The 64005-nt window shown below is 39.2% G+C and overlaps 1 protein-coding gene across 1 annotated transcript; it reads right to left on the bottom strand.

The window, feature by feature from the left end:
• Window positions 1–7413: 7413 nt before the first annotated feature.
• Window positions 7414–35378, bottom strand: PLEKHF2 (pleckstrin homology and FYVE domain containing 2). The gene is made up of 2 exons (XM_004474691.5): window positions 35089–35378; window positions 7414–10002 (listed from the first exon to the last, which is right to left on the bottom strand). The coding sequence occupies exon 2, from the start codon at window positions 9986–9988 to the stop codon at window positions 9239–9241; it is 750 nt and encodes a 249-aa protein (XP_004474748.1). The 5' UTR covers window positions 9989–10002; window positions 35089–35378; the 3' UTR covers window positions 7414–9238.
• Between the last annotated feature and the right edge of the window lie 28627 nt (window positions 35379–64005).

Genomic DNA, 64005 nt, shown 5'->3' with positions numbered 1-64005 from the left:
ACAGACTTAGTTTAGTCTACTTGGAGTGTCTTTTACTATCTAATATCTTTGTGTGCAGACACAAAATTCTAATTTCTGACTCTATAATTTTCTTATTCTATTTATTTCCTATCAGTAAGATCATACAATAACTGCCTTTTTGTGTCTGGCTTATTTCTCTCAATACACTGTCTACAAGGTTCATCCAAGTTGTCACATGTATCAAAACTTCATTACTTTTTACAACAGAATAATATTCCATTGTGTGTATATATACCATATTTTATCTGTTGATGAACACTTGGGTTGCTTCCACCTTTTGGCAATTGTTAATAATGCTGGTATGTACACTGGTATGCAAATAACTGTTCGAGTCCCTGCTTTCAATTCTTTTGCGTATATACCTAGCAGTGGATTTGCTATGTCGTATGGAAATGCTATCCTTAACTTTCTGACGAACTGCCAAACAGTAGCTGCACCGATTTACATTCCCACCAACAATGTACAAGTGTTCCTATTTTTCCACATCCTCTTCAACACTTGTTATTTTCCATATATTAATATTTTTAAATAATAGCCATTCTAGATAATGTGAATTGATATCTCATTGTGGGGTTGACGTACATTTCCCTAGTGGATAATAAAGTTAGGCATCTTTTCATAGGCTTATTGGTCATTTGTATATCTTTTTTGCAGGAATGTATATTCAAGTCATTTGCCAATTTTTAAATTGGGTTGACTTTTTGTAGTTGAGTTTTATGATTTCTTTATATATTCTGGATAATTAAACCTTATAGGATATGTGTTTCCCAAATATTTGCTTCCATTCTGTGAGTTGTCTTTTTACTTTCACAAATGAAGTCCTTTGATGCACAAAACTTTTAAGTTTAATGAAGTCCCCTTCACCTATTTTTTTTGGTTGTTGCTCATGCTTTTGGTGTAAAGTCTAAGAAACATTGTCTAACACAAGCTTCTGATGCTGCTTCCCCTATGTTTTCTTCTGAGTTTTATAATTTTGGTTCTTATATCCAAGGCTTTGATCCATTTTGAGTTAATTTTTTAATGTGAGGGAGGGGTCCACATTCATTCTTATGTATATGGATATCCAGTTTTCCCAGCACTATTTGTTGAAGAGATCATTCTTTACATATTGAGTGGACTTGGGCACCCTTGTCCAAAATCAAATGTTCATATATTTGAGGATTTATTTCTGAACTCTGAATGTGATTCCATGGATTTATATGTCCATCCTTCTGTCAATACCTTGTTGTTTTGATTACTGTGGCTTTGTAATAAGTTTTAAAATTGGAAGCATGAGTCCTCCAACTTCATTCTTCTTTTTCATGGCAGTTCTATCTATTTGGGGCTCCTTCTCTTCCATACAAATTTGATGACTGGCTTTTCCATTTCTGCAAAGTAGACTGCTGGAATTTTTACTGGGATTCCATTGAATCTGTAAATCACTTTGGATAGACTAACATCTTAACAATATTTAGTCTTCTCATCCATGACCATGGAACGTCCTTCCTTTTTTTTTGTTTTTATTTTTGTTTTTGAGGTACCAGGAATTGAACCCAGGACTTGTACTTAGGAAACAGGTGCTCAACCACTTGAGCTACACCTGCTCCTCTCCTTTCATTTATTTAAGTCTTCTTTGATTTCTTTTAGCAATGTTTTGTAGTTTTCCATGTGCAAGTCCTCTGTATCCTTGGTTAAATTTATTCCTAGATATTTGATTCTTTTAGTTGCTATTGTAAATGGGATTTTTTTTCTTGATTTCCTCTTCAGATTGTTCGTTACTAGTATATAGAAATACAACTGATTTTTGCGTGTTGATCTTGTACACGACCACTTTGCTGAATTCTTTTATTAGCTGTAGTAGCTTTGTTGTAGTTTTTTTGAACTTTATATATATAGGATGATCATGTCATGTGAAAATAAGGGAAATTTTACTTCTCCTCTCCAATTTGGATGCCTTTTCTTTTTCTTGACTAATTGCTCTGGCTAGATCTCCCAGTACAATGTTGAATAACAGTGGTGACAATAGGCATCTTAGTCTTGTTCCTGATCTTAGAGGGAAGGCTTTCAGTTTTTCACCATTGAGTTTGATATTAGCTATGGTGTTTCATATATGCCCTATATCATGTTGAGGAAGTTCCCTTCTATTCCTAGTTTTTGCAGTGTTGTTATCAAGAAGAGGTGCTGGATTTTGTCAAATGCCTTTTGTTAATTGAGATGATCATGTGGTTTCCCCTTTCATTCTGTTAATGTGATGTATTACATTAATCGGTTTTCTTATGTTGAACCACCCTTGCATTCCTGGGATAAACCTCACTTGATCACAGTGGATAATTCTTTTAAGGTTATATTGGATTCAGTTCCCAAGTAGTTTGTTGAGGATTTTGCATCTATAATCATAAGTAATAATGGTCTGTAATTTTATTTTCTTGTGGCATCTTTATCTGGCTTTGGTATGAAGGTGATGTCAGTCTCACAGAGTGAGTTAAGGAGTGTTCCTTCCTCTTCAATTTTGTGGAAGATTTTGAGGAAGACTGGTATTAATTCTTCTTGGTATATTTGGTAAAATTCACCTGTTAAACCATCTCTGGTCCTGGTCTCTTTTTTGTTGGGAGGTTATTGAAACATCCAATTTCTTTACTAGTTATTGGCTTGTTAAGATATTATACTTCTTCTTGAGTCACCGTAAGTAGTATGTTTCTAGGAATGTGTCCATTTCATCTAGGTTTTCCAATTTGTTGGTGTACAGTTTTTCATAGTACCCTCTTAAAATTCATTTTATTTCTGTGGGATCAGTAATAATGTTCTCCTTTCATTTTTTATTTATTTGTGCCCTCTTTTTCTTTGTCAGTTTAGTTAAAGGTTTCTTAATTTTATTGATCTTTTCAAAGAACCAACTCACTTTTAGTTTTGTTGATTCTGTTTTTTTGTTGTTGTTGTTGCTGTTTGCTTGTTTTTCTATTTCATTTATGTCCACTCTAATCTGTTTTTTCCATCCTTCTGGTCATTTTTTATTTAATTTCCTCTTCTTTTTCTAGTTCCTCTAAGTGTGAGGTTAGGTTACTGATTTAAGATCTTTTTTAAATGCCAGCATGTAGAGCTATAAACCACCCTCTCAGTATGCCTTCGCTGCATCCCATTTATTTTTTCACGTTTTCATTTCCTTTCATTTTCATTCACCTCAAGACATTTCCTAATTTTCCTTTCTTTTTGACACATTAGTTAAGAGTGTGTTGTTTACCACCTTTGTAATAATAAACATAGAAGATATCTGGATGTCTTGTTTTGCCTAAAAGCAAAGGAGTTTTAGCAATTTCTAGAGCCATGTCAAAAGGACACAGTAAACCACTTGAAGAAGTTTCTATTAGTCAAAGAGGAGATCATTTAGGGTATAAGAAGAGTGACTGCAATGGATTAAAACACATAGAAATTAAAATATTTAAAAAACATAAAAATCTATGCATTCACAATTATTCTCCAAAGGCGTGAGGTTTTTATTCATTGATCACCTTTGGAAGTGACTAGGGCCTAAACTCATTACTCTGAAAAAATAATAAAGGAAAAGAATCAATCATTTTTTCTATCTTTTCAGTACTGACTGCATTTCATGGGCACTAAATAGTTGATAAATTCTTTGGGAAGAGTCGCAGCTCATAAATGTTGGAGGAAGGATAGAATTTGAGAATCGTTTTTTGATATGCTAAATGTAAAAATGGGTCTAAATCAGGGGCCAGCTTCAGAAGAGTAATCTCCACAGGGGAAAGCACTTTAAGTATTATTTGACATTTTTTTTAAAGTATTAAGATATTTATACTTCTGTCAGAGAGTTTAGGGAAGAATTTGAGATAAGAACAAAAAACTATGCAAAGGAACAAACAAGGTAATTATTAACCACATAGAAAACAAAGTTCTATGAGAAAGTATTATACCACGTCTCTGCCATAATTAATTTTTGCATGGTCCTTATAATGTAAAACCAAAACAATGCTATCGCTCCAATTATAATATAATTTGGGGAGGAGGGAGAATGGGGGAAGAGGAAGTTGCAAAAATCTAACTTCTCAAGAGAATACAAGAGAGTATATTTAAACCTAATAAGCAAGGCATAAGTATTTAAGCTTGTTAGAGATATGGAGGTGAAGTAGCAAAAGAAAAAGCTAACATTTCAAAGTCTGTCTCTGAGAGTGAGAATCAGTTACTGAGAGAAGTAAGGCAAAGTACTGCTGTTTTTCTTCAGATTTCTGGAACTACTGGATTTTTAAATATATTCGTATTTTTTTAAGATATATGAAATATATTAATCAGAATAAAATCAAGTCAGCATAAAATAATGCAATCCCTATTGAAAAAATATATGCATATGTAAATTTATGGAAAGTGGAATAGAATGATTAACTTCAAACCACAGGCAGTGGTTATTTCTAAGGAGGCTTTGGATGAGGTTGAAATGTGGTAGGGAAAGAAAAATTGTTTTTGTTCTGTATACTTGTGTAGTGTTTGAATCTTTTACAACATGAATGTATTGAAGTATTCCTTCTGTAGTGGAAAAAGTAAACAAAAAATGATTTCATAAAAGAATATGTTTTAAAAAACATATTATCTCTCAAAAACAAAAAATTGTGGTTTAATTTCCACATAATTCCCAATTTTCTATGTCTGCCCTGTTATTCATTTCTAGCCTCATTCCACTATGGTCAGAGAAGATACATTGTGTGATTTTAATATTTTTAAATTTATTGAGACTTGTTTTATGACCTAACATGTGGTCGAGAATGACCCATCTGCATTAGAGAAGAACGTGTAACTGCTACTCTTTGGTTAAGTGTTCTATGTTAGGTCTTGGTGGTTTACATCATTTAGGTCTTCTGCCATTAGGTGACTACTTTGTTATGTCTTCTTGTTGAATATATAGTGATCTTCTTTCTCCCTTGTAACATTTTTTGACCTAAAATCTATTTTACCTTTTTTTTTTCACCCCAGCTCTCTTCTGGTTACTAGTTAGTGTATTTTTTTCCCATGCTTTTGCTTTCAATCTGTTTGTCTTTGAATTTAAGGTGAATCTCTTATAAATAGAAAATCCTTAGGCCATGCTTTTCTATCCATTCTGTCAATCTCTGCCTTTTGAATGGAGAGTTTATTTATATTAAAGCAACTACTGATAATGTAGGACTTTATTCTGCCATTTTCAATTCTTCTAATGCCTAATTTTTTTTTTTTTTTTTTTTGGTAGTGTACCATTTTGAGTCCCTTTTCATTTTGTTTTTATTTTTTCAGATATTTTCTTTGTGGTTACTGTGGCCTTATATTTAACATCACACTCTATAACTATCATGTTTGATGTAATATAACCTCAACAGCATACACAAACACTGTTCCCATACACCTGACCCCCCACATTTTTGTTGCACTTGTTACAAACTATGTTGTATGTCTAAAACCACAGAATTTTTATGCATTTGCATTTAAGAACACATAATAAAATGTGGAATTACAGACCAAAAAGTACAATAGTACTGGCACTTTTAATTACCCCTATGGTTGTCTTTAATGAGGTCTTAATTTCTTTATGCCACTTCAATCCATTATCTACTGTCTTTTCCTTTCAGCCTGAAGAATTCTGGTAGCATTGCTTGTTGGGTAGGTCTTGCGGTGATGATCTCTCAGCTTTTATCTGGGAGTGCCTTAATCTCTACATCATTTTGAAAGACAGCCTCACCCCATATAAAATGCTTGGTTAGCAATTGTTTTCTTTCAGCTCTTTAAATATTTTTCTTTCCACTGCTTTCTTTTACATGCATGGTTTCTGATGAGAAATCAGCATTTAAATCTATTGGGAGTTCCCTTGTACATAACACATTTCCTCTTGTAGCTTTCACAACACATTCCTGCCCAAGCATTCAATAGTTTGGTTACTGTGTTTCTAGGTTAGGTTCTCTGAGTTTATCCTGTTTGTTTTCTGAGCTTCTGGCACAGGAGATAAGAAAATACACATTCAAGTGTTATCAAGCCAAGCAATTCTCACTGTTGCCTATTCTTGTTTTCCAACTACTATATTCAGTGGGCACATACAGAGACAAAAACTGTTCACCTGGTTAAAAATATAGCTTTCTGGGGCTGTGATATACTAAGTCTATGCACATATAGTAATTTCAATTACTTCAGATGCTAAGAGTAATTTTAAATAAATTTACTGTTTTAATATTTAGGGTAATGACATTGATAAGTCTTATAAAAATGCACTTTTTTTCTTAGGAACTGGGGCCAGGCATTGAACCTGGGACCTCCTGTATGGGAAGCTGGCATTCAACCAGTGAGCCACATTGGCTCTCACAAATGTACTTTTAAATAGTGTGAGACACCAACACCAATGCTACGGAGCTCTGACATAATAAATGCTTTAAAACTGTTAGTCTATAAGGAGGGACTTTAAAAAGTAAACATAATTTCATGTACTTTCATTTGAAAGATGTCACTATAAATTTTTATCTTTTAAAACCTAGTACACGTGGAAACGTAGATAAATACTGTTTAAAGCTACATCATGTATTTGAGAACAAAATGAGCATATATGAAAAAAGGGATTTTAGATCACGTACTGGGACCTTTCAAGAATCATAAGGTATACAATTTATTATGATTTATAAGAATTTTGGCAATAAAAAGTACTATGAATATATAAACAGGCGAAGTGGATGTAGCTCAACCAATTGGGCTCCCAGTCTACCATATGGGAGTCCCTGGGTTCACATCCCAGGGCCTCCTTGTGAAGGCAAGCTGACCTGCATGCCCACAGAGAGCTGACGGTGCGTGCCAGCAGAGAAGTGACGTGGCAAGACATAACAAAGGGAGACAAGCAGACACAGAACAATGCTGCACACAGAGAGCAGATAGCAAACGGCGTCAGGGGGAGGGGGAATAAATTTTTAAATATACATATATATGTATAAGTAAACGGCTTTATATTAACTATGGCCATTTTTTGCACTTCACCCAAAGGCATGTATTAAGGTGTAGTCAATTCAATAGTTTTCCTTTTTATCTTCCTTTATACCAAGTGTTACCAATTTGGTTAATGCACTAGGTTCCAGTACAGCCGAAGTAAATTTCACTCAAGAGTAAAGGCATGAGAAATGAGCACCAAAATAATTATGGGCTTATGTATAACCATGATGGTATGAAACCTTTAAAAATTACAGAAGAAAATTCTGGAAGAAAACACAACTTGGACTCTATTTGCAAATAAATCCTATGAAAAGGAAGGAATTTTTGTTCTCTGCTCTATCTCTAGTGCAGAACAATTCCTGGCACATAATAGGCCCTGATATCTTTGAATAATGAGACAAAAGATGTACAACATCTTTATTACTTAACAAGGAAAAGAAGTCTTCAAAAGTCACAATATGAAGAAAACAGAAGGCAAATTGTAAAATACTTTTATTATAAAAAGTCATTAGAGGTTGACAATGCAAATGTTATCTCAGACTATTTCCCTTGATTGCTGAATTTGTTAGGTTCCTATGTATCCATTAACATTTTTCAGGTTTCACGGTCCTTTTCAGATATGCTGATGGATTTTACGTATATATTGCTTAGAAACAAATGTCCACCTATATTTTCAAATAACAGAAACAATTCAAAACTGCCCCTGGTGTGCCCCTCTTTCACATCTCCTGCAGGGAGATCTGTGCATCTGAAATAAAATTCTTCCAAAATTTAATATTAAAGTAAAACTAGTGCCTTAACCAAACAATATGATAACCAAAGAATCCTCCATCACAAGTTGAGTCAAACCTCTTATGACATTTGCAATATATCTAGAAATAAAGGTTTTTTAAAAAAGAATTTATAATTTAAAACAAACTTTGAACAGATTTATCATGTTTGAAAGAATATAGGTATTTGCAGCATGCAAATGGAGAGAGTAGTGCACAATGCATCAAGTTTTATATACCTTTCAACAGAGTGGCTGTCTCAAAAGCAGAGTGAAAACTTAAACTTCTCAAAAGCAATCTAAACTGACTCAACAAGGTTCACAATTTAGAAATACCAATTGTTAATATATTTCCAAAGATTACAAAAAGATTTCAGAAACAGATTAAACATACAATTGTTTTACAAAAATAGAAATATTGTTCAGGACTTTATAAAATATAACACTATATTTGTAAATTCAAGATAGTTTCACACTGAAATAGACAATACTTCCACAGATATGAAACTTGTGTCTAAAGACATTTTCTGCCTTTATCATTCTTATATATTATTTCTTCCAAATCTTCAAGCCTAAGTATATCCTGCATTTTATCGTGGGATTATTTTTTTAAGAGACTATTTTTAAGGGTTTTACAGGAAGATTTTTCATCCTAGAAATAATGTTAAAGCGATGAATTTATATCTAAAAATGTCTTACTAAAGTTAGAAGCTAATGCAATGACATTTCAAAATTATTTGATAAACTGTAGCCAAATTCCTAAGAATGGGAACCTAGTATTAATTTAAAATATATGTATTTGATAATTATAATTTGGTACCTATAAAATGTAAAAAATAAAAACTCAACTATTTTATGGGAAAATATTCATACAGAATGAAGATATCTCTAATTTTAGTTATTTATAGCTATCAGATGAAAAGTATTTAATTACTCATTCATAAACATTCATTTTACGCCACAAAGAGCACCAGCATATTTTTTTAAACAAACAAAAAAGTAGAAAGGTAGGGGCTTATTTCATGTAACAGTGCTATTATTATAAGGCACCATTTGGTATATGAAAAAGCCAAACAAAGCATTTCCAAATCATATATTTTTCTTACTGGTGTCCGAACCATTAGATGGGATGATTAGGAAAAGAGCTAATATTAATTAACTACATTATACTCTTTTTTTTTCACCATTCTTTTTAGTTTTTCCATATAACAGAAACAAAAACAATGCAGCACATGATCTGTTAAATAAACATCTCACCCCAATCTTCCAAGAAAACATTCTAGAAATAAACAAGAATAAGAAACCAAAAATTTATCTGATATATTTGCAATAGTCTACCCCTGTAGAAGAGTGGAGATGGAAGTAAGCAGGAGGACCCACTTTTTATAGAATATATTGAGGCACATAGGTTAAAAATTTCTCAGGCAAATTCATGGCTAGAGCAAAACTGAAAAGAGAATTCGAAAATTTTACATTTCCCCCAAAGTAGATTTCTCAGTTATACCCACTTAAATATTTCAAAATGCATCCTTAGTCACTGCTATCATCATCATCATCATCATCAGATACATCATTTAAAGGAGACTTCAATGAATGACTATAAGAGTCTGATCTGTTAGGCTGGCACGCAGCCATGTCCCCAGTAGAAAGCAGGTCATAGCAGAAATCACAAATCCTCACAGGCTTCGAAGACTGGCTGGGAAGAAGAAATCTCTTTTCAGAGCAGGGCCCACAGACAACAAAACCACATTTGCGGCAATGGTGACGACGATTAACAGGTGTAAATTTTGCTTTCTGACAGCGCATACACACAGTTGCTTCAGAGTCAGGAACCCAGACAGCAGCATGTTCATTACTGGGTGTCTTCCCACTTTTGGAAAGCAAATCAGTAACACATTTATTTATGTGATTCATCCACTCTGACTTCTCAGTGGCAGTGGCAGCATAAACTGCAAATGATTTCGTTGGTGTCTTGATAAGCCATCCATTTCTTAAGTCTCCTTCATCTTTGATAGAATCAATAGTGACATTTTCCAAGGGAATAATATGTTGTTTGTTATATTTTTTCTTCTGGATGACAATATTACCATAAACAAGAATATCATTAAATAAGAAAAATTGCCTTGCTTTGGGCTTTTTTCTGCACAACTTAGTCAATACTCCTTCTCCAATAAGAACCCGTCCAGGTATAGTTAAGGGTTGACCAGCTGCTCCAAAACAGTTTTCCACTATACTTATACGTCTAGTATTTGCTTCACTGTTTGCCAAACGATCCACCATCTTTTGCCAATAGCCTTAAAAAAAAAAAAAAAAAATTAGTACATAGAAATAATCCATAGAAGTTATTTACATAACCCAAATTTAATCTAACAAATCTCTGCTTTTATACAATAGTAAAATGCTCCAAAATTCTTTTTCTATTTGTTTTCTTGGCTGCTCAAGCAAATTCCATGATATGCTTGAATTTCATGGAAATTTATAAACTCACAGATTTGAGGTTACAAGAAAGCCCAAATCAAGGCATCATCTAGGCAATGCTTTCTTCCCAAAGACTAGCGTTCTGGGCTAGCTGCTGGTGATTCTTTGATACTGGCTCCTCTGTCACATGGCAATGCAATGCAAAGGAAGCCTTTTCTGGCCTTGCAGTTCACTTCTGGGTTCCAATGAATTTCCGCTTACTTCCTGTAGCTTTCTCCCTCACTCTGTATTACAAATTTCATTTTCTTAAAATAAGATTAAGACTCATCCTGTCTGATGTGGGCCACATCTTAACTAAAGTAATCTTACCAAAAAGGTCCTACTTAAAATGAGTTCACAACCAAGGAATGGATTGTTTTTATCCCCCCTCCCTCCACTGTCTGCTTTCTGTGTCCATGTGTTCATTTGCTGTGGGTTCTTCTGTGTCTGCTTGTATTCTCATCAGGAAGCTCAGGGAACCAATCCTGGGACCTTCCAGAGTGGGAGAGAGGCGATCATTCTCTTGCCCCACCTCAGCTCCCTTGTCTGTTGCATCTCTTATTATTCCTCCTCCATGTCTCTTTTCATTGCATCATCTTTGCTGCTCCAGCTCCCCACGTGGGGCAGCACTCCTGCGTGGGGCAGTACTCAATGCAGGCCATCATTCTGCATGGGCTAGCTCACCACACAGGCCAGCTTGTCTTCACCAGGAGGCCCTGGGCATCAATCTCTGGACCTCCTATATGGTAGACGGGAGCCCAATCGCTTGAGCCATATCCACTTCCCTGGATTAAGTTTTAAACATGTTTTTCTGGTATATAAACCACGCACTCACTAAGATAATCACAAAGCACACCACAAGGGCTGACATCTCCCACTTTAATAACCATCAAAAACACTTATTAGGGAAACGGACTTTTGCCCAGTGGTTAGGGCGTCCGTCTACCATATGGGAGGTCCGCAGTTCAAACCCCGGGCCTCCTTGACCCATGTGGAGCTGGCCATGCGCAGTGCTGATGCGCGCAAGGAGTGCCGTGCCACGCAAAGGGTGTCCCCCGCGTGGGGGAGCCCCACGCGCAAGGAGTGTGCCCGTGAGGAAAGCCGCCCAGCGTGAAAAGAAAGAGCAGCCTGCCCAGGAATGGCGCCGCCCACACTTCCCGTGTCGCTGATGACAACAGAAGCGGACAAAGAAACAAGACGCAGCAAATAGACACCAAGAACAGACAACCAGGGGAGGGGGGGAAATTAAATAAATAAATACATCTTTTAAAAAAAAAAAACACTTATTAAATCATTGCCATACAGAATCATTCTAAGTTAGTAGGTATTTATAAAAGTATAAACTTCTTACAGACACAAAGGAACATAAACAATTAGACAATGATAAGCAGTCATCTCTGAAAAACAGTAAACCCAGGCCCATGAAATTTAATCTCGGTGGGATTCTGAACAAACAGAGGGTCAAATATTTATTTATATAAACTTAGGGGAATGACAACCATTTTTCCAGCAAGCTATTGCCATTGAACTAAGGCAGGGGTTCTTAACTAGGGGTTGACAGATCCGGGTCTGTGGAAAGATTTCAGAGGGTCCATGAGCTTGAACTAAAAAAAAAAACAACTTATTATATCTTTATTTTCTCTGACCTCTAACTGAAATCTAACATTTCCTTCACTTATGAAGGAATAAATTACAGTACTTATGAAGGAATAAATTACTGCAATAAATTACAGGAGTATTCATTTCATATCACATTATAGTTGTTGCATATCATGAAAAATCGTTTATGTTCATCCATACTTTGAAGTTACAGTAGCTGTTAGACCCAACGCTAGTTAAGCGTCATAAAACTATCTGCTGCTACATTCTAAGAAGGGATCTGTGGTTTTCCTAAGCTAAGGCCTTGATCCTCTTACCTGGGTTACTAGAAATGTTTCCCTACGTATCTCCTTGCCTCCATTCTTGCCTCCTAAATCAATCTTCAGGCAGTAATTTCTAAAATGCAAATTTGATCATTCCATTTTTCTGAGCAGTAGGTCTCAACAGTGGGTTTGAAATATTCAGTAAACCATCCTGTAAACAGATGTGCTATCATCCAACCTTTATTGTTCCATTTAAAGAGCACAGAGTAGACTTAGCATAATTCTAAAGAGCCCTAGGATTTTCAGAATGGTAAATGAGCACTGACTTCAACTTGAAGTCACCAGCTGTGTTAGCCCCTAGTTAAGAGTCAGCATGTCCTTTGAAGCTACGAAGCCAGGCATTGACTTCTCTCTAGCTATGAAAGTCCTAGATGGCATCTTCTTCCAACAGAAGGTTGCTTCATCTGTAATGAAGATATGTTGTTTCGTGTAGCCACCTTCATCAATGACCTTAACCAGATATTCTGAATAACTTACTGCATCTTCTCCATCAGCACTTGCTGCTTCACCCTGAACTTTTATATTAGGGAGATGGCTTCTTTCCTTAAATCATATGAACCAACTTCTGCTGCTTCAAACTTTTCTTCTCCAGCTTCTTCACCACCTCTGAGCCCTCACAGAATTGAAGACAGTTAGGACCCTGCTCTAGAGAGGGTTGTGGCTGATTTGATCTTCTACCCAGGTCATTAAAACTTTCTCCATATCAGCAACAATTTTGCTTTCTTATCATTCATGTGCTCACTGTAAGAAGCACTTTTCATTTCCTTCAAGAACTTTTCCTTCACATTCACAACTTGGCTAACCATGTGATGAAAGAGATCTAACTTTCAGCCTTTCAACATAACTCCACCAAGCTTAACTCACTTAAAGCTTCTGATTTAAAGTGAGAGACATGGGAATCTTCCTTTCACTTGAACACTTATAGAGGACTGTAGGGTTATTAACTGACCTAATTTCAATATTGTTGTGTCTCATGGAATAGTGGGACCCAAGGAGAAGGAGAGACAGGAACAGCTGGACAGTGGAACAGTCAGAACACACACATTTTTCAATTAAGTTCACTGTCTTATATGGGTAGGGTGTACAGAACCACAAAACAATTCTAATAGTAACATCAAAGATGAATGATCACACACACACAAAAAAAAGATTAATTATCACAGATTGCCATAACAGCTATAATAATGAAAAAGTTTGAAATATTGTGAGAATTACCTAAATGTGACATAGAAACATGTAGTAGTGAGCACATGTTGGGAAAATGGCACTAATAGATTGGCTCAACATAGGATTGTCACAGACCTTCAGTTTCTTAAAAAAACAATATCTGCGAAGCACAATAAAGTGAAGCACAATAAAATGAAGTAGGCCTGTACAAGATTACTGGGCCTAGCTAAAGACTGGGTCCTTAGGAAATCATACTCATCGTTCGGCAGAAGGGGACAAGAACACATGGACTAATTGGATTACCATCTATGTTTCTTGAGAAGGAAAAGAGGGAATATAGGAAGAGGTAGGAAAAAAGTTTTCCTACCCCTAGCAGAGATGATTTCTTTAGGACAGACTCCAAGACGTAAAATTACTGGGCCGAAAGGCAGGAATATTTAAAACTCCTGCTACTGTTTATAAAATTTCCATTCTGAAAGGTAACAATTTACCAAGTAGTACAATGGACGGTGTTCAATCCATCTTGTCCCATATTTAATACAGTATCTCATTTTATTAATTTCACTGGCTTCTCTTTTTATTCATTTCACTTATTCAGCAAATTCTAGAGGCCAGATATTATTCTTTTCCTTTCAGAGCTTAGAGTCTAGAGAAGAAGAAAGACAATAAATAAGTAAACAAATAGGTAATGACAAAAAATGAAGTGGCATGAAGGAAATAAGTAGGGTGCCAAGATACAGGGGGAAACTTATTTGAATTGAGTAGTTCAAAAAGGCCTCAGTGAGATGGAATCATAAACTGGGTTTTAAAAGATGAGAATACTATAGGCAAAGGCCCTAAGGACAGGAAAGATCAGAACTTTCTATTTAATTTAATGTTCTATTTCATAAGAAGTGAGGCTGCTCACATCCTAATATGTTCACTTGCCACTTGTATTTCTAAGGCCATATATTTAGGAGTCATTAATATAAGTGCTTAAATTTAAGGCTATTAATCATTTCATTATTTTTCCTAGTTTATTCATCTATTATTTTGTTTATGGTGCTTGACATCAAGACAGCTTTATTTTGTAAGTAAACTTACAGATTTTTTCCTTTGTGATTTTCTTCCATTTGTTCTAAGCTTCCCTATCTAGATCAGATGTACCTACTATTATCTATGTTTCCTGATACAAACTTTAATTCTTTTATCCACCTGAAATGTATTCTGGCATAGGTAAAAATTGGTCTGCCCCCCCCCCCAAGTATCTGCATTCTAAAAGAGCTAACTGCCCCAGAATCACAAAGGGCTTTGTGACCTGAGATAAATTACTTAATCTCCTCAGTCCTAGATTTCCTCACTTGTAAATGGGAATACCAGTTACCTCAGTTAATCAAAAGGCTTATACTTTCCCTGAGCTCAGAAACTCTTACTAGCCTTCAAGAAGCAAACTATTGTGAGTTCTATAGCTTCAAAATATGAATTCTGCCAACAACCAAGTAAGCTTGGAAGAGGACCCCCAAGTCTCAAATGAGAATACAGCCCCAGGCACCATCTTAATTGCAGCTTTGTGAGGAGAGGCCTTGGCTAAGGTGTACTTGGACTCCTGACCCTTGGAAATTGTATGATAACAAATGGGTGTTGTTTAAAGGGAAAAAAAGAAAAAAAGGAATGTAGCACTAATACATGCTACAACTTGGATGGACCCTGAAAACATCATGCTAGGTGAAAGAAGCCAGTCAACAAAATACTATCGTTGCATGATTCCATTTATAGGAAATACCCAGAATAGGCAAATCTACAGAAAAGAGATTACTGGTTACTTACAGCTGGATGACAGGATGGGGTAACAGCTGAAGGTGATGAAAATGTTTTAAAATCGACAGTGGTGATGTCTTAAAAATGAATTAATGCTGACACAAGAGATACAAGAAAAAATATATATAATGAGAGACACAACAAAGCAAGGAGCAGGGGTTCCCGGTGCCTCCTAAAGCAGACAGCAAGCTGACACCACAAAGAGGGAGCTGGTGCAACAAAATGATGCAACATGGGACCTAGGGAGGAAAAACAGAATGAGAGACATACAAAGCAGGGAGAGGAGGTGGCTCGAGAAATAAGACAACTCTCCCACATCAGAGGTCCCAAGTTAGGCTCCCAGTGCATCCTAAGGAAACAAGGAAGACAACAGACTCAGCAAGTGAAAAACAGTAAGGGGCTAGAAAGAAATAAAATTAAAAAATAAATCTGTTTAAAAAAATGAATAATGCTTAATGTGGTGATAGTTGCACTTATCTTTGTATATAAAATTTATTTTTAAAAGGTAATAGGGAACATGGTTGGTGGGGGATTCTCCAGGGCATATATCCAGGGTACATAAAAATGTCTGGATATTTTCATAGTGGTTACAGTTTAAAACGACAACTGAGGGAATGCTGAGTTCCTAGCCAGGGGAGCTCTAGCACACTCCCTAATGGAGTAGCAACAATCCCCCAAGTGCAACAGCAAAGACCAAAAAAGAAGGATGGTCCAACAATGAGCCCTTGATACTAATGACTATGCTTGTGAGCCTGTGCACCTGAAATAAGAACAAGGCCTAGCGCTACAGGGTACCTAAGAGTTACCTCCTGAGAGCCTCCATGTTGCTCAAATGTGGCCAGTCTCGAACCAAACTCAGCATATAAATGCATTACCTTCCCCCCAGCATGGGACATGACTCCCGGGGATGAGCCTCCCTGGCACCGAGGGATTACTACCAAGTACCAGCTGATGATATAACTAGAAAATGACCTTGAATAAAAGGGTCAACTCAGACCAGCAGAATATCTCAGCCAACATATAATATCAGGAGTTAAAAATGCTTTTTGACCCGAATAAAAGGGGGAAATGGAAAGGACAAATGAGTTTCCATGGCTGAGTCTCCAAAAAAGAGCCAGGAGGTTATCAGAGGGGTCACCCTTATGCACACCTCAGCAGAGTCCCAGAGACAGATAAAGTACATACAACCCTAGGTATTGGTTCTTCTGAGCACTACAGAGACCCACACATTCTATGGTCATGGCAGATGGAGTTCAGTGCCATGTCAGTTGGCCCTACTTTGGAGTTTGTGTTTCTGTGTGATGGAGCTGGACTCAGATGTGATCTTTGTTCAAAAGCCTCTTCTGTTACTTTTACCAGACCTGTGGTTGGCGCTGGGGATTAGTGTATACCCAGGGGACCTGAATCTCTGGACTGACCATGTGATAGCCAGGCCCTGAGCCTCACCAGACTTGCAACTCCTACACTCTGGTTTATTGGACTTACCCCACTCAGCTAACAGGGAGGTGAAGAAGGTCAACCACCACACCAGGGAGCCAACAGTGCCTACAACTGAAAGCAGGAAGATTGCATCCAGCATCCATGTGAAATCTAAGCCCCCTCTTGATATAGATGTGGAGTGGACACAACCATTTTGAGGTCCACAGGATGGAGGAATAGAGTGTGGATTAGAGTGGATTTACTGATATTCTATTCATGAACTACTGTGATTAGTAATCAAAGAAAATGTGGCATTGGTGTGGAGAAAGTGGCCATGGTGGCTGCTGGGGGTAGGGGGTGGGAGGAAAAGATGTGAAGTGGGGGCATTCTTGGGACTTGGAGTTGTCCTGGGTGGTGCTGCAGGGACAGTTACCGGACATTGTATGTCCTTCCATGGCCCACTGGGTGGACTGGGGGAGAGTGTAAACTATAATGTGGACCATTGACCATGTGATGCAGCAGTGTTCAGAGATGTATTCACCAAGCACAATGAATGTCCCATGATGATGGAGGAGGTTGTTGTTATGGGAGGAGTGGGGTGAGGGAGGTGGGGGGTATATGAGGACCTCATATTTTTTTAATGTAACATTAAAAAAATAAAGAAAAAAAAAAAAGAAGATAATAGGGAAATGGCTGTGGCTCAAGTAATTGAGCTCCCGTTTACCACATGGAGGACTGGGCTTGATACCCTAGACCTCCTAGTTAAAAAAAAAATTAAAAAGGCGTTCCAGACCTGCGTGGTAGGTCCCCTTGCCACAAAGCAGCATACCTAAAAGACAATGACATAACCACATAGGAGGGGGAAAAAAGCTTTTTCATAATTGCTGAAAGATGGAAATAACCTACATGTCTGTCAACCATGAATGGATAAACAAGTATATTGATATAACAGAATATTATTCAGCTGTAAGAAAAAAAATCAACTGAAGCACTTGACAACATGGAGGAACCCTGAGGACATTATGTTGAGTGAAATAAGCCAGACACAAAAGGACGAATATTGTATGATCTCAATAATAGGACTTAAACACAGTGAGTACACTTAAGGAATTGGACTATGAAGTGTAGGTTGGTGGGAAACGGAATGTGGGATGAGGAGGAGGAGATGATGCTAGATGTGTGTAGAGTGTTTAATAAGGTCAGACGTAAATTTATGCAAATGGTTGGACTCAGTAACACATTACAATGAATGTAACAAACACTGTTGACTTATGGATGTGACTGTGGCAAAAATGAGTAGTCTAGGGAGATTAATGTTAGTTGGAGGACAGCTGGAAGATAATATAGGGAATGTATAACAATGATTTTGGCAGATGAGGATTGTGGTTAATAATATAAGTACAGGAATGTTCTACTACAAGGAGGTAAGAATGTTGTGATACATGGGGAAAATATAACTAATGTAATTTATAGACTATAATTGACAACATGATGCTTTTGTAGCAAAACCAAAGTTGGTACTATATTAATGTTAAAGGTAAAAAGAAGAATATGGGATTTGGTTTTGTGAGATGAGTATCATCAAGCATTTTTTTTTTCATTAATAAGCAGACCTTGACTATGTTATTCGACCTGTGTTCATCTGTGTATATACAAACAATTGAGTTAGCAGTTGGTATAGGTGAGATAAAAGTGCCTGGACAGAACTTTTCAGGAGTAATGCTTCCATAACTTATTGAAATGCCTTTTTCTGTTATTTTGTTTTTTATTTGAAATAAATTTAAAATAAATAAATAATAAAAAGATAATAGCAGTTATGTCATGGGGAGGATTAAATAACATAATATGTAATGTTAGCAAGCAGTCAACAAGCGGCAGCTCCTATTAATAATCTAATCTGATTTATGATACCCTATCATTTTAAGTTTACTGTAAGATCTGCTTCTAGACTACCTGGTCTAATAAAGTAAACTGTTTTATAATTCTAGTGTCAGTACCATGCATCTAGTGGCACTATTCTAGACTATCCCACATTATTTCTCAAAAACTCTTTTACCTAATCTCTTGTGTTTGTCCAGATGAACTAATTAAAATAGTGATTCTCAACCTTAGCTGCACATTGGATCTACAACAGAGCTTTAATTTTCAGGATACCAGAAAAAGTAGTCCTCCCAAATTACTATCAAGGCGCAGGGGACCTTTTCATTTTTTTGTATTTTAAGTCATTTTATGACTAATTTACAAAAATAAGAATAAAGGGATAGTAAAAATAACAAAATTTTATAAAAATTTAAACAGCAATTTATTCCCTATTTCTCTGGTATTAAAGGAGTATACATGCAAAATAAATATCTTTTGAATGCAACTAACTGCTCATCAACTGTCATTTATGAACCTCCAATATTTCCATTTTTGTCCTTTGTTCACTCAGTAATTCTTGAGTTTGAGAAGCCTCATCTAGGAAATCATCACTAAAGACTTACAGTCTGGAATTTCACTTACACCATCAAATTCACCATCATTAGTTTTAAGTACTGATGTTACTTTTAATTCATCTTCTGACTTGTCTAATAGTTCTGAAATGTCTTTCTCTGTCAATTTTCTTCTTTGCCATTAAAGATGGAAAATGAAAAATGGGAAAATCTGAGTCCTCAAATGTGTTAAATGAAAGCCTAAAACAAACAAAAAGACTGAAAAGGATATCTCCAAACTGCTTTTATATCTTCTTGAAAGATGATGTAATATGTTGGGCAATACAATAAGAAAATTGAAAGATGGCACAATAGTGATTTTTTTCACCACTGCATTATCCTTCTAGGTGATTCTTTCACCCATACATTTTCAATTCTTGAGTTGAGGAAAATATGTAAGGATCAAATAATTCCTAGGATAATGAAATAGCAAAATGTTTAAAAATATATCAAGATTTGGAAAAGCAAGATCACTAAGAGCCCAAAATCTATCTTATATTTTTAAATATCCACTAGCTCCATGTGGTAATTGCCAGGTAGAATGAATTTTGTTCTATTTTTTAAAAATAAGTAAATTTTCTTTTGTTATTTGGAAGACCCCTAGGAAAGAATAAAAGTTATGAAATATCAATTGCTAAAATAATCTAAATGGCTCAAAAAAAGAAACTCAAAAAACAAAAAGTTGGGACCAAGGCACTCAGATGATGGTGTCAAGGATTAAGAAACACTGATACCTAGATCCCTTTCCCAGATATTCTGATTTTATTGGTCTGAGGTATACACAGGGGATGGCCAGGATATTGGAATAGTTTTAAAGCTCCCCAGATAATTCTAATTTGTAGCAAAGGTTAGAAAATTTTTTCAACCGCAATAAACAAACAGAAAAATACAGACAGAAAAAAAACCCAATGAAATTCTGATTGGAACTGACATTATACCCATAAATTAATGTGGAGTGAATTAACATCTTTACAGTTTTCTGAACCAAGTTTCAAATCTTTTATTACCCAGTAATTTTTAGGTTTCCTCTCACAGGCCTGTTAAATTGTTTAAGTAGGTTCCCAGGTGTTGGGAATTGAATCATGCCCCCCCCCCCAAAAAAAAAGCATGTTCAGGTTCCAACCAAAGGTCCTGTGGATATGAACCCATTTTTTTTTTTTTAAGATTTTATTTATTTATCACCTCACACCCTCTCGTACCTGATCCCCCATAGCCCCCTTGTTATTTGTTGTCATTCTCTGCTCTCTGCTCATCTTCTCTTAGGAGGCACCAGGAACCAAACCGAGGACCTCCCATGTCGTAGAAGAGAGGTACTCAATCACCTGAGCCACCTCAGCTCCTGTTTTGTAGTGTCTCTCCTCTCATTGTCTTTCCTCTTTGGGTCTCTTTTGTTGCATCACCTCACCACGCCTGCCCACCGTGCCAGCTCACCTTCTCCAAGAGGCACCAGGGACTGAACCCAGGACCTCCCATGTCGTAGGCAGAAGCCCAATCGTTTCGAGCCTTATCTGCTTCCCTGAATCCATTTTTAAATAGGACTTTTGAAGATGTTATTAAATTGTGCCCAAACTGAATGAATGAGGGTGGATCTTAATCCAATATAGCTGAAGTCCTTATAAACAAAGGAAATTGAGAAACATAAAGAGAAGCCAGGAGGAACAGCCAGAAGCTGGAAATCAACAGAATCTGGAAGAGTAAGAGAGTTAAGGAGAAAATGCCACTATGTGCACTGCCATATGACAGAAAAGCCAAAGGCTGAGGATCACAGACAGCCAGCCCCCAAATAGCACAGTCTTCGGGGAAAAACTATTGCCTTGCAGGCACCTTGATTTTGGACTTCTCCCAGCCTCAAAACCATGAGCCGATAAATCTCACTGTTTAAGCCAACCCACTCTATGGTATTTATTTTAGCAGCAGGGAAACTGAAACAACAGATAGACTTTCCTTACCTTTTGTAGCCATTTTTAATCTAATGTCACTAGTACTGAGAGGAAAGCTATTGATATTTCTTTTATTTTCCCCCACATCCAGCCACTTCACAGAAATCTATTAATTCCAACAGTTTTCCAATAGATTCGCTTTGGCTTCCTTTGACTTCTTTTCCAGCAAATAGTGTCTGAGTAGCCCCAACTCATAGTTAAAATGTAAGAACTACAGCAGAAACATTTTTTAAAGTCTTTTATAAAGCCAGGTTTATACACCAATTTAAAAAATTAAACAACCAAAGGTTTCAAGTTATCTCCTTCATAACTGCAGGATAAAAAACTGCATTTGAATTGTCCAAGTTCCTAGTCTTATGGGAGCATCTTGTTTCTAAAGTAAAGTAATACGTTCTTTAGTGGTATGTCTACCACCTGTTGAAAATATAATACTAGAAGAGGCAAATATTCTTTTTAAAAAGATACAGAATGCTATTTACAACTGACAAGAGAGCTCAATTGTCACAGAATACTATGGGCCCAGTTCTTCCTACTGAAAATCAATACTTCTTCTCTCTTCCTTACAGGTGAGTTTAAAGCAAAAAATGAAGTAATTTATTTCTTACCCACACTTTATATCTACTATCAGTGAGCTTTAGCATTCAACTGTGCTTTTCAGTGGGGGAAAAAATGAACTATGAATCAAGATATGTGGGTTCTAATTTTGGTTAAGATACTAAATAAGAGACTTCACACAAATTACTTAGATGCTCTAAAAAGAAAAAGGAGGCCTTGAATAAATTCCCTACCATTTAAAAACTGAGTCTGATTGTATTAGTCAGCCAAAGGGGTGCTGATGCAAAGTACCAGAAATCTGTTGGCTTTTATAAAGGGTATTTATTTGGGGTAAAAGCTTACAGTCACAAGGCCCTAAAACTCAAGGTACCATAAGAGGTGCTTTCCAACCCAAAGTCTGTTACCATGTGTTGATGCAAGATGGCAGGTGACGGCTGTGAGGGTTCAGCCTTCCTTCTTTCACTTAAGGTTCCTGTCCCAACTTCTTCTGCTCTTAGCAGTAGGCTGACATAAGGCGCATCTCCCTCCTGAGTCTCATTTCTTTCCAGGCTCAGCTGCTGTGGTCTGTTCACAAGGTCAGCTGTAAACTATCAGACTCGTCTCTCTTCCCAGGGCCTCTGCCCTAATGAGCTCTCTTCCTCTGTGTTCTTCTCTGTTTATCTACTTCCATGTGAGAGGCTGTTTTATCACCCCACCAAAGGGGTGGGGACTAAACACTGCACTCCCTACCACGTGGTCCAATCAAAGCCCTAATGTTCATTTAATAAAGTAAAAGTAAAACCTCTACATTTAATATAATCAAAGGGGTATCACGCCCAGGGGAAGAGACCAGTTTACAAACATAATTAATCTCTCTTTTTGCAATTCATAAATAATATCAAACTGCTACACTCCACCCTCTGAATTCCAAAAAAGACAATATTCCAAAAAACTTTAAATCAGTAAGAATGCTAAGTACAAAATCATATCTCAATCAGCTTAAGAAATACAGTTTGTCTTGGGGCAAAGTCCCGTCTGGCTGTAGACCTCTAAAACTTATAAAACAATTTATCTGCTTCCAACATACAAAGGGACAAAGGATAAAGATTTTCATTACAATAAGGATAATTTGGGAGGAAAACATGAGACATGAGTCACTGTGCCCTAAATTCCATAAACCTGCAGGGCATACTTCATTAGACTTCAAAATCTGAAAGTCATTCACAAGATGTTGTCTCTTCTCCCTGGGGCCTCATGAGCACCGACCCTTTCCACAGGCTTGCCCAAAGACCATTTTCTTGGTTCTACCCTCATTAAACACTGGGTGGCCACTGGGCTCCAGACCTCACCCTCCAAGAATATTGGGGTGATGGCCACTTCTTCCCCAATCTCTGGAGTACAGTCTCATCCCACTTAGTACAGTGAGGTGACAGTAACGTTCTCCCTAATCTCTGGCCTACAGGCCCAACCCTCTCAGAGCAATGAGTTGGCAATCTAGCCTTCTCTAATCTGAGGAGCAGGACCACCCCTCTCATATCTATGGGGTGCTGACCTTACTCTCCTCATGCTTTGGGGAATGTGTTCTACCCTCTCTGTAGCCTGGGGTGGCAAAAACTCTCCCTGAACAGTGTGCTGGAACATCTACCTTCTTCAACTGCTGGGGCAAACTCACCCCTCTCTGTACACATGGGTGCGGTTCCTCTTTTAGCTCAAGGAGATGTCTTAATTCCACATCTCGGCTTCCATGGTTTTCTTCTTAAAGCCGTTTTCCCTTCCATATCTCCCCTCCATGTCCCTTTTAGTCCAGGCTGACAGTGGTTTTATTCATACAAGCTCTCACAAAAAAATTTGCTAGTTTAGCATGCAGGAAGCAGAGGTCCAAGTCATCAGACAATGAGACTTTCCACAAGTCGTTCCTAAATTCTATATTAGACAGCCAAAGGGGTGCTGATGCAAAGCACCAGAAATCTGCTGGCTTTTATAAAGGGTACTTATATCTGACAGTGATGGGCCATTTCACCGGCTGCTGAAAACAGATACAATGAGTTGACTTTTAACCATTGGAATTTATTAGTTTACAAGTTTACTGTTTCGAGGTTCTGAGAATGTCCAAATCAAGGCATCATCAAGACAATGCTTTCTTCCCAAAGGCCAGCAGTTGGTGGTTCCGGAACCTCTCTGTTGCACGGCGGCATTCCCTGGTTTCTCCCTTCTCTTCTGGGTTTTCTTGCTTTCAAATTCTTGCTTCTGTGGCTTTCTCTCTGTCAGAATTTCATTTCCTTATAAAAGACTCCAATACAAGGATTATGAGGTAAGTCACATTTTAAGATCCTACTCACCAAAAGATCCTACTTACAGTGGGTCCACACCCACAGGAATGGATAACTTTAAGAACATACTTTTCTGGGGTACATACAGCTTCAAACCACCACAGTCTTAATTCTAATTTATTGGAAGTCATACTTGCCTACAAATTAATTCTAATCAACTCATGACTATGTTACCGTCAACTGAGACTTTTAAATCTGTTACTGCTGAATTAGGGCTTTACAGAAAATGTAAAAGGAAAGTGAGGACACTAACAGAAAAGAGGCAGGGGGTGGGGAAGGAGTAAAAACAGACAAGGGCAACCAACTACCAGAGAGATACAAACCCCCACCCCCCACCCCCAGGGAAATGTTTAATATTAGAGGACATTTTGTCCTCTCCTAATGCATCTAACTCAAATGAACAAATATTTTAAGTGCCAACCATGCAAAGAACAAGACAGTTCTTAATTTCAAAATTCCATAGTCTATTAAGTATAATAATAAGCAAAGAATTCCAGGTAAGACTCAATAAAATATTAAGATAATAAAGCAAATCAGAAATACTTGAAAATTAGCAAATTAAATTAGGTACTTTAGTAAATTTTATTTACTCCATCAACAAGAAGGGGCAACATTTTTTCCTTTATTTTCCCAGTGCCACTGTCACAACTTACTAAAAAAGTCTCACTTCTTAAAAAAATCTTTTTTATATTTTAATTTTAAATTTATGCCACACTGGACTGAGAAGAATTGAAACTTCAAAATCTTAAATTGTATTTAGAGAAGCAACAGTAATTAAAAATTTCCTAATTTGTTAAAAGCAAACAAAGGCAAAATCTTATTAATTAATATCTTACTGTCTCTAATGCTAACCTTTCCATGGTGTCTTTATTGATCACCATCTCCTTTGTACCTTTCTCACTGTGTCCCTCCCTGACATAAATCTATATTCTAACCTTAGGCTTTCAAAACTCCAATGTGGTATTACATATTTGGAATTCAGTATTGCTTAAAAACTTCTCCTAGGCATTATGCCTATTACTGAAAAATAGAGTCAGGTGCATTATTCTACAGCCTCAGTTAAGAAAGGAAAAAAAACAAAAACAAAACTAATAACTCTACATCCATACATGTGCCAGGTACATCCATATTTTACTCTTTTGTTTAATAACCTCAGTTTGCCAAATGATAATTTTATCTACTTCACACAAAGGTAAACTGAATCATGGACTAGTTTTCACAAGGTCTCAAAGTTAGTCTATCTAGCTCTAATTTGAATTTTTAAAATATTCTTTTCAATATTTAATATTCCATTAAATATACCTTAAACATATATTCCAGACACATTTCACTCATGTGGAACTTATTATCTATTTGGGGAAACCTCTGAAAAAATAAAAGAAAAGATTTTTAAACATGGTAGTAAGTATAAAATATATTTAAAACAATTCTTGAAATACTAAAGGTAAAAAGTAAAGCTTTGACTAATTTAGGGTGTCAGAAAAAGCAGTTTTTCAAATAGGTTATGCTTGATAGAGAAACTTACCATGGTATGTAATAACAAGTCAGAGATGACGATTGTAGAAAATTAATTTGGAAGACCAGAAGAATGACAGTGGGTGTTACAAAAAGGTCTTTAGAGGGAGTACAGGGGGAAAATATGGACCTCAAAAGTTCTAAATAAGCCCTACAAGTCTTTGGATTTAAACCATACCACACAAGGCAAGACTAATATTCTTTAATTTTAGCTATGATAAGGTAACCCCTTATTCAAAGACCAAAGGTTCCCTAACAACAGAATTAAATCTAAAATCCTTAATTTGGTATACAAAGCCCTTGACAGTCAAGCTCCAGCCTGTCCTGGTTATCTTTCCATTCTTACCTCTTTCTATTGGTTCCCTCTGTTACAGTCAAGGCAGACTACTTGCTTTTCCCTGAACATGCTCTGGCCTTCCTTCCCTTCTCTGAACTCAACATGTCTTCCCTTTAAATCCTCATATATTTTATTTGTACTACTCGGTAGCACTTATGTTCTATTATGTTTTATAAAGATATATGTACCTACTTATTCCCAACAGATTTTGAGGTTCTGAAAACAAGAATATTATTTTCTACAACTTTGTATTACCAACAGCACTTAAAAAATCCTTGCATATATACATGTCATCAATGAGCACTGAGCTGAATATGATCAACAGTTAGCGGTGCAAATAGCTTCTCATACCCTAAAATTTTGATGAAAATTGAAAACTTCATTTTTTGACATCTCTATTAATTTTCCTAGAAAACAGGAACCACACCCTACACATCAACTAGTGATTGCTTCACTAAACCAACAGATTTTACATTTGCAAGCAAATGTTCTGGTCCATTTAACTATAGTATCTAATTATGAATTCTAAGTACTGAGCAAGGCAGATACTGTTTAAAAAAAAACTGAACTCATGATAATATGTAAAAATGATTTCTTCTTCTCTTGCCAAAAAGCACAGCTGTTTAGTTAGCAAATAAAAAAATGACGATGTGTGCATATTTTCATCATCAACAAAATTCAGATAAAAAACTGCATCACTTCAAAAAGTATTTGTGCAGGGGCAGCTGTAGTCCTGACAGCTGTAAATACAGCATTGTATAACATTTGGAAAATAAAGCTAGTAAAGCTCAACTAAATCCTACTGTGGAACTGGTTATCCCATCACATCCAGAGCAAATTTTCTTTAGTATCATTCAAAGCAGTTATAATCCACCCACTGCATTTGAGGCTTTATGCTCTGTGTTAAAAGGAAAAAAGAATGATCAAGACATTGAGAATCAAGCTGTGTACCACAGAATTTTAATACAAAGCACAATGAAATTAGTGCTGTAAATAAAAAAACTGACAAAGTGGTAAAGTAAGGAAGCAAAAAAGGAAGCAGTGAGGGCATGGCACTGAAAATGTAGCATTTGAACACTTGAAACAAGATGTAAATGGAACTTCGACAGACAAAAATGGGTAAACAGAGGCACAAAACTCTGCAAGAAAAGTCACACTGTACAGCTGCCTCAGAGGCTATACAGAGTTATTTAATGGGAGAAAAAGGGAGAAAGAAAAATAAAACAAGAAATCTAATTGATTCATAAGACATCCTTACAAAGTTTTTGGAAGGACTGGCCTGATTTGATGTGGATTTTTCTGAGATAACTACGGAAACAGAGTGAGAAGAGAAAAGGAAGAGACTGAAAGCAGAACACCAACAGAAAAGTTACTGCAGAGGGAAAAGTTGACTAGAGTCTGGAGATTGCAACAGGAATAGAAAGGACAGGTTGGATTCAGGATTGTCATGACTACCTCAATGCAGAAGAATAAAAGTGGAAATTATATCCCCAAGTTTTAGTCTAACTAAGGCAGAAGTTAGAATCATTAATAATTTTCAATGAATTTCAAGTACCCAATCATTTACTGACCATCTGCTCTGTGCAGAATAGTAGTAAAAGATAAAGGTTACTCTATCTGTGGAGGAGAAAGACAGCTAAACTCATTGTGCTTACATATACAAATATATATTAAGAGGAGGATAAGAGTAATTGACAAAGAAAAAACAAAGCAAGAAAGGGGTTTGGTGCCCAAGTAGTGTGCTATGAACTGAAGAATATGATTAACTCAAATTTGTGTGCTCTCAAGGTCTAAAATAACAGAGGAGAAACAAACCAAAAACATTAAAAAAAAAAAAGTGAACTTCCAGGGCCAAAGAGTTGAGATGGGGTATAATGCTGACCAAAGAGATTATCTAGGAACAACCCTTAAATTAGTAGAAATTCAAACTGGGCTTTAAAGAAAGAGTAGTAGGTCAAATCATTTAGGAGGTGGGAAACCAGAAGGGGGTGAGGGAGAAAAAAGGGATGATGATGGTACACAAATATATTCCGGAAAGAAGAAATAGTTGATTGAGCCCAAGCTGGAAGAGGCAGAACTAGATGAAGACATAGTGGTAGAAGACTGGTCTGGTAAGACAGGAAGAAGCTAAACTGCAAAGGCAAATAATCATCAGACTAAGAGTTTAGACTTTATCATATCATGTCAGGCAATGGGGAGCAGTACACAGGATGGATTGGAGGGAATATAAAGTAGCAAGACTGAAGGCAAAGAAACCAATCAGAAAAGTATTACAGTAATCTCTAACTGAAAGGTAATAAAAGCCCGAACCACAACAGTTGAGAGCAGAAACAGGAGGAGGAGGAAGAGGGAAGGGATAGATATTACTTAGGTACAGCAGATAGGATTTAGGAATTAACTGAAGATGAGGAAGCAAAGTATGTGTAAACCGACTTCAAATATTTAAGCATAAACCACTGGTAAAATGCCAGTTTTGTTTCAGGTGGAAGAAGAAATTAGTTTGAAACATATTTATCTTGAAATAATGTTAGGGTATTCAAAACACAAATGTCTGTCAGACACACAGAAATGCAGGAACTCCAGAACAAAGAGGTTGTGACTGAGGCTATGGAAGAGAGAAGAGAACTAACTCTGGGGAACATCTAGTTTGGACAGCAGGAGAAGAAAAGTGAGCAAGAGAAGAGGGAGAGGCATGAGAGTACAAGGCACCTTTTCAGTGTGCTTTCACATTTCGCAAATCTCAAAAACTAACCTGCCAAAAGGTAACAATTTGTGGAACACATGGAAAAATCTAGGACTAACGATTTATGTAAAATTTTTAAAATAGTCTAGAAGGCATTGACCTTTGACCCTGGAATTGTCACCCAAAGAAATTTTTTCTGGAGAAATAAATTGGGGGAGGGGAGATGTTGAACATAAAAAGCTATTCCCTGTGACATTCTTTTTTTTTCTTTTTTAGGAGGTACCAGGGATTGAACCCAGGACCTCATACATGGGAAGCAGGCACTCAACCACTGAGCTACATCTGCTCCCCAATGAGAGCTGGGTTTTTTTCCCCATTTCTTTGTTTGGTTTGAGGAGGTACCAGGGATTGAACCCAGGACTTTGTACATGGGAAGCTGATATGCAACCACTTCAGCAACATCTACTCCACTGACATTAACTCTTAACAGTAAAAAAACAAAACCTAAACTTCAATTCATAGAGGAATGGTTATATCTATCATGAAAATATCATAAAACATTTACTATATGAAATTTTTAAACTTCAACACTGTTGGAAAAAAACATTTTCAACATACACAAAAGATCAACTTTTTTTTTTTTTAAAGGTACTGGGGACTGAACCCAGGACCTCATACATGGGAAGCAGGTGCTCAACCACTGAACTACACCCGCTCCCCTCAATATTCTTATTATATAGAGGGCTCCTGCAACTCAATAATAGGTAAATCATCACAAAAGAAAAAAGGACAAGGCACAAATGGCAATTTTCAAAAGAATAAACAAAAATGACCAACAGGGAAGCAGGTATGGTTCAAGCGATTGGGTTTCTGCCTATATGGTAATATGGGAGGTTCCAGGTTCAGTTCCTAGTGCCTCCTGGAAAAGGCGAGCTGGTGCAGTGGGCTGGCCTAAGAGGAAAGACAATAAGAGACACAACAAACCAGGGAGCCGAGGTGGGGCAGGGTTGAGCACCTCTCTTCCACATGAGAGGCCATGGGTTGAGTTCCCGGTGCCTCCTAAGGAGAAGACAAGCAGACAGCAACTACAAACAATGGTGGGGGAGGGGGGAATAAATAAATAAAATAAATCTTAAAAAAAAAAAAAAAAAGTGACCAGTTTTACCAAAGAAATAAAAATTAAAATAGTAGATTATTCATTTCTCTGACTAAGATGTGGGGAAAATGGACACTCCTATACACTAGAACAAAATTTCTAAATGCCATTTTGGCAATGAGGGCTTTAGGAAGTTTACACAACAATTTTCTTTTCAAGAATATATACAAAAAAATAATAAGACCAATATACAAGGGTTTCACATAAAGAATTTCACTGTAATTCAGTATAATACTGAAAAGTTGTGAAGTAAATGCCCAACAACAGGAGATTAGTTAAATTATAATATATACATACAACAGATTTCTATACTGTTTTGGGAGAAGATTAATATTTAACATGGAAAATTGTTAAATAAGGCATTTTAGTAAATTAAAGTTTCCAAACAGCACATAGATTGTAAACCTACTTGTTTTTTCAAGTCTGGAAAGATACACACCAAAAATTAAGTACTGATTATTTCTTAGTACTAAGGATGATACTATTTTAATAGTGCCAATTATTTTATAGTAAAAATGTATTTCTCTGATGGACAAAGAAAAAAAAGCTTTTAAATTAGGGAATAAAATGGAAAGCAGAAGATGGAGAAAAACCTAAGTGTGAAAATCAAAATATGGGGAAGTGGCTGTGGCTCAAGCAATTGGGCTCCCACTTACCACATGGGAGGTCTGTGGTTCAGTTACCAGTGCCTCCTAAAGAAGACAGCAAGCTGATGTGACAGGCAGGTGCAGCAAGCTGACACAAGAGACACAAGAAGAAAAACATAAGAGAGACAACCAAGCAGGGAGCAGAGGTTCCTGGTGCCTCCTAAAGAGGACGAGCAGGATGGCAAGCTGGCACAAGATGACACAATGAAAGACACAAGAGGAAAAACTTAACGATAGACACAACAAAGCAGAGAGTGGCAGTGGCTTAAGTGATTAGGAGCCTCCCTCCCACATCGGAAGTCCCGGGTTCAGTTCCCAGTGCCTCCTAAAGAAAAAGAAGGCAAATAGACACAGCAAGTGCAAAACTACAAGGCGGTGGGAAGAGATAAATAAAATCTTTTTAAAAATCAAATATAAAGTTACATGTATAATCAATAAAAACATGGACAAAGAATAAACAAAACTTCCCTCCCCCAAATATGTTTAAACGAAGCAAGTATAAAGAACTAAGGATAGTTTCACTTCTGAAAACAGGAATGGAAAAAAGACAAAATTGATGCAAAAAAGAAAATAGAAAATGTGCATCATAAAACCTTAATTTTAGAATGAAGCAAGGTCATCTGCTAAGAGTTAAGTGTTGCAAGACTGGGGTTAGCAATCTGAATAGAGTGAAAAAACAATAGAGAAAATGAGTTAACTTTGGGATGAGGAAAGAATTAAAAAGAAACTAGTACAAACAGAAAATATATATGTAGCAGTTACCACAATTGTGACTTGGGGAAAGAGAGGGAAAGAAGGAGAAAAAGAAAGAGGTAGTGATATTTACAAGCTGAGAAAATTATAGACAGAAAACATCACGGACAGAAGGGACTAAATGGTGTTAGTGAGTTCATAATGAGAATATGAACTACAGGGTTCAGGGCTGGATAAAGAAGGAAAAGTACTATTGCCCTGGGAATGAATGGAAGCGAGTAAGGGCAAAAAGCTGGTTCATCAGGTATGATGGAAAAGATAAATAAAAAGACAGACCCTTGAATCACCACCTCTGGCCACAGGGTTGGCTTGAGTTAAAGTGTTCTGAATGATGACAAGGCTAAATAATAACACTGTCATAAATCTAGGTTACTGATGTAGAGGGGAGGTAAAGGTCACCAGAGTGGTAATCTACATCCAAATGTGGCCTTTCTAGTCCTAATGGATGTTACTTAACATCTCTGCATTTCACTTTCCTCAGCTACAAAGATACATACTTTTTTTTCATACCTTGACTGACAATTTGGCTGGCACTTAATGTCTGTACTTTATTCAACAACGAAATGAAGAGGAGGAGATGGGGATTAAATTATAAATTAATCCAATGTTTTTTCAAATAACTACACATTAGAAACATTGGTGATTTGTTGGTTGGTCAGCCCCAAACTCAGTAATTCGATTTATTTGTTCTGAGTGGGGATCTAGGCATCAATGTATTTTTTTAAAACCTCCTAAGGAGATTCTAATGGGCAGCCAAAGTTGAGAACTAGGTATTTCTAAAAGTCACTTGTCTTCAAAAAATTTTTTAATTTTATGATTCTTTGTAATCCATTGCTACTCTGTTCATTTATTGAAATAATACTTGCTGAATATCATGTACCAAGCACTTCCAAACACCTTACTTAATCCTCACAAAAACACTGTCAGACAAATATTTCTGTGTTCATTTTACAAATGAGTCCAGGGGAGCATATAAAGAAGCGAAGTGACTTGTTCAAGGGTCACAAGCTAATAAGGAACAGGAGGAAGAGTCAGGATTCAAGGTTAATTTTGTTGTTCCAGTCTACCCTGCATGCAACTTGCTTGCTTTCCAGTGCACTCACAGCAAACACATGAATACCTTCTATTCCCTTCCCAGGACTTCCCCAAATTAAACACATCAGTCTGAGTTTGTTGATTTAATGGGATAAAGTTATCTTGGGTGCGGGACAAGAAATTAACCCCAAATTCAACTGTAATTGCATTATAGAATTACAGAATACCTTTACCTCAAGACATTTTGCGATTTAAAATAGTACTACAAAAACATACCTATGAAGTACTCTTTACTCAGTCAAGCCAAAAGGTACATTACTATTAAATATGCAGCTGGTTCTCAAAGATAAAATTACTAGAAAAGCAGCAAATTTTATAAGCTTTCCATTAAGCAGAGCATTTAAAAATCAAATTCTAAGAGAATTGTGATAATAACTGATAGAACAATGAGATTTGCTCTATCAAAAGAGCCCACACATATAAACAGAACCTTCAGTTTTCAAGTACTAACTATATTTTCATCCAATGCAAATTAATTCAATTGCACTTTAAAATGATGATAGGGAACCAGATGTGGCTCAAGCAGTTGGGCACCTGACTACCACATTGGAGGACCTGGGTTCATTTCCCATGCCTCCTAGAGATGACAAGTGAGAAAGTGAGCTATCAAGATGGGCTGGTGCAGCGAGTTGGCAAAACAAGACACAATGAGATGATGCAACAAAGAGACACAAGGAAGAAACATAATAAGAGACTCAACAAGTGGGTGCCTCCCACCCACGTGGGAGGTCCCAGGTTCAGTTCCCAGTGCCTCCGAAAAAGATGAGCACACACAACAAATGGACACAGAAGGGAATGACAACAACAAATCTGATCCTTTTTGTTGATCTATAGTTTCTCTTACATCTCATCAATAATTATACTTCAGCCCATTAACTACTAGGATATTTCATAAACATTCAAGTTCTCTACCCCACCCAAGGCCAAAATTCACTGAGTTACCATATTAACCAAGGTAAATTCTAAAACAAAAAAAGAATGATCAACCTATGTGTGAATTTAATTTAGTTCATGGCATGCACTAGGACAAAAGACTACAGATAAGAATTATTATGCCCATGGAAATTATATTTTAAGGAATACATGCAGCATATTTACAAGGAACAAACACATGTACTCATCCATTTAAACCTCTCCTGAGCATCTGCTATGTTCTCAGCACATAGGGAGGTGGAGAATTATCAGGCCCAACGCACTGCCGGATGTCAAAGGGGTGCCATGATAGATATATGTAACATTTACTTAGGATACCAGAGAGAGGAGAAAGGATAAAGTATGGAGGGGGGTGGGGATAAGGGAGAAAAGAGCAGAAAAGGCTTCAAAGAGTACAAGTTTAAATAAGTATTTTTAAGAAGGAAAATTTTAATATAAGAACCCTTGTAAATTTATTCTCTAGGAAATAAGCATTTATACAGAAGAACTAAATTCAAATAAAAAAGAACAGTGAAGACAAAAAGAAAACAAAAAGTGAATAGAGCTTGCTCCACAGGAATGAGTTCGGTATAGACGAAGTTATACTACAGGAAAAATCAGAAGGCTTCAGAATCATAAGACTTTATAAATACCAGCTCTGCTGCTGGATTTGTCAAGTCGTTTAAGCTATCTCAGTTCTTTTATTTCATGCAGGTATTGTCAAGGCCAAATAAGATACATATCTAACAAACCTGGGGCAAAGAAGCTCATTTTCTCTCTCTGGAGAAATCCATCAAAATGACTTTGCATAATTTATTTGAAAATGAAGCAAAACAAAAAGTTTTTTTTTTTTTTAAGAACTAAGAAAGCCATCGAATCTGAGCAGAAGCTATACTTTTACCTATAAAGAATAACAGGAGAAATCCTCCAATACATGTCTAAGGTTTCTATTATTTGTGGTTAAAAACACTTTCAGTTCATTTAACAAAATTTGAAAGCTAAGATGCATTTAAAATAACAATTTATATTCATTTACCAGGTAATTCTAACTGAATCTTTTCTTTTGCTGCATTATTCAGAACAGCAGTTTTATTTTTTTCAGGCGATTACATGTGCTTTCCAAATAAGTAACTTAATACCATTGACCTCCAGCGCTGTCAAGACCCGAAGAGATTAAAAATAGAAGCCTTCGTTAATACTGAATTAACCTGAGGACCCCGTGAGCTACCAGCGTACTGAGAAAGACAAACGCTCAAAACATGGCAGACAGGCACCTTTAAGGAACCAAAGGAGGGGGAAAAAATCTTCGTACTGTCAAAATCACTTCACCTTATTCTTTAAAAAAAAACAACACGTCTTTAAGGCTCTGAATGTTTATGTCTAAATCTTTCTTTAATAAAGTCTCTTCAGCAACACAACAAAGAAGGCATTTACCGACTTAACATACTGTGAGTCTATCAATTACAGAGAAGGGCTTAGTTTTCTGTAACTTTAATACTACTCATTTGCACTGGGCGCTCATACAAGTTATATCTATCGTGTATTAAAGCATACAAAGGTATTCAAGTAACCTAACACAAGTTCTCGGCCTTTATGACATTTCAAAAAGGAGAAATTCGGCAAAAAAACATAAAACCTTAAATAAATGGGTAAGGGCCATTTCTTCTACCAGAGCAAATACTGCGGTGCCATTTATTTTTCCAACTCAGAGAAGTATGTCCTTCCAGGAACAACATCCCTGATGCCCAAACCCTGTAAACTTTTTGAAGAGAAAGATGCTGGAGCCCTAAGATCACTGGGACTCCAGTCCTCTAGCCCCACAACTTCTCGCCCGACTGCGGGGACCCCCTTTCCGCGTCCGCAGCCCCGCCGACCCGACACTCAACGGCCCGGGCCCCGGCGCCCCGAGCCCACCCGACTTGCAGCGCCCGGAGCCCCGCCAGCCCGGCACGCACCGGCCGGAACCCTCCCAGGCGTCCCCCAGAACTCGGCGGGGCGGCGGCGCCTCCCCGCCCGCACTCGCGCCCCGCCGCGGGCCAGCCCCGGAGCGCAGGGGAGCGGACCGGGAGCGCCCCGTTTCTCACAGACCCCAACATGGCGTCGGCGGCCGCCGCCGCCCGCGACAACGACACCTCCCGGCGCCGCAGACGGCCCAGGAACCGCGGGAGGAGGCGCCCGGAAAGTTTCGCTTCTCCCCTCCCGGCCCGCCAGGAGACGGCGGGCAAACAACCCAGGCTTCACCTACCCGGTGGGACGCGGGCGGCGGCGGCGGCAGCAGCAACAAGAGTACGACTCCCCGTCCCGGGCGCCGGGATCGGTCTCTGCCAAGCTCCCCTGCCCCGGCCTCCCAGGGTGTGAGCGGCCCGCGGCCCCGCGCAGTCGGCGCGATCCGGACGCAACCGGCGGCGAGCGCAGCCGCTCGCAGGTGACTCCCCCGCCTCTCCAGTCGAACCCGACAACGGCGGCCCACACTAGCCTCTCCCCTGCGCGTGCACGCACGAGCCCCCACCCACACTCCAGGCGCGAGCGCGCGGGCACGAGCACACCCACACCGCTCGCTCCCCGCCCTTTCTCGCCAATTCCCTGGCCCCGCCCTTCCCGTCCCTAGCGACGCGCTCGAGGGGCGGGGCCGGTCGAGGAGGCCACGCCCATCCCGGCAAGCTCGGGGTGGGGCGTGTTCTACGCTCTGCTTAGGAACTCGCGCCTCGGAGCTGCTTGGGTGTGCCGGGGGCTGCCTACCTGTCTTGGGCAAGCCCTTGGAAGGTACTATGCTGCTTTCTGCGAAGTTCTTAGGAAGACTGAAGAATGAAAGGAAGGCTGAGACTCCAAACAGGCGTACCCAGGGAACTGAAGAACTTTCCGCAACCGAGAGAGAAAGGCTTTGGATTTAGATGCTCGAGGCGTCTGGACAGACATTTCTCTGCTATTCCCTTTTAGCACAGGGATCCTGCCTGTCACATCTTCCGTTTGCTTTCTTTAAAACCTCTACCTCTTTTGAAACCGAGAGACTGCAATTACAGCATAGATACCCACATACTCCACACTGCCTTTCTTTTAAGTGCGCGACTTCAGAACTCTGATCTTGCCAAAACTTTCTCTGATGCCACAAGACCTCATCTATCCACTTTGCATATCTGGAAGTGTAGCTATAGAATAGTTTATAATGTAAACATGCCCTTAGTTATTTGCACCGCAGAGGCTGTTGGCTAAACGCTCTAGTAGGTACTTGATACCAGAGATGTCTAGGATAGGCAAGAAATACCTTGAACAAAAAGTCTAGGTAGAAATTAGGTTTTGGTAAAATTTCTATTTCCCATTGACCTTTCATTTCAGGGATATTTTACCTTCGTTTGATTATTGAGTGATAGCCACCACCAACCAAGCTGCATATAGATGAGCTGCTTCAAGCTGGTTCTGCCCCGAAGGAGAAGCAGCAGTCTTGGTACAGCCGGGTTTTCTTTCCACCTGCTCTTCCGGGAACTTTTCCTTGCCAGGCCTCTGCCTCCTATTCTCCGCTGTCTCCATGTATAGGGAAGAAACAAAGCTTTTTGTAAGTTAGTAGCTGGATCAAACTGGTGTGGGTGTGTTGTTATTCTTTTTTTAATTAGGACAGTTATTGAATCACACAGATGAAAAAAAATTTACAAGTATCCTCTATTGTTGTCCCCAAATGTCCCCAGCAGTCTTGTCTCAACCCTCACCCTATCCCACCTTCATTCACCTCATCCCTTTACATGCAGAACATCTACCAGTGAAAAAAGGGCTGGACTAGATCATCTCCAAAATTCCTTTAAATTTTGAAGTTAGGAATTGCTGTGTCTGACTGGTTGTTGAAGGTCACTCACACCACCAGTAAAAATGTTTTCTCCACCCCACACCCCAGTAGACTTTATTTAGCTTGTGGTAAAGTGCTTGGATTAGAAGCCAGACTGAATGTACTCAAATCCTGGTTTTACCAGCAACCGTGACCTTGGGCACATCCAAATACTGCCTTCATTTGTAAAGCGGGGATAATAAAATTACCTACCCCACAGTGTCATTATGAAAATTAAATGAGTTAATTTTGTAAAGCACATGGTCAGTGCTAAATAAGTGTTAAATAATTCATGTATATGTACATATATAGAGTATAATGTACCTTATACCTTATAAAATACAAAAAGAAAATCAGAAATAATGATTTAAAACATTATACATGTTAATGTTTTCTTACTGCGCTCTGCAAATCAGTGCACACCTATTTGAAGACCATTGCTTTCAAGCTGTGCCAAGAAATATGGTAGCACTGACCATGTGTTTAATTTAATTTAATTTAAAAATTCAGTTCCTCAGTCACACTGACCACATTTCAAGTGCTCAAAATTCACATGATAGTGCTGATACAGAATATTTCCATCATCAGAGAAAGTTCTATTAGAGAACACTAATGACAAAATAGACAAGAACAAGGGACTCAAAGTCACTAAAAGGTAGTAAGTTCAACTCCTGATGTGGACCTGTAACTAAGGACCTTGTTCAAATCAAATGAACAGGCTCTCCCTCTGAGCCTTACACTTCATCTGTAAAATGAAGACAAAAGTAGAAACTGCCTCATGGACTGCTGTGTGGAGAAAATGAGATAACGTGTGTAAAGTGTCTGGCAGAGTGCCTTATACATAAAGGAACTTGAAAATGTTAGTTAAATTTAAGTTTAAATTAACCTAATTCTAGCCTGAAAGGCAAAGATCTTGTAATTGTCCTTGATTCTAATGGGTACGTTTTTCAAAGACACCTGTTTTGAGAAAAAAAAAAGATGAGTTTGGTTAACTTTTCATTGAAAACAGAGCATTCAAGGGAAGATAGCAAATGCCTGGGCTTAAATTTGCTTCTTGATTTCCTTGCCCCCTCCATCCACAGACACTGGTCTCCTCCCACTCTTGCCAATTTTAGTAAAATGGCACTGCCGTCCACAAACCTGGTGAGTCATGATTGTCTTTTTCTTTTCCCATCCTTTTCATCCAGTCATTTTAGCTCCAAAACACTTCATCTGATCTCTTTTCTTTCCCTCTTATCCCCTCCACAGGGGGACCACACAGGAATTGTCTAAACCTTTTAATGGCTTGCCACCAAGGCCACCATATTCAATTTTACAGGTTGTGGTAGAACAACCCTATGGGAAAGTTACTTTCACATTGGAGGCATTGTAAATTTTATAATCATTGCCAACAAATTCTGGCAGATTTCAGTTAAATGCCTTGTTCTAACGAAAGTATATTATAATAATTTTCCAACAGATAGAAATGTCCTGAGGAGTGGATCTCTTCTTCTAATTTGCCCAAAGGTGCCATATGGGTTAGGAACATTCCTATTTCACTTATAAAATGCCAACTCATCACCATGTTCTACAAGTTCCAGCATGGTCCAGCCTTTGTCATTTTTCCACCTCAAAATTATGCCAAGCTCCACCAAATTCCAGCCACATTAGCCTTCTGTCATTTCATCAAACTCTTTTCTCCTGTAGAGCCACTGCCCTTACCACCAATCCTTTACATAATTGCAGCTATTTGTCATCTTTCCCAGGCCTCAGAAAGGCTTTCCCCAGTTACTATGCCAGGAGAGAGCCTCTGTTATTCTTGGTCACAGCCACCTTCTGCTTATTTCCTTCCTAGTACTTAGAGATCTCCCTGGAGACTATAAGCTCCATGAGGGCAGGGACCTCATATCTTTTTTTTCAAAGATTGATTTATCCTCCCCCCCTCCATTGTTTGTGCTCACTGTCTGCTCTCTATGTCCATTCATTATGTATTCTTCTGTGTCTGCTTGTCTTCTTGTTAGGGGGCTCCAGAAACTGATCCTGGGACCTTCTGGGATGGGAAAGAGGCACTCAATCTATTGCACCACCTCAGCTCCTGGTCTGGTCTCTTGTTGTCTCTCCTCTGTGTCTCTTTTTGTTGCATCATCTTGCTGTGCCAGCTCTCCACACAGGCCAGCTTGCCTTCCTCAGGAGGCCAGGAATCGAACCCTGGACCTTCCATATGGTAGATGGGAACCCAATTGCATGAGCCACATCTGCTTTTTTTTATTTCTCTCCCTTCCCTACCCCTGCCCCAATTGTCTGTTCTCTGTCTATTTCCTGCGTGTTCTTCTTTGTCCGCTTCTTTTGTTGTCAGCGGCACCGAAATCTGTGTTTCTTTTTGTTGCGTCATCTTGTTGTGTCAGCTCTCCGTTTGTACCGCACCATTCCTGGGCAGGCTGCACTTTCTTTCACACTGGGCGGCTCTCCTTATGGGGCATACTCCTTGCGCATGGGGCTCCGGTACGTGGGGACACCCCTGCGTGGCAAGGCACTCCTTGCGCGCATCAGCACTGCGCATGGGCCAGCTCCACACGGGTCAAGGAGGCCCGGGGTTTGAACCGCGGACCACCCATGTGGTAGACGGACGCCCTAACCACTGGGCCAAGTCCACTTCTCCCCAGCATGTCTTGTTCTTCTTTCTGTCCTCAGGCCTTGGAGTTGTGCCTGGCAAAGAACAGAAATGTGCTGGGTTGCCAGTGGTCAGCTCGATATTAGGGCCACCCCCATTTTACGTTCTCCTCCACACCGCAGGGAGAAAGCTGAGAACTGTATTTTCCAGAGGACTTTACCCTGAATGATTCCAGGTTAAATTCTACAAACAGAGACACGTATGTGAGATATGAAAGGCAGAAGAGAAGAAGAAACCATGATTTTCCAATATAGCTTCAAGCGGTCAATTCAGATCATAACGTGCTGCTTCCCTAGACTTCTGGGAAAATATCAGACAAACCCAAAAGGATGAATATTCTTTTTTAAAATGGGGTTGGGTAGGGAGGCAGTATTAAAAAAAAAAAAAAAAGAGGCAGAGGAAATGTTCCAGGTTAGAAGAAACTAAAGATACATAACAACTAAATGCAATTCCTGACCTTAGACTGGATCCTGCATTGGAGAGGAAATGCTATAAAGGAAATTATTGGGTCAATTAACAATTGGAATATGAGTGAAAAATTAGATAAAAATGATATATCAAAGTTAAATGTACTGTTCTGGGTAAAGGGGCCATGATATATATAATTTATCCTCAAATAATTCAGAAAAAATTATATAATTTAAATATTGTATCTAAAAGAGAGGAAGCACATGCATATGATAAAGCAAATGAAATGAAATGTTAATAGGTGGATCTGGGTAGAAGTTATAAATGGGTATTCTTTGTACCATTTCTATTCTTTCAATATGTCAGTAAATTTGAAATGATTTCCAAAAAAAGTTATTATGTATATGTGCATGTATTTGTATGTAACACTAAATAAGCTATAGAATAATGCAAAACAAACTAGGACACTTGTCTTAATTATCCAATAGGCCCAGACTGACAGCTACATGATTGAAAGGCTATACATTTTATGCTGTTTTTCTAGTTCCCCAATGAACAAAAGGTAAATTTACTCTTCTTACAGACAACAAGATGTCCCCTGGCTCAATGGTAAAATAAGCCATGCTACACAGGTCATCTTTCCAGATAATTAAATAAGAGGCATTTGTGGCTTTGTTGACCATTTTGCATCCTGCAAACCAGTTTGGTACAACCATATTTGCTGCAGAGCCTGGTCAGCTGAAGAGGAAACTGATATCATATCCCTCATGAAAATGTGTCTTATAAAGAGAATAATTTGAATGATAACCATGCCTACAAACTGCATCCAAACATATCTACATACCCTATATGCAGCATTGCTCACTTTTTGCTTTGAAGCAGGAAACCCTCAGGACTGATGGAAATGCAAGTTCTATGTCCAATCTTATCAGAGAGCCATATAGCCAGCTCTTAGAAGATCATTTGGAAAAGTTTTTTCAGTTAAATGACAAAGATGATTGCTGAGATCAGCTCAGCGATAGGTTGGCTCGAAGGGAATGCAACGCAGAACTTTCTGAAATAAAGGGCAGAAAGAGACACACAAGAGAGGAAGTAAAGAAGGGACCAGGGGCCTCACAGCTTCTGGAACTGAGAACCTCAACCCTAGTTTCCCCCTGGTATTTATTGGAAACTACCGAGAAGCTGTTTGCTATTAGAACTGCAACATGGGAAGTGGACTTGGCCCAGTGGTTAGGGCATCCGTCTACCACATGGGAGGTCCGCGGTTCAAACCCCGGGCCTCCCTTGACCCGTGTGGAGTTGGCCCACGCGCAGTGCTGATGCGCGCAAGGAGTGCCCTGCCACACAGGGGTGTCCCCCGTAAGGGAGCCCCACGCACAAGGAGTGTGCCCCATAAGGAGAGCCGCCCAGCGTGAAAAAAGTGCAGCCTGCCCAGGAATGGCACTGCACACACAGAGAGCTGATGCAGCAAGATGACACAACAGAAAGAAACACAGATTTCGGTGATGCTGACAACAACAGAGGGGGACAAAAAGAAAATGCAGCAAATAGACACATAGAACAGACAACTGGGGCGGGGGGGGGGGGGGCGGGTAGGGGAGAGAAATAAAGAAAATAAATCTTAAAAAAAAAAAAAAAACTGCAACATCATCTACAATAATAGGGAACAACTGCAACATCTACACTAGAACAGATGTAACATTTACAATAAGGAACAGGTAAGCCCACAACAGACGATATCCTTAGATATAATGCACATGTCTCTTGGAGTGGTTGGAATTCAAGTTTTGGGAGTTGAGGGGTGTTGGGCAGGCATTTAGATTCATTTCCTAAGAGATTTATTGTAAATTGTATTGCTCAAATACTGCTCTTTTAACCATCTGTCAAGCTATCTTACCTTAGAATCAAAAAATGATATTTAAATTTGAACAGAAGTTTATCCCTATTAAAAAAAATAAAACAAATTTTCTTGGCAAAATTTGATTCTCAGTTGTGGCAGTGTCAGGTTCTTTTGTGAATCCCGAAAAAGAAAAACATATTTTTGAGCTAATCCATTCCTGTGGGTGTAAGACCCTTTTGTTGAACGTCAGTGAGGCATGACTCAGGTTGAGTCTCTGCCCTCTTACTGGGTCTGACATAAACAGAGACACAGAGACACACCCAGGAAAAGGAAGCTCCATATTTGATTGGGCAATGTGAGAGAAAGGACCCCACTTTCGCCTACAGCTGAGCTGCAAGGGGAGACAGCCCCCCCGCCAAAGAGAGATGCAAAGAGCTGAGGCCCATGGAGAGATGAGCCGTATGCCTGATAGCTTACAGCTGAACTCCAGAAGAAAGCAGAGCTGCTGAGACTGAGAGAGGAGGCCCAGAAAGAGAAGAGCCCTGTTCCTGTTGCCCACAGCTGAGCTCCAGGAGATGGTAGCTTCTGGAGGGGAGGGCAGAGACCTCAGCAGAGATCACCCACCACCTTGCTTCACCACGTGGCAACACACCAGGAACAACAGGAGCTGATTGTGGTGAGAAAGCGTTACTGACAATGCCTTGATTTGGGCAGTTGACGGCCTCAGAACTGTTAAGTTTCACCCTAAATAAATTTCCCATTATAAAAGCCAACCCATGCCTGGTACTTTGCATTGGCAGCCCTTTGGCAAACTAAAACATTGATCTTCCAAGTTTTAACATATAAATCTAGAATGCATCAAGTTTCCTGTGAATTTTTCTAACCATGAATGTATATTGATCAAGGATTTACTTCACCCCAAACTAAATGTACATGTACCTAATAGTGACATCATTTATTTGTCATACTGAAAACTAATAGATTTATGCTCATCCCTGTCTTACCAGAAATACAAGGCTTAATATGCTATGCTAAAATAAATTCCAGGTAGATTATGAATTACATATAAAACATGTAAGCATGAGTATAAAAATAATACATAAACCACTACAGTAAATTTTTACTTTGGCTAATAGGACTCTGCATGACTCCTTTTTTCTTCTCCATGTATTACCAATCTTCTATAATAAGTATGTATGGTTTTATTTATTTTTTTAATGCTTGGGAGCAGATGTAGCTCAATGGTTGAGTGCCTGCCTCCCGTGTCCAAGGTCACAGGTTTAATCCCCTATACCTCCTAAAAGAAAAAAGAAAAAAATGCAAGGCACAATCAAGGGTATGTTTCAAACAAAGTATAAATCCTATTTACTCTTTCAACACTGTGATGGCTAAATTCATGTGTCAATTTGGCCAGATTATGGTGTCCAGTTGTTTAGTCAAGGAAGCACTGGCCTGATTGTTACTGTGAGGACATTTCACGGATTTTAAATCATCAGTCAGGTGATTGTATCTATGGCTGATTAGGTCTACAATTAACAATGAGAGAGGTCTCATCTAATCAGGTGAAGTTCTGATGATGATTTTAGCAGTCAAAAGGGAGAATTTCTATCAGCCAGCCAAATTCTCCTGGGGAATTCATCGAAACCTTCATTGGAGTTCCCAACTACTGGCCTGCCCTGGCCTACAGGAATTTGGATTTGCCAATCCCCATGAACACGTGAGTTAATTTCTATAATTTGTCTCCTAATATTTACAAATATGATCTCCTGTCAACTCTGTTTCCCTGGAGAACCCTGCCTAATATACAAAGGGACACAACAACTGCTTTCTTCTATAGAAAATTTGCACATTACCTGCCTTGCCAGTAGAGGGATATTATCCAACACATTCCATATTCTGCAACATTAACACCGATAAATGACTAATAAAACATCAAATCTGAAACAGAAATTATTGAATAAACTTATTTCCTATAAAACTAGCTCAAAAATATATATATTACCTGCAAAGTTAAAATACTGTAGTAAATTTTTTTTTAAAGATTTTTTTTTTTAAAGATTTATTTATTTATTTAATTTCCCCCCCCTCCCCTGGTTGTCTGTTCTTGGTGTCTATTTGTTGCGTCTTGTTTCTTTGTTTGCTTTTGTTTCTTTGTCCGCTTCTGTTGTCGTCAGCGCACGGGAAGTGTGGGCGGCGCCATTCCTGGGCAGGCTGCTCTTTCTTTTCACGCTGGGCGGCTTTCCTCACGGGCGCACTCCTTGCGCGTGGGGCTCCCCCACGCGGGGGACACCCTTGCGTGGCACGGCACTCCTTGCGCGCATCAGCACTGCGCATGGCCAGCTCCACACGGGTCTAGGAGGCCCGGGGTTTGAACCGCGGACCTCCCATAATGGTAGACGGACGCCCTAACCACTGGGCCAAAGTCCGTTTCCCTTAAAGATTTATTTATTTATCCCTCTCCCCTTCCCTCCCCCCACCCCAGTTGTCTGCTCTCTGTGTCCATTTGCTGTGTGTTCTTCTGTGACCACTTCTATCCTTATCAGCGGCACCAGGAACCTGTGTTTCTTTTTTGTTGCATCATCTTGTTGTGTCAGCTCTCCGTGTGTGTGGCACCATTCCTGGGCAGGCTGCACTTTCTTTCACGATGGGCGGCTCTCCTTAAGGGGTGCACTCCTTGCGCATGGGGCTCCCCTACACGGGGAACACCGTGTGGCACGGTACTCCTTGCGCGCGCATCAGCACTGCGCATAGGCCAGCTCTACACGGGTCAAGGAGGCCCCGGGTTTGAACTGCGGACCTCCCATGTGGTAGATGGACACCCTATCCATTAGGCCAAGTCTGCTTCCCTGTAGTAAATTTTTAAAAGTTAGCGCCAGATTAAATAAACGTCAACCCAAACTTTAAATTTAACTATCAAGAGAATCTTTTAAAGAGGCAATATATTTTTAAATAATATTGGTATAGATAAGTCATCCATACATATAGTAATATGGAAAGAAGAAACAAAAGCATTATTTTATTTTGTTGAGGTACCAGGGCTGAGAATTGTACCCAGGACCTCGAATATGCACTCAACCACTGAACCACATTGGCAACCCAGAGTGGGTTTTTTCGTTTGTTTGCTTGTTGTTTGCCTTTGATTTTAGGTGGCCTAGGGATCGAACTTGGGACCTCCCATGGGGGAAGCAGGCGTTCAGCTGCTTGACCCATATCCGTTCCCATGATTTTGTTTTTAAAATATCCATTTCCAAATACAATTTTAAAACCTTTATAATTTGAAGCCAGATAGCCCTAGATTTCATATCTGGTTCTGCAACTTATTTGCTTTTTAATCTTGTGTTATACAAAGGTTTAACTGCTCTGAGCCTCAATTTCTTATTTGTAAAATGGGGGAAATAATTTCTACCCCAAAGGATTATAAAGATTAGGGATAATGTAAATAAAGTACATAGCACAGCACCTGGCAAAAGATCGGTGCTCACTGAAAGTGAGTATGGTAGTAATAACTGTAGGAGTAATTGTTGTTACTGTTAAAAGTATCATTTTTAAAATATTATTTTTACCACCTATGTAAAAAGGCAGCAAATAGCATGTCATACCTTACCATGTCTGATTCTCAGATCCCTGAGTTTCTGCAAAGATTTTTCCTCTATATTTCCTTAGTTCTTATGCTGTTAACTGAGAACAAGCAAGGGATGTTCACAAGCAGGACAGATTCTAAACAAATCCTGTGTGAACACGCCATCATCATGCAGCCACCCAGGTCTCTCTTTGGCTCTCTATGGGGTTGCCCTAATACTCACCTCTGGCCCTAACATCTACCCACCCTACCCCACATGTTTCTCCACCTCTTAGATCAAGCTCAGCCAGTAGGCACATAGGTTCCAGGGCAAGTAGGTAGGGCCAGATAAAACAAGGACCCTTGAAAAGAGTGGTAAGGTGACTGGACCAAGAGCTTCCAGGGAAGAAGTCCACACTTGTTGAGCAGTTGCCCTGCTGCACCTCATTTGGGCCATAGCACATACAATCATTATTTACTGCATTATGACTCACACAGAAGACAGCCACCTTTGATGAAAGGAAAGCAAGATCTGGGAATGAAACTAAGCGGTAAGACAGTCAAAAAACAGGGAAGAGAGGCATCACAGTCAGAGACCACAGGACCTGGAACAGAGGACTGGTTTTAAAATTGGGGTCAAAATTCCTGAGGGTTAAATACTTTTGGTCTGAAAGACGCTGAATGGCCTTTTGATAGTGACACAAAGTTATTAGAATGGGTTCTTCCTACCATACAAAGCCTTTTTCCCACTTTCTCCAACTGAATTTTTTTCCCTGTCGTTTCTCTTCCATATCATCTATCATGTCTTCATCTTATTTTCTCCTAGCTACTGTTTTCCTGCAGGGAGAATCCTGATAAACATTCTACTTTCCCAGAAATGGAGTAACACACATATGTTTAAAAATACAAACATGTAAATGAATTTTAAGATCAAAATTATCCAAGGAAATCTTCCACTTAGTGATATGGTTTAGATGAAAAGGAAAGATAGAATGAATTCATCTTATTTCTTCATTAACCATTCATTCATTTATTTAAAAAATATCTATTCAGTGACTGCTCTGAGCTAGGTATTATTCTTGGAACTGGAGATGGGCATGGGGTAGATAGAGAAGACCAAGGTCCCTGCCCTCATGGAGCCTGCTCTAACAAGGGGATGAAACACAAATAATAAACAAGATAATCGCAGACAGTGGTGAGTGTAATGAGAGAAATAAATGGGGTGAATGCAGTGATATCACCTGAAACTGCCTAGGGTAGAAGAACTTTAGCACCATAATATTCATCAGCCCCACCACTGCCATCATTCTTCTTTAAGAAAGACAATTGAAATTCTCTCAGTCTTATGTAAATTGCTATGCAAATACATCTTTTTTTTTTTTAGGAGGTACTGGGGATTGAACCCAGAACCTTGTACACAGGAAGCAGGTGCTAAACCACTGAGCTACCTGTGCCTTCCCAAATACATCTCAAAGGGCAAGTTCCCTAGCCAAAGGCACCACCAGAACCTCCCACCATCACACACTTTCAACTAGATTATTGCTTCTAAAATACTCTGGAGCCATCACAGGGATTTTAATGGAAATTGGCCATTTTAGATAGGATGATCAAGGGAACCTCTCCAAATAGGTAACAATCGAACAAAAGGATGAGAAAGAGACAAGCATTGGAAAAGCTAGGTGTTTTAGTTTGTTAGGCTGCCGAAATGCAGATACCATAAAATGGGTTGGCTTTTAACAATGGGAATTTCTTATGTACAAAAGTTTACAGTTCTAATGCCCTGAAAGTATCCAAATCAATACATCATCAGGAGGCGGCGGACTTGGCACAGTGGTTAGGGCATCCGTCTACCACATGGGAGGTCTGCGGTTCCAACCCCGGGCCTCCATGACCTGTGTGGAGCTGGCCCATGTGCAGTGCTGATGTGCGCAAGGAGTGCCATGCCACACAGGGGAGCCCCATGCGCAAGGAGTGCGCCCCGTAAGGAGAGCTGCCCAGCACGAAAGAAAGTGCAGCCTACCCAGGAATGGTGCCACACACACGGAGAACTGACACAACAAGATGACGCAACAAAAAGAAACACAGATTCCCGTGCCGCTGACAACAACAGAAGCTGACAAAGAAGACGCGGCAAATAGACACAGAGAACAGACAACTGGGGTGGGGGGGGAAAGGGGAGAGAAATAAAGAAATAAATAAATCTTTTTTTTAAAAAAACATCATCAGGAGATGTTTTCTGCCTGAGCTCCAACTGTGGGCAATCAGGCATATGGTGTTGTCATCAAAAGATGTTTTCTCTCCAAGTTGCAGCAGTGGCAAGCAGGCACATGATGATGTCCACTCATCTCTCTCCTCTCTGCCATTCCTCTTGCTTTCAGTGTTGGATTGCTCCATCTGTGGCATTTCTCTCTCCCAGTTCCATTGATTTCAACTTCTGGGGGCTTCTTTCTTCCTTGTGCTTTTTTTCCTGTGTCTACAACTTTTTATTCCTCTGTTTATAAAGGACTCAGTAAGAGGATTAAGACCTACCTTGGACCATGCCTATCAAAGTGATCTAATCAAAGGGAAGATCCCTTAATTGAATCGAATGAAAAGGTCCCATCTATAATAGGTTTACAAGCACAGAAATGGATTAGCTTTAAGAATAGGATTTTCTGGGGTCCACAAAAAACTCAAACTGCCATATGAGGGGAAAGTGTTCTAGGCCAAGAAAGGAATAGGTGCTAAGGCCCTGAGGCAGAAAGAGCTTGTAGTGAACTCAGACTAGAAAGAAGATCAGTGTAGCTGGAGAAGAACAGATATAGGGAACTAAGAGGGATAGGCAGAGCCAGATCACATAGGAGCTGGTAAAGTGTGTGGATTTTATTTCAAGGGTAGTGGGAAACCACTGAAGATTGTTAAACAGGAGAGTGAGGGTATTTGATTTACAGTTTTAACAGATCACTCAAGATGGGTTGCAGGTAGACAAGAACAGAAGCTGGAATGTCTTTCAGTAGACCGTTGCAATAGCTTAGGAGACAGATGATGATGACTTGCACTAGGGTGGCAACTTTGGAGAGGAAGAGAAATAGGGAAGTGAGGTATGCTTTGGAAGAAGTATAGATAGGACTTGCTGACTGACTATAGAAAGGTGAGAGAATGAGAGGAATGAAGAGTTACTCCTAAATTTAGGCTTAAACAATTGGGTAGATTGTGAACCATTTGCCAGATGAAGATGACTGGGAAAGGAACTGATATGGGAAAATAGGAAGAGAATAAAGAGTTCTGTATTTGATACATTTAGTTCTTAAGTACCCCTATGCTTTGGCCTACAATTAGTCTCTAAACTCAGTGTATGAATTAGCCCTGAAGGAGAGCACTTGCACAGGCCAATCAGCAAAGACTAGGAAAGGTGTTTTTTCCCCTCCCTCTCCTCCCTCTCCTCCTCCTTCTTTTTTGTTAGTTCCTGGCAATCAAGTAAAGCTCTGTCAAAAATACTAGCTGTATGCAAGCTTGAGGAACAGATGCCTGAGTATTAGAGCAATAACACCTTAAAATATCATAATATACAGGTTTCAACAAAAAGTCACCAACCATACAAAGAAACAGGAAGTGATGGCCTAGGCAAAGGAGAAGATTAAAGCATTAGAAACCATCAGTGAGGACCAGACTTTGGACATACCAGACAAACACTTTAAAGAAATGGTCCTAAATATGCTCAAAGAGCTAAAGGAAAACATGAAAAAAGAACTAAAGGAAATCAGGAAAACAATAGTTGAACACAAAGAGAATATGAACAGAAAGAAGGAAATTATGAAAAGTAAACAAATAGAGCTGAAGATCACAATTACAGATATTAAAAATTTCCTAGAGGGGTTCAACAGCAGATTGGAGTTAGCAGAAAAAGGAATCAGTGAACTTGAAGATAAGACAATTAACTCATTCAGAAGAGCAGAAAGAAGAAATGAAGAAAAGTGAACAGAACCTGTGGGACACCTAGTGTACCAATATATGCATTGTGGGAGTCCCAGAAGAATAAGAGGGAGAAAAAGGGGCAGAGAGAATATCCAAAGAAATAATGGCTGGAAATGTCCCAAATTTTAATGAAAGATATGAATATACACATCCAATATGCTCGTTGAACTCCAAACAGAATAAACCCACACTTCAGTAAATTATAATCTATCAAATGCCAAAGAATTCTGAATGCTGCAAAAGAGAAGCAACTTATCGTGTGCAAGAGAGCCTTAATAAGATTAAGTACTGGTTTCTCACCAGAAACCATGGAAGCAAGAAGGCAATGAAATGGGATGTTTGTTTATTTATTTATTTATTTACTTTTAGGAGGTACCAGGGATTGAACCCAAGACCTCATACATACAAAGCAGGTGTTCAACGACTTAGCTACACCCACTCCACGGAATGGGCTGAAAGACAGCCCAGAGATTCAAGTCTTTTGGACATACACCCACCAACTCCAGCGCCAACTACAGTTTCAATAAAAAGGACAGAAGATGTATGTGTAGAGAAGTCACATCTGAGTCCAACTCTGTCACACTCAGGAGCACAAACTCCAAAGTAGGACCCACTGGCAAGGCACCGAACTCCAGAGTTATCTGCCATGGCCATAGAATCTGGGTGTCTCCGTAGCACTCAGGAGCCCCACTATTTGTGGTAGTATCTACTTTGGCTGTCTATGAGATTCTGCTGAGATACGTATAAGTGTTACCTCTCTAATGACTTCCTGACTTATTTTGAAGTCTCAGGGGAGTTGCAACACCTACTTTCCAGTTCATTGGACTTACCCAGGACAACTAACAAAGAAGTGAGAATGGACAACCACCACACCGAGAAACCAAGAGAGTCTACAACTGCAAGCAAGAAAGTCCCATCCATCAGCCATATGGTATCGAAGCCCCCTGTCAATTAGAGGTGGAATGGGCATCACCATTCCAGAATCCTCAGGACTGAGGAATAACATATGGACTACAGAGGACTTACAGGTATTCTACTATAAATTTAATGTGATTCTAGCAATGGAAGAAATTATATCACTGATGTGGAGACAGTGGCCACTGGAGTTACTGAAGGCGGGGACAGGGAAAAAGAGGTGACATATGGGGGCATTTTGGGGACTTATAACTGTCCTGAATGACATTGCAAAGACAGATACAGGACACTATATATCCTGCCATAACCTACAGAATGGAGTGGGAGAGAGTGTAAACTACAATGAGACTATAGTCCATGCTGTGTGGAAAGGTTCCAAAATGTGTTCATCAATTGCAATGAATGTACCACACTAATGAAAGAAGGTGTTAATGTAGGGAATGGGGCATATGGGAATCCCTTATATTTTTTTAGGTAACATTTTATGTAATCTAAGTATCTTTTAAAAATAAATTAAAAATATATTTTAAAAAATAAAGAGCTGAAAGAAAAAAAATTAAATAAATCCTATTTAAAGTGTTGAAAGCAAAAAAATGCCAACCAAGAATTCTATATCCAGAAAAACAGTCTTTCAAAAACAAGGAAGGGATTAAGACATTCCCAGATTTTAAAAAGCTGAGGGAGTTCATCACCACTAGAATGGCCCTACTAGTACTGCTAAAGAGAGTTCTGAAGTTTGAAAGGAAAGGGCTATAAACAAGAGATCAAAGCCACATAAAGAAATAAAGATCTCCAATGAGGGTAACAATATAGGTAAATATAAATTATGCTACTATTGTATTTTTTATTTATAATTTCACCTTTTACTTCCTACAAGATTTAAAAAGCAAATATATAAAGGTAATGAGAAATCAGTGGTTTGGGGCTCATAATATATACCCCTCAAAGGGATATTGTATTAGTTAGCCAAGGGAGCGCTCATGCAAAGTACTAGAAATCTGTTGTAATATTTTTTTTTTTTTTTTTTGAGATACCGGCAGTAGGGAATTGAACCCAGGACCTCATATGTGGGAAACCAGTACTCAAACACTGAGCTACATCACCTTTCCTGAGTTGGTTTTTTCATTTTTTTTGCTTGTTGTGTTTTTATTTTTTTAGGAGGCATGGGGAACTGAACCCGGGGCCTCCCATTTGGGCACACAATTTCTTGAGCCACATCTGCTCCCACATTGGCTTTTATAAAGGATATTTATTTGGGATAAAAGCTTACAGTTATAAGGTCCTATAGAGTCCAGCTCAAGATTGCTTTCTCACCAAAGTCAGTTACCACGTGTTGAAGCAAGATGGCGGGTGATCTCTGCTTGGTCTCTCCTTCTTTCTTCCTGTTAAGGCTCCATGGGCCCAGCTTCTTCTGATCTCAGCTATAGGCTGGCATGGGGCTTGTCTCTCAGGGCTTCTTTTATCAGTCTGGTGTAGGGCTCGTTCCTTTCCAGGCTTTATCAGCTGGTCAACTATTCTGTTTTCTTCAGCTGCAACTACCAGGCAAATAGTTCATCTCTCCCTGGGGCTCCAGGGTCAAAACTGACAAGTTCTCTCTCTCTTCTTCTTGAGTGAGTGTCTGTTTATATCAGCCCACCAAGGGTGTAGGGACTCAACCCAGAGTCATGCCTTACTGGTGTGGTCGACTCAGAGCCCTAATCTTAACAGGTAATTTAATCAAGACATGTCAGCTGAATCTTACGCATTCAAAGGTTATCACACCCAGAGGAACAGACAGTTTACAAACATAATCTCTTTTGGAGATTCATAAATAATCTCAAACTGCCACAGGCATTATTGGGACATATGAAAAAACTGAAATATAGACTATAAGCTTTATATCAATGGTAAATCTCTTGAACTTGATAATTACACTTAAGACAGTTACATAAGTGAGTATCCTAATTCTTTGGAAATGTACAAGACAGTATTAAGTTCTCAAGGAACATGATATATACAATCTACACTCAAGTGTTCAGCAAATGGATAGGTAGGAAAAGATAGATACATGCATACATACACACATGGATAGAAAGATCCACGGATAGATATCATGGTACAGCAAATGTGGCAGTTGGTGGGTTTAGGTATCAAGGGGTGGGAGTGTATTGGAGTTCTCTGTATGGGGTTTGTATTATTTTTGTAACTGTTGTGTTAGTTTGAAAGTATTTCCAGCTGAAAGTTACCCAAAAAATTCTGACTTGGTCTCTTGGAACACTCACCCTTGGGAGGCCCCAGGGTGATATATGCTGATTTAAGCCCTTCAAAGAATGTCAAGTTCAGACTTCCTAACAGAGCCTTTCACCATCACTCCTCATCCCCTTTTCCTGGAGAACTTAACAGTTTTCCTCCCAGTACATTCAATAGAGGATGTTTGTTATATTTGCCTTCTTGCATCTAATTACCCTTCCTCTGGTAAAACAGTATCCCCAATTTTCTTTTCAGAATCATTCCTACTCACATTCTCAGGAAAACAATTTGGGTGGGATTGACCCTCCCTCAGCTCCAAGGATGGCTTGTGGCATCAGGGCTTCCCACATTCCCAGATACAATGATTGACTTCATCAGAATGAAGCACAGAAATTTTATTGGACAAATGAGGAGAGATGTTTTCTCTGCTGCTGACATGAACAATGAACATGAACAATAAGTGATCATAAACCCCAAAACTTGACGACAGCCATCTTGGGACCATAAAGGAAGTCTGCCCAAGGCGGCAGCTTGCACAGCTGAAACCAGAACAGAGAGAGGGAAAGAAATAAGACCCTTGACATTATCAAGCCTGATCTATAGCCTGAACCACCTTTGGATTTTTTAAGCCTGTTGGGTTTCCTGTTGATTTCAACCAAAATACACCTAACTAATAATACCGACACTTTCAGTTCTCTAAAAGGCACTTCACTGAAGGACTTCAAAGTATGGCTAAACTAAACCCAAGAAGCATTGTCACCATAAAAAATACGATCTGGGCCCCAGATAGGGTTCTTATCAATGGCCGAAGAACAAAATCACCATCCCCAGCATCTAGAAAATGTTTTTGAAATTGAGAACATTCCAGATTCCCAGCTGTTTAGGAAAGCCATTCCTTAAGTGCTAACTCTAAGACATCTGTGACTTCAGGCCATCCGCCAGACAAGTGAACTGCGGGTGGTGCTCGGACTCCGAGGTCCAGGCTTCTCACAAATCTGCTGAGCAGTCAGGTTGGCACATCTGAGAAGAAAACTTGCCATAGTGTGAAGACCCTCATGTGAGCTCTAGCAGCTCCTTTACACAGAGTATGCAGATAGAAAAACCCTACTGAGTCAAAGTTATGCTGCCAACTTTCTGATGTAGTCACCTGAAGGGGGAAATATGGTGTCTAAGTAAATTGTAGAGAGTTTCAAAGGTAACAAAAAGAGGGGAAATGGAAGTACATTTATCAATCAGAGGAGTAAGACTCTTCCTTTCCTTCTTACTATAATCTTCTCATCCTCTCACCCCCTTTGGCAGCTAGAGGATACCCCAAGAAGCAATGGTATATCAACTTTTAAAACTTGCCAAGTAGGGCAGCGGCTGTGGCTCAATCAGTTGGGCTCCCATCTACCACATGGGAGGCCCTGGGTTCACGTCCCGGGGCCTCCTTGTGAAGGCAGGCTGGCTGGCACGCCACAGAGAACTGACGGCCAGTGTGCTGCGGAGAGCTGGTGCAACAAGACGACACGACAAAGGGAGACAAGAAGATATAGAAAAAAGCATGCAGTGAATGGACACAGAGAAGAGAGCAAAAGAAAGGAACAAACCATGGGGGTGGTTATAAACAAACAAACAATCAAACAAACAAATAAATAAATAAATCTTTTTTTAAAACTTGCCAAGTAGGACTTTCCAGAAATAGTGTAGTGACTAAAACATGTGGTTTGTTGTCTTCTCAACCATATAAACACATCTTTTCTTGGATCACTATAGTTTTATGAGTGTTTTTTTTTCCCCTCTCCTTTCCTAAATAAAACACTTCAACACTCTTGGTATTAATAAATGTTGAGATATTCAAGATGAACTTTTCAGACTTTAGTATCAATGATGGGCGAAGCAGATCCATTAAATATAAAAAGAGTTTTTGAAGACTTGGCAATTTAGCAAGATGGGAATACAATTTGATATGCCCTAAAATGCAAGGCGATCTTGATATATACTTTTGCTTATTGCAAATCTCAGAAGAGCATTTACATTAGCTTTTTGTAATAGCAGATCTAAGTTGAAGTACAAATATCATGGTCAGGTTTATAAATCTCCATGAAATATTAAAGAAAACACTATCTTTTTTTTGCTACTTTGATCTCACATTAAAATATGTAGGAGGGAGGGAACATAATTACCACCTGTACCCATTGAATGAAAGAATGAGATTATAGAACAGTGATAGAAAATAGACGAGAAAGTCGACTGGGTGACTCATAAGCACAGTAACTGAAACAGCCTGGCTTTTGTATATGATGTACAGATCTGCCAACAACTAACTAATATAATGGGATAATGAATCACTTGGGTCTAGATTTATTTAAAAGTTCCTGTCAAGTACACCTACACATGTCGTACCAGAAAATGCCACTGATTTTCAGCAAATACGGCTATCAGCGTGGGGGGAAAGAGGCAAGGTCACCTGCTGGTAAATTCCCCAGCACCAGCTGTTCTTGTTTTCGTGTGGCCCCCTCCCTATCTCTTCTACCTGCCTATTGAGGAAACTGGGGAGCTCAGGATTATGCCGGGAGGCCTGGCTTTCTCCTCTTTTCTAGCCTCAGGCTGCTTATGGCCCTTCCTGTAGAGCCAACACCATCCATTTTATCTCTGCCTTCACTTCTCCCCTTCAAGACAGGAGGTGCCTTTTTGCTTGTGTTACCCATTCCTTGCTCCTCCCTAAATAGGAACCACGTATTTTCTTTCTGTGTTGTGGCTGCAAATAACCTCATGGAAACAGGCAGGGAAGAAATGGCAAAGGTGGGGAAGCAGCATTATTCAAGAAATCTTACCACGTTCTCACCTTTCGGGTGCTGGTCTTTAATTCCTGGTTCCTTGGAAGTCTCTCAGACTCTGTATTAGGGGTTCTTAAACTTTTTTGTCCGTGGATCCATTTGGCAGTAAGGCGAAAACCACTAAGTCCACTCTATACTATACTATACTATAATAAATATATCACACCCTCACTAACACGTCTCCACAAGAATAATTTGGGTTTTTTGTTTGTTTTAGGTACTGGAGCCAGAGATCCAACCCAGGACCTCGTATGTGGGAAGCTGGTGCTCAACCGCTGCACCACATTGGCTTCCCTGAGTTGGTTTTGCTTATTGTTTTGTTGTTTTTTACAGGAGGCACAAGAAACTGAACCTGGGACCTCCCATGTGGGAGGCGGGAGCTCAACTGTTTGAGCCACCTCCGCTCCCAATAATGGTTTTTTGGATTTCGATTCAAGCTCACAGACCCCTTGTTAAGAACCCTGCTCTATGTCCTCCGTGCACTCTGGGTCTGACTGCCATTCATGGGCTCACCTCCCCCTGAGGAAGGGCGACCCCCACACTCCGGCCTGCGCTCCCTCATCCCTCAGGTGAGAAGCTCTCCCACTTGGGGTCTCCCTCTCAGCCTTTAGGCCTGCAGTTCCAATCAGGGCTGAATGACTGGGTCCACTAGTATCCCTTTGGGTGCTTTTTGTTTCTTTCTTTAAAGAACGAATTGACCTTTCTGAAGAGCCCAGAGTAGATGGCACCTCTTTCTAAGAATTCCTCACTCCATAGAGAAATGATTCGCTCCAGGCATTTGCTCACACACCCGCAACAGAGACAGATTTATAGAGTCTGGCGGCCGGGTTTCCAGTCCTTACTCTGCTGGCTGCTTGCTCTGTGCGTGCCCTCAGGCACATTCCTGATCTTTAAACCTCAGTTTCCTCCCATGCATGGCTGTGGTAAGGCATCAAAGAGACAGTGCACTCAGCAGGACTCCTCATACACCGTGAAAATTAACACCAGTAGTCTTTCTCACGTCTGGCTGCCACCATCCAGCAGCTAAGGTCGTGGTGCCCGGCTCTGCAGGGGCCCCCTGGACTTTGCCCCTTCACCGCAACCAGCGTCCATTCGGATTGGCCAGCGCTCATGCTGTGCTGCTGGCAAAACATTTTTAATATCAGCGCTGGTTGCACTATGTGTCCTGAAAGCAAAGCCACAGATACATGGATACTAATGGGCATGAAAGCGAGAGAAGGGAGAGCTAGGAATCGAGAGCAGAAGCACGGGGGGAAGGGAGGGAGCAGGAGGGCAAGGTGGCTTTTGCCCGCAACACGGTACAGCAAACAGGATCTTAACTGGCTTAAATTAAGCATAATAGAGAAGTGTGGGGAAGATCCTTTTACTCACTTCCTGAGGCGACGGTAACAAATCACCGCAACCTGGGTGGCTTAAAAAACAAGGGAAAATTATTCTCTCACAATTCTGAAACCAGAAGTCTGAAAGCAAGGTGTTGGCAGCACCGCCTCCTCCACCCCTGCCTCCTCCAGCTTCTGGGGGCTCCTGGCAGGCCTTGGTTTGTGGCAGTGTAATTCTAATCTGCCTCTGTCTTCACACCGCCTCCCCTCCGCGTGGCTCTGTTGCAGGTCTCGCTCTGCCTCTCTCTAATAAGGGCCCCTGTCCCTGGATTTAGAGCCCACACCAACTGATCTCATCCTGAGATCCTCAATTACACCCACAAAGATCCCTTTTCCTAATAAGGTCACATTCACAGGGTCTGGGGTCAATCGTACACAATTGTACTGATGTGGGCTATGGGTGGAAGGCTCTTTGTCTCTTCAGAAATAACTAAGTTGTTTGACTTGTGGGTGTGGAACGGTAAGAGGCTGCAGTCCTGCCCTTAGGGACGGTGACAGCAGGCTCCAGTCCCAGGAAATGTTTAACAAAGCAAGGGCTATAAACTTTAAGTATTTAGGGGAAATGCAAAAACCAAGGCTTATCTAAAATGTCTGGAGTCCTTGCTAAAAGCTTACCTAAGATGTGAAAGAGATATATGCTAATTGAAGCCTATTGAGAACTGAAACAAAGGGACCATTTGGCCTTTCCTCTCTGTATAAAAGACGTTTGAAAATCTTGTTCGGGGCTCGGGATTCAAACAGAAAGCTCCCGAGTCCGGCCGGCCGTCAATAAACCATTTTTCCTTCTCAAAATCATTACTGAGTCCTGGCCTCTCTATACTAAAATAATTGAACTTCTCTTAAATTCCACAACATTAATGGCGACCACGAAGGGACAATAAATGAAGGCCAGAGACGGTAGCATTTTGCTGCCCCTTCCAAATCCCCGAGGAAGCCGGGAGGACTCGGGTGAACCCCAAATCTGGGCGCCCCTGGATTAAATTTAATCCAGAAAAGATGTGGGCTCCACCAGAATCTTCCCGACAAAATCAAGGGGCAATGGAAGGTCTGAAGAGAAAGATTCTGGGAACGAAAAAGAGCTCCGAACAGGGAAGAAGGTAAGACTCCCCGGGTGAGCAGAGTCTGGAAGGCCCTAGCTTTAATTGCTAGGAAGGGGAGGCTGATCACCTCCCGAGAGAACCCTAGTAGCCCCAGAAGGCTGGGGGGAAGCCGTTCTCTCTAGGCTTGGGAAAAGGAGGAAAACCGGGGAAAAGCCCTGGTGTTTTGGGTTTGTCTAACTGCATGTTAGAATCTGGTACTGGTCTTATATCCACTAAAGGAGTGGAGTCTCGATTTTAATAGGAAGGGTATTTATAGGTTCGAGTCCTAATATCCTGGAAATTGGTCTAGATTAAGGAAAACAAAACTTGGTTACAGGAAAATGGATCGGCTTTTCTGGTGGAGCTTGGTCTGGGTGTAAAGTTTAAACAGTGGAAAAGTCTAGCTGAAATCTTTTGTTATGGTGCTAATTTGTGAATGAATTTGCTTTATACCAAATGTTAAGTGTTCTGAGGTTTGTGATGGCTGTGGGGGCAGCCGTGGTGAAAATAAATATATAAACTTGTGAGTCAGATTAGTGACCTTTGTGCTTCTGTCTGTGTCAGCTCAATGTTAGTGTTGGAGTTGTGTCCTTACATGAAGTAGAATTACAGCTGAGCTGGAGCCCTCCCTTGCCATTGGCAAGGGGGTGAAATGATTCTGGGGCAAAAGCTGAGGAGTCTAGATGTTTGTGCATGTTCTGGTGTCTTGTCTCTGGTCTGGCCCTTTGCCGGGGCTTGGAGGCCATCTGTGTCCGCGCCAAGCACCCAAGTCTGTTGGGAATGTCCCAGTCAGGGCGGCTGGGTTCCTGGGAGAGTTGCCAAATTTGAGTAGGTTCTGTCTGCCCATTTTGGCTGAAAGCTGGAAAGGGGGGAGCGGCTTGCCCCTTTCCAGTGAGTCCACCCTTCTATTCATAAGCCGCATTCCTGTTTGTTGTGCACCCGACTGCCTGGAAGGGGGGGAAGTGAAGGAGGTGAAAAGCAGAATCAGAATAAATGCAGTAAAGTTCCCTCCTTAGGGTGTCAAAGCCAAAATACGTTTGCATTCTGCTCAGGTTCTTAGAAGGTATTGTAGTAACCTTAAGTAAGAGAATGTGTTCTGTGAAGGTAAAATTTTTGTCTTAAGGGTATAAATAATTATAAAAGTTTTACAAAGCATTGTTTAAGGTATTTAAGTGGCTAATTGCAGAAAGTCATTATTTAACAAAACTGAATTGATAATAATAATAATAAAAGGCAATTTTATAACAAACTTATTCGGCAGCCAATCTCCCCTGCCAACTTGCTTCCAAAAAAACTGTTTCTGGTATTACATGCTACTAAGTATTTAAAGTGAAGAAAAGTTCATTATTTTAACAAACTTGGTTAGTATTAATGGCAATTATATGTTGCAAGACGTTTGCCTGGTAACTTAGTATGTGGGATATATGGAGTGTGTTTTTATTGTTAAGGCAACAGAAGATGATTTTGTCCTAAGATAAAATGATTGATTATTGGAAAGAGTAGAGTGTGGGACAGAACCTGAATGAATACTGAAAGTGTAGAAGGTTTGTGGAAGGGAAATTTTTATGATTAAATTGAGTAAGATCAATATACAAAGAAAATATTTTATCAATAGCTTCTTGTGCTTTAACCTCATCATATCCTCAATGTTTGAAGAAGAGTTCTTTTAAAAGAACATTTTATGTTCTAGAAATCAAATCCTGAAAAGTAGCCTTTTATTTCAAACTAACTGCAAGAGATTTATTCTTTCACTTTAAAGGAAAAATTAAAGTAATGGTTAAGTTCATTTAATATGTTATAAGTTGAATGAAAGGTATTTAAAGGTGTTATAAAATTAATAGGTTTTAAAAAATTAATAAAAACTGTAACTAAGAGTTAAAATCATTTATAAATGCATTTATATTGTAAAACAGTGGAAAGACAATAACTGAGATTATAGCTGGGTGAATTTAGCCTGAAACTATTATTTAAGTGTAAATTCTACACTAACCTTTCCTTTGTTTATGGTTACTTCAAGCCTAACCTCACCCTTTGCCTTTGCCTATGGTTATTTCATAATTGAGAAGAGCTGGGACAGCACTGTCTCCTCTCCTGGTATTAGTAACCCTTTCTCTCATGAATTCAAGTGTAAACTAAATAAATTGCTGCCTGATAGAATAAGGTTAAATGACCACTGGAGTTTTATTATCTCCAAAACCAAAAGGGGGGTGGAGGGGGAGAAGTCTCCTGCCTTGACGTTCAGTGTTCCTAAGAGTGGCAATTCATGAGAGAAAGCAGTCTGTCTCCCTGAGACTTCAAATAGCCTCAGTAAATATATATAAAACTAATCTTGTTGCTTATCCAAAATTCTGCTAATTTCAAGGTAAAATATAAAGTTCTAAAACAAAATGGTGCTAAGGCATTGAGAACATTTTGGTTATTACAATCCATTAAGTAAGAAAGAAAATTCTTGTGGTAAACTGCATGGTCATAGTGCAAATTAAGAAGAGTTTCAAAAGTCTTTGAAAAGTTTAAAGTAACTAAAGTCATTTTGTTGTGTCAAACTATTCATGTCTGCCTATTTGCTCAAATTGTTAAAAATTAAATATGCAGTTATATTTATAAATATTCTTAAAGCCCAAATTGAACTAAGCAGGATGAAAAAGTCATAGAAATCTGATTATGGAAACAATTGGGAAAGGGCCTCCTCTTTGCAAGAGCTTTTAAGGCAAGACTAGGTGTGGCAGATTAAACCTATCTACTAGGCTAGGGAATTAAGAATCAGTTTGCCTGGTAATTTCCCAGTTTAAACCTTTGTCAGCCATAAATTGGAAAAAAAAACAAAACAAAGATTAGGTTAATTTTCACAGAAGAAAAATGTTGATGTAACCCGGCGGCCTGCTGCCTCAGTCTCCCACTCCCGGGTTGGACAGCAGTGGAGGAGACCAGTTTAGGCCAGTCCTATGGGCAGTGGAAGGATGCCCAAGAAGGAGCTAACTAAGTCGGTGCCATTTCAGCACTAAATTCTATTCCTTATTTGACAAAGGGGGGGAGCAGGTAAAAACTAAAATGGTTGGAATGTGATAGAAGAAGCAGTTAAATCAAACTTTTGCATGGGAAAGTTAAATCTCAGATAAGCTGTAACTTCTGAAGTATCCAATCTATGGAAAAACAGGAAGAGCTTGCATGCTAGGCTTAGGGGTATAAATTGTGTCATTTTTCTTTGTTCGGGGCACCAGCCATATCTGGCTCTGCGCCCCTTCTTGCAAGATTGAGAATAAAGTATTTTCTTCTCCACAATCTGGTGAGCCTTATTTTCTTCCAGAAGATTTCTTTCCAACAAAATAAGGTAATTAGTGGCTCTATTAACAAATTTCAGTAAGTAAAGGAAAGTCCATAAAAACTATGGAGAGATCTTTCCTGGGTTATGATTTTAAAAAATTAAGTAATTGTGTAATGTGTTTTGAAACCTGGTAGTCAGTATGCATGTGTTTTAAAACCTGGTAGTCAGTTATGCTTTTAAATTAATAATTTTCATAACTTAAAGAAAAGAAGTTTTTAGCTTCCTGTAAGGGAAAAAGAGAACATTCCTTGCATAAACTATTATGGTTTCAATTTTATTTAACTTGAGTGTAATCTCCCATAGTTAATTTATAAACTAAATTAACATATGTACAAAATCTTTACAGTAATGAAAATTGTAAGTGAAAATTGTAAGTTCACATTGGTGAAATTAGGCTAAAGGGAAAAGATTGTAGATATGCTCTCTTAAATAGAGAGTAAATTTCTTTCATTGGTAATTGTAATTTAGTAAGTTTATTTAAACATGAGGTGGCTAGTCAATGTGGTTATAGTCAATTATAAAGAGTTTGTAAAACATCTTCCAAACTGAAAATGTTTAAATAGTTCTAGTTGTAGAAGTTATTGTTAACTAAAGAAACTTAGATTGGTATTGGTAGCAGAAATAACTTCATAATAATAAACCTGTCTGAAGGCCACTGCAAAATACACATTTAAGTAAATGGTAATAAAAAGTTGTCTTGATTCTATTGGAAAAATTGTTTTCATTCTAACAATGAAAAATAATATTTTTCCTCTATTACTAAAGTAAAGCACCTACTGTTATCTTCATAGTAAAATTGTGTAAGTAAATAGTCATTTGATATATGTATTGCGTTAAGTTGTTTAAAATATATATAAAACAAGGAATAAACTTTAACATTGTCAAACTCTTGTGCATTCGAACCAGGCCTTGTATACATTACAGGTGGCCTCTCCATGTGAGTTATTGGCTAGGCTGGTCACTGACCCCTCAATTAAAAATATGTGCTATATCAGTCTCTGGTTCTGCTCCTGAAGTCGATGGAAACTATATTGCAGTTTCAAGCTCCTGCAGCCAATAATGACTCGGTACAAGTGTACAATGGATATCGCCTCCAGACTGGCACTGTTCCATGGTGCCAGAGAGCACTATGTACCAGGCTAGTAGAATACTGGAAAATCTCTGGAATACTGGAAGGATGCTGCAACTTGCTCACTGCGTTGAAGAACATGCTAAGTGGAGCCATGATACCAGGAGACTGTAAGTAAAACTTAAACACAATTGGCATTATGGCCTGCTTTCATGGAGAGATAACATGTAAAGTATTACAAACCTGAAACTCAAAACTAATAATGGCAACTCTGAATCCTTATGCATTAAGTAATACATTAGTTAATATTAAGTGCTGTACTTTTATCCTGTACTAAATATATGCCTAATAATTGTAATGTTATCTTTTCTATTTTGGATCAAGTGCAGAAGTATATTAGACATGTTAAATTCCTGGTAAAATCATTTTCTAAACAGTTAATAACATGTCTATAGAATAAGGTGGCAGTCTCAGCCAGTCTCAAGTTAGCAAAAGTGAGGCTTGCTTGCTGATGGTGAGTCACCTATTGAACAAGTCAAAATTGCTAGAAATTGTACAATGAAAACCAAGGTGTAAAAATCTTTATTCTGTAGTTCTGATCACTCCCACAGGTGAAAACTAAGAGTATTTCCAAATTAGTGTTCTAATCCTGCGTGAAGCCAGTTGCCCAAGGAGTGCCAGTTCACCAGGAGCATCTGACAGAGCGAATGAGTGTCAATCATTGAACAGCTTGGAATGTGTCTTCAGACAAAGCTAAGTGTCTGTTGCAATTTCTCTCTAAAGATGGATAACTTAAAAAAGAATATATGCTGTTCCCACCAGCTTTTAAGGAGTGCCATCTTTATAGGCACCTAACCTTGTCTACCTCTGTAATCCAATGTGTCCTCTTTTAAAAAAACGGGTATTCCAAATTTTTAATTAAGTTTGTTTCTTTCAGAGTGAACATCTTATTAACCATATGAAAACTTCATCCAACTTCGTACAGAATGCCAGATCCATCTTCCTCCAGTTAGAATAAATTAAGAGTTTTACACCTTATTAGGCAATGACTACAGCCCATGGCCAGCAGGAAGCAGTTACAGAAAAGAGATCGTCTCCCTTCAGCACCCCTTTTAAATTAAAGGTGTAAACTCTTTAAGAGTAAAAGAAAAGTAATAGATGGATCTGGAACCTGACTGGAAATCCACGTGAGTGCCAGTGGCAGCAGAATAACTGCAGGAGGCCCCTGCCCAAGATTCTGCTGTCCAGAATGAAAAGTTCTAAACTTCTAAAAACGGTCCTGGATGCTGTACTAAAGACTGATAAATAATCAGTCAAGACAACAAACAGCCATCCACCTCATAGCTCCAACAATAATTATGCCAAAGCTTAGCAAGTTAATCTTTGGCAGAAAGGGGGGAATGATGTGGGCTATGGGTGGAAGGCTCTTTGTCTCTTCAGAAATAACTAAGTTGTTTGACTTGTGGGTGTGGAACGGTAAGAGGCTGCAGTCCTGCCCTTAGGGACGGTGACAGCAGGCTCCAGTCCCAGGAAATGTTTAACAAAGCAAGGGCTATAAACTTTAAGTATTTAGGGGAAATGCAAAAACCAAGGCTTATCTAAAATGTCTGGAGTCCTTGCTAAAAGCTTACCTAAGATGTGAAAGAGATATATGCTAATTGAAGCCTATTGAGAACTGAAACAAAGGGACCATTTGGCCTTTCCTCTCTGTATAAAAGACGTTTGAAAATCTTGTTCGGGGCTCGGGATTCAAACAGAAAGCTCCCGAGTCCGGCCGGCTGTCAATAAACCATTTTTCCTTCTCAAAATCATTACTGAGTCCTGGCCTCTCTATACTAAAATAATTGAACTTCTCTTAAATTCCACAACAGTACAACAGCAGAGGTCTTTGCATGCAGAAGTCACTCTATAAACATTGTGGCTGTACGTGTCTGCGTTGTGCTTAGTAAGGGTCAGCTTAGAGGTCTCAGTGTTTACCCAGAAACGTTCCTCAGGACAGTCCGGCTGCTCTGGTTTAATAAGGTACCCTTTATGGCTCGTCTCCAAAGGACAAGTACAGGTCCAGGTCTACTTGATTTTTCTATAAAGCTATGTCCCCAGATGTAAAGAGAAGAGGCTGGGCTAT

This window comes from Dasypus novemcinctus, chromosome 14 (assembly GCF_030445035.2).
Source record: "Dasypus novemcinctus isolate mDasNov1 chromosome 14, mDasNov1.1.hap2, whole genome shotgun sequence".
NCBI classification, from domain to species: domain Eukaryota; kingdom Metazoa; phylum Chordata; class Mammalia; order Cingulata; family Dasypodidae; genus Dasypus; species Dasypus novemcinctus.
The sequence above is the reverse complement of the archived record's forward strand: the minus strand, read 5'-3'. Positions and strand labels throughout refer to the sequence as shown.

Coding starts and splice junctions, on each gene's coding strand:
- PLEKHF2 (XM_004474691.5), bottom strand. CDS start 9,988: ATGGTGGATCGTTTGGCAAACAGTGAAGCAAATACTAGACGTATAAGT.